The sequence below is a fragment of the Gossypium arboreum genome, chromosome 6 (genome assembly GCF_025698485.1).
Source record: "Gossypium arboreum isolate Shixiya-1 chromosome 6, ASM2569848v2, whole genome shotgun sequence".
Lineage (NCBI taxonomy): Eukaryota > Viridiplantae > Streptophyta > Magnoliopsida > Malvales > Malvaceae > Gossypium > Gossypium arboreum.
The window spans coordinates 2,782,447-2,854,535 of NC_069075.1; the positions used below are offsets into that span (position 1 = coordinate 2,782,447).

General features: G+C 34.0%; 1 protein-coding gene and 3 long non-coding RNA genes across 5 annotated transcripts; all 4 read left to right on the forward strand.

Moving 5' to 3' along the window:
• Positions 1 to 25,045: 25,045 nt before the first annotated feature.
• On the forward strand, positions 25,046 to 30,919 carry LOC128293864 (uncharacterized). 2 transcript variants are annotated; one of them, XR_008283977.1, is made up of 4 exons: positions 25,046 to 25,527; positions 25,657 to 26,558; positions 26,647 to 26,757; positions 30,305 to 30,919. It is a non-coding gene; the product is annotated as an uncharacterized LOC128293864 (long non-coding RNA). The 2 variants fall into 2 exon arrangements; XR_008283978.1 differs by having other exon boundaries at positions 26,647 to 26,746.
• Positions 30,920 to 40,936: 10,017 nt separating this feature from the next.
• LOC128279329 (uncharacterized) lies at positions 40,937 to 42,425 on the forward strand. Its single transcript, XR_008283979.1, has 2 exons — positions 40,937 to 42,064; positions 42,176 to 42,425. It is a non-coding gene; the product is annotated as an uncharacterized LOC128279329 (long non-coding RNA).
• A 2,669-nt stretch (positions 42,426 to 45,094) lies between these two features.
• LOC108484982 (lupeol synthase-like) lies at positions 45,095 to 59,392 on the forward strand. The gene is made up of 17 exons (XM_053029426.1): positions 45,095 to 45,409; positions 47,568 to 47,753; positions 47,861 to 47,950; positions 48,095 to 48,292; positions 51,496 to 51,580; positions 52,032 to 52,198; positions 52,281 to 52,469; positions 52,585 to 52,698; positions 53,263 to 53,382; positions 53,477 to 53,599; positions 53,700 to 53,798; positions 54,113 to 54,169; positions 57,301 to 57,347; positions 57,462 to 57,605; positions 57,701 to 57,878; positions 58,813 to 58,896; positions 59,005 to 59,392. Exons 1-17 carry the CDS (start codon positions 45,209 to 45,211, stop codon positions 59,128 to 59,130), a joined length of 2,208 nt encoding a protein of 735 aa, XP_052885386.1. The 5' UTR covers positions 45,095 to 45,208; the 3' UTR covers positions 59,131 to 59,392.
• Positions 48,652 to 51,149, forward strand: LOC128293865 (uncharacterized). Its single transcript, XR_008283980.1, has 3 exons — positions 48,652 to 49,020; positions 49,937 to 49,978; positions 50,845 to 51,149. It is a non-coding gene; the product is annotated as an uncharacterized LOC128293865 (long non-coding RNA).
• Positions 59,393 to 72,089: the final 12,697 nt, after the last annotated feature.

Consider the following 72,089-nt stretch of genomic DNA (forward strand, 5'->3'; position numbering starts at 1 on the left):
ACATATTTTGGCATGAAACATACTTATACATGAATCGTTCTCATTTCATATACATGATACACTAAGAACTTGCCAAATTACCTTCATTTGATTCACACATAGGTTCTGTACATACCTGTATCACTTAATTCTATTGTACTTTCATTCTCGTCTTGACTTTGCCCGTTGAACCGTTTGGAATCGTTAAGGATACTCAGCACTCACATATATCTCGTACAATGCCATATCCTAGATATGGTCTTACATGTTATCACATATCGATGCTACTGTCCCAGACAGAGTTTTACACGAAATCGATTAACGATGCCAATGTCTCATACATGGTCTTACACGTAATCGTATAATAATGCCAATGTCCCAGACATGGTCTTATACATAATCACACTACAATGCCAATGTCCCAGGCATGGTCTTACATGTAATCTCAACTCGATGATCCTAATGTCATGACATTAGTATCCTATACTATTCTTGAGGTTCGTACGGGACTTTCAGATGTCGTAACTCTATCGATTTCAGCTCGTAATCATGACCATTCAACATTCAATTCAATTCAATAATTAATAAGCATTTATAATACAATTTAAGTACATTTATTAGCATAAGAACTTACCTCGTTAGCTGTAACGACGAATTGGATAGACTAGTCTGAAACTTTGTTTTCCTCCGTTCTAAATCCAGATCTCATTTTTCTCAATCTATATAATAACAAAATTTCCTTATTTAATCATTAATTCATTCAATTTAACACAATTTACATATTTTGGTAAAATTATACTTTTGCCCCTATTATTTCACTTTTTTGCAATTTAGTCCTTATCACATAAAATTGCAAATTCATGCAATTAATGACAAGCCCATGCTAGAAGAATTTTTCCCCTACTACTAGAAGCCCATAATTTTAGTTTATTCACACTTTTACCACACAATTTATCATATTTTATAATTTAGTCCAAAATTAACATTTTTACTAAAATTCACTTAACAAAACTCATTAATCTAACATCAAATATTTATTTTCTATCATTAAATATCAAGATACTCAAACATTCAACAATGGAATCATCCAAATACTTTAACAATTTTGAAATCGGAGGTACGGGCTAAATAGATTACGAAGCAACGATCTCAAAAACGTAAAAATTATCAAAAACGGATCAAAAATACTTACCATACACCCAAGGATACCATGGCCGAACCTAGCAAGCTCAAATGGTGTTTTTCCTTAGCAAGAATAGCTAGATGATGATGATGGAAAAAAGAAATCATTTTGTTTTTATTAAATTAACCTTTATTAACCATTTTTCAAAAATAACCTTAATGAACATAAATAACTACTCCAAATGCCATGCCACTAACTTCCACTATCTTATAAATGGGTTAATAACCACATAAGGATCTTAAATTTAAGGTTCTATAGCTATTTAATACCTTTAGCTAATAAAATACTATTTTTGCACTTTATGCGATTTAGTCCTTTTACCGAATTAAGTATTTAAATGGTAAAATTTCTTTAAGAAACTTTCATGTAATTAATCTATCATCTGTAAACCTTATTAAAATAATAAAATAAATATTTTGACTTCAAATTTATGGTCCCGAAACCACTGTTCTGATTTGACCAAAAAACGGGCTGTTACAATTATACATAAAAGTTGGTTGATTTCTTGGTTACATGGATTACATGGTTAAACATGTTTATAATTTTCATTTGAGGTGCCTAAGGGCATATTGGTTGTATGTGAATATACTATATGTTTAAGGCTTGATTTTTTACTTGTTTTGGATACCATAATATGGCTTGTTTATTTGTATGATGTTAACTGTAGGTACATGCCTTATTGGGTGAGAAAAATGGCTTATAAATTTTCCTATTTTCGTTCACATGGACAGAGACACGGGCGTGTGTCTCAGCTGTGTATGAAACACGGCCAGGTGACACGGCCGTGTGTCCCCTGTATCTTTTAAAGAATGCAAGATAGTATACTCACACGGCCTGGCACCCAAGCGTGTGGCTTGGCTGTGTGACCAAGTCAGAGAGTTACACAGTCATGGACACAGGCTGCGACAGGGCCGTGTGTCCCTAATTCAAATGTCCACACGGGCTGAGACACATGCGTGTCTCTTGACCGTGTGAGTCAAACGGCCTGGCCACATGACTGTGTGACCCCTGCAGTGTTGAAAATTTTAAATGTTTTTGAATTTTTTTTTTGAGTTTTCGATTTAGCCCCGATTTGTTTCTAATGCGTAATATGGGCCTCGAGGGCCCGTATAAAGGACAATATGTATGATTTTAATTGCTTTTTGACATGAATGCTATATGATATGAAATGTTTGTATTTTCTGTCTGTTTGATTTGTAAACTTTGATAATACTTCATATCCCTGTTCTGGTGACAAATTCGAGTTAGGGGTGTTACACTCCCTATAGCTATGGCGCTCTTTCTCGCAACATCCAGACGCAGATCCCTCACCAACCCTTCACTCCTCTACCTTTTCTCCACTTCTTCAAATGATCCGAACCACCAAAACGTCACCATGAACGACGACCACTCCTCTAATGTCAAAACCAACCAACACCAAAAAAGACCCAGAAACCCCACAAATCCTTCGACTCCCAATTCCAAACCAATGTCAGGAAGCGCTTCTTTACTAGAAACCTGTAAGAATCTCTCCGAGTTCTACCGACGTTTCTTGGTGCCATCTCCTTCTAAATCCATCCCTACACCATCACAATCACAGCCACCTATTTCGTTGCGAGAATTATACAAACGAAATGCCTTAGCAAAACAAGGGGAGTCCAACGAAAGTCCTGATGGTTTTGGTACTAGTGGGAAAGGGTCGATGGAAAATATAAGGAAAAACATACATCAGGATTCAAGGGAGACCTTGCACAGGTCGAAGATGTCTAAAGATGAAGATGAAGAACAAAAAAATATAACTTTTTGACTTAACAGTTGACATAAGGTATTTTGTGTTTGTTTTATTGACTATTAGGTCAAAGTGATAAAGCACAAAGTTCAATTGTGAATAATGTGAAAAAATGTCAGGCTGGAAGTCAGGGATTTGTTATGAATTGGGAGTAAAAGAGAGCATAAGTGGTAAAGGCCCTTTCTTGAATTAAAAGTTCCTAGTCTAGAGGACTGAAAGGTGATTCTTGGTGATTTTTAGTTTTGAGGTAGTAGAGAACTTGATAATTGTTTTCATAGCCTGAAGTTTGGTTTTCAAGGGTTAACTTAATCGAAAATAAGTTGAAGCGTAAAAACAATTTCCAAATTCAAAGTGATTTAACCTTAAATATGTTTTAGTTTTCTTTAAGATTTTCTTTTCTCTGGACTGTGGAGTCAGAGATTCAGTGATTGAATATTGCTAGCTCTGAGTGGATCATGTCTGACATCCTGTATGCGCTGAAAGACGACACGTCTAATATCATATAATACAATGATCTCTTGTTGTTTCATCAGATCCAATCCATGACTATAAATAGAGTCATGAATACTAAACACTAATCAGCCATTTCATATTAGCATAAATTCTAATATCTATCTATACCTATATGCCATGCATGGAACAACGTGATAACATGCATCTGTTTTCCTTTATACATGCCCAATGTTTTTCTTTTGAGTTGGCAGCACTTGGGTTTTTGATAGTAAGAAAACTATCATAAACAAGCGAAAAAGCGATAAGCCACTGTTGATCAATCCAAATAGGCAACCAAAGAAGCAATCAAAGTAGATGAGGATGTGTGTGATTGACTACGTGGAAGCTTTTCCAGTTAGGGTTTAGGTGCTACATTTTCAGATTTTGAGGTATGCCTTCTCTTCATATCTTTCTTTGCTCTTAATACTTGATTACTTATTATATATCGGCCTATCAATTGCTTTATCTCTAAAATCTAGGATACTAATTTTATGAAAATTTAGATTTTTTAAAATTTTAGAGATTTATGAAAATTTACAAAAAAAAATTGAAGAATCTAATTAAAATTTTAAATGTTCAACAATAAATTTAAAAAAAATTGAAGATTTAATTAATTAAAAAATTAAAGGTATAATTAAAATTTTCAAAAGTTTTGAGGTCATCCGAGGCCAATAATGAAACAAAGATAATCTTTAACTTCTTTTATTCAAATAATTTATAATATGAAATGAGGATAACATTAAAAGAAAAGAAATTGAGTAAAAGTAAAATAGAGCTTAAGATATATGAAAGCTTTGTAAAAAACCACATGAGTTTATTATTGATCAAGTTTAGCAAATGACTGATACAAAAATAATAGATAACTTAACTGTCAAAATGAATGCCTATTGGTGGGATATATGCATCATAATTAATTATAGGCCAATAAGGAATAACAATCTAACTACTTTGATACATTGTTTTAAATTATAAGATTGAGATAGGGTGGAGGGGAACTCGTTTGATTATTGTTGAAATTGGGTCACTGGTGACGTATAATTGGGTATTGAACAAAGACAGGAGATTCTGGTCGCAACAAACTACATTCACAGATATGGAAATGAGACTAGCCTGTGTGGGTGAGATAGCATTTTCAAAAGCACAGCAACATGGCAATGAAATGGCAGAAACATTAGCGTCAGCAAGTATTAATCGTAGGGTTATGTTTAAGGCGTGGTGGTGAATGTTAGATTAGTGATTGAAATGTTTAACTTTCATGTTATATTAGCTTTTGTGACAATTGTATTGTTTAACTGGAACTACTATTCTGTTGCTTTTAAACAGAATAGTTTGACTGAAGCAAAAAAAAAAAATCAAAAAATTATTGTTTTTTTGTAATTTTTAAAATATAACCTAATTCATATATCTAATATTTATGGGCAAAATCAGAAATTCAGTGTTGGGGACCAATATAAAATTTTAATGTAACGCCTCAATTTTCGGGAATCCTGTGAATGTTGGCATAGGTTTAATTATGTTAGTGGGCCTCTAGAAAGCCCAAACTTAAGATAGAACCCGACAATTTTAGTTAATTTTTGTTCCATAAGAAAAAGGGGGTGAAGTTATGAAATAGGACCTATGTGAAAATGTTTGAAAATGATATAGGCTAAATTGAAGTGGCCAAATAAATAGGAGTGCAAAATAGGAGGATTTGCATGACAAACCTCCCATTTTACATGAAGTGGCCAACCATCATGTTGTTGTAGACAAAATGTACACTTGATATCCATAATTTATGGTACAAATTGATACAAATTGATAATGGGTTAGGTAAATGTTCCATGATAATGGGTTAGGTAAATGTTCCATGATAATAGGTTAGGTAAATGTTCCATGATAATGGGTTAGATAAATGTTTCATGATAACGGGTTAGGTAAATGTTTCATGATAATGGGTTAGGTAAATGTTTCATGATAATAGGTTAGGTAAATGTTTCATGATAATGGGTTAGGTAAATGTTTCATGATAAGAATATCATGTCTTTTGTATTAAAGAATTAAATGGATGAAATATGAAGTTTTATTAAAAGAAAAAGGGGTGAAAAGAACAAAGTTTTGTCCATCTTTGTTCATCATAGCTGAAAGTTAGAGAAGAGAAAGGAGAGGAGAAAGCTCTTGAGTATTCGGTCATTAGGAGGAGGAAAATTGAAGGTAAGTTCTTGGTACCTTGCTTCTATTTTGAGGTTCATGAGTTCTTCTTGATTCTACCTTAACTCTTGAAGTATATTTTGATTTTTGGTTGTGTTGTGAGCATTTGGTCATGAATTAAAATGAAGGAAATGGTTGTTGTTTCATGTTCTTTTGATGAAAATGGAAGATATGTGAAGTTGAGCCAAACAAATGAGCATGCATGTGCCTTAGATGCTAAAGGGAAAAATCGGCTAACATGTTGTGCTTTAAAATGATGAAATGGAGATTATGCTTAAGTAAAAATCATAGATATGTGATGATTGATTGGTGATATACATGTTTAAATAACATGCATGCAAGATAGGTGTTTGAAAGAGTGATTTGGTAATAAATCTGCTTGGGACAGCAGCAGTAATGTGACTTTGGAAAATCACCATAAATTGTGGGAGAAGAATTAGAAGCTGAATAAATTATGTAATTAAAGCTTATTGAGTCTAGTTTCTAATGAAATAAACAAGAACATATTTCGAATTCTGTACAATGAGAAATTTGATTCGTAATGAAGGGTGGTCAGATTAGTCAAACAGTGAAACATGGGAAACTTTGAGAAATTTCTGGTATTGATTGGCTAAACCAAAAATTCTGAAAATTTTATGGATAGAAGATATATGAGTCAATTTTCAGGGAAAATTTACGGAACTTGATTTGGAGTTTCGTAGCTCCGGTTATAAATGATTTAGTGACTGTTGCTCAGGAAGACAGCTTGCAGTGAAATTATGATTATGTGGTAAACATTGACAAAAATTTGTTAATGAGTTGCTTATTGATTTCTTATAAGCTTACTATGATCTGTAGGTGTGGTTGGCCGAATATTGTAAGGGGTTAATACGTAGTTTGTATTTGAATAGTTAGATTAATGTGTTAGTAATCCAATTGTAGGCGGTTCGTGTGTGGATCTCAAATCGAGATATCGTCGCAAATGTGTGTGTAACTAACACCCTCTTTCTTAGTCTGGATCGGCAAAAGTCGAAAAGCCGAAATGTCGAAAACCGGTATTTTGTAGATTTGTGAGTGTGCGAATGCTCGTGAGGTAAATCGATTAATGTTTTTGGTAAGCTGCAAAATTTGGACTGCAAAGTGCATAATTTCGTGCCCCGATATTTTTGGGCTTAATGAGCCAAAATTGGAATGATGGGCCAACGGCCCAATTCGTAAGAACCCTCAGTAGTGATTCTGTTAGTACGTGAAAAGTAGGAATATGCATGAAAACCCTAAAAGCAGCTAAATTACTATAATACCCCTATGTATGAAAATTACCGTTATACCCTAGGTGCAAAATTACCAAATACCCCTAGGGTTAAATTGATCTAAATTCATGTTTGATTGTTGTTATTTATCGCATGCCATGTTGTTATTATATGATGCATGGGATTGGGATATTGACGGAGGAAGTACTTGAAAGTGGCTTGTCCACATCTTGGAGGCTTTGCCTCAATTTATCGTTAATCGAAAGAATGCTTGCAACTGTGGGAGTGTTAAATTTGGGTGGGTTGAGCTATTCCCACATGGAGTGTATGGCTGGTACGGGTGGAGTGTAGTGGTTGGTGGGTTGAGTAGTCTCCCAAATGGGCTTGCATATGTTTACTAATGTTGCATGTATTTTGAAATGGGCCTATGGGCCATCTTCATTATCTGAATAAGGGCTAAGACCCGCTTTATTGTAATCTGAAAGGGCTCGCCCAATACCACTGTTACTGAATGGGCTTAGGCCCCAATAGGCTTGAGCTGACTTGGGCTTTGAATGGGTTTTCCTTACACACCGAGTTTCCCAAACTCACCCCTTTTATTTTCATCGACGCAGAAATCCCCAACCATAGTGGGCTTGGAGTCGTGAGGGAATTGAGTGGCCACCCGCTCGAAAGTTTGATTTTCTTCCGTGAACTGGACATCCTTTTATTTACGTTTGAAGTTTTGGGTTTTAAATGTAATAAGGCCGCTTAATTATTTTTAATGGTTTTAATATGTATTACTAAGATAGGTAATACTTATTTTAACTGTTGAAATTAGATAGCTTTAGGCAAGTTTTCAAAAACAACAGTTGATTTCAAAATAACACTACAATAAGCAAAGCTTCCGAATGAAAGTATTTTTCCAAAATTAATCACTTTTCCTAAAAATGACTTAATCAAATCGGTTTCTTAGAAATATCCATGACGTTAAGGTGTGGCAATGGCGGTATGCATGTCTAGGATTGGATCCGAAGGGAGCTTGGTACTTAAGCAGTCCGATGGACTCACCACCTCTTTTCCTGCTTTCCTACCGGTGCACGACTTCCATTCACTTTAACCCTTAATGAATTAATATTTTGAACATCAAGTACGATTTTCTGGATTTAGAATGGAAATTTTTTTTTAACGTTTTTGATGTGGCATGCCGGATCCAGCCATAACTTCTGGGCCGGGTTTGGGGTGCTACATTTAGTGGTATCAAAGCCTAGGTTGCAACAACTCGGCTGTGGAATGGGTTTACAAAAACAAAGATTTTCGAAAGCAAAAATTTTATAAAGAATGCGAAAAACTCGATTTTCAAAATTTAGATCTTTAGAAGGTGGCATTCAGAATCTCCGGCCAAGCTTGTAAGTATTACTCTAAACTCTTCTGAATATTTTTCTGACTTATCTGTCTGTACTAAAATCCTGCTAGGATACTCTAGATAGGATGATACTGAAACCATAGGAAAATCTAATAAGAGACTGAAATTGTAGCTAGACTTCGATTCTGCGAAAACAAACTCTGAACTACTGTCTGATTCATAAAACATCTATAATAAACACTGGAATATTAATTGATGCATAAAAATTCAGAATCAAGATAATACGATATGAGTACAAGAGGCCGTGGACGGAGCCGAGGAAGTGCTTGAGCGAGATCTTCGTCTTCGAGACATATGCCGGCGGTGGATGCACCGGTACCACCGACAACAGAGGTAGAGTCTCATGACCGCGGTGCAGGGGATGATGCCCTGTCACAGGTAATGCTTCGTGTTCTGGAAAGGGTTGCCGGGACAAGTTCGGGCAACGAAATTCGAGGATCGATTTCTGAATGACTTCGAGCTAACGGAGCGGAGACCTTTAGGGGCGTGTCTGGTATAGCCCCGAATGTGGCGGAATATTGGTTGGAGGCCACAGAACGGATTATGGACGACTTGGACTGCTCTGAGGAGATTGTGAGTGGGGTATCTGTACTAAGTCCCTTGGGTCACTCAGTTAGGGTAGACAAACTGTATAGGAATGTACCCTTAGAAACTCAAGGTAAGATTTTCCCTGGAGATCTGATGGAGTTACCATTCGGAGAGTTTGATCTCATTTTGGGAATGGACTGGCTTGTTAAGCATAAAGCAACTCTGGATTGTGCTGCTAAACGAATAGTGTTAAGGACCACGAAGGATGAGGAGGTTATGGTGATAGGTGAGTGAAGGGATTATTTGTCCAATGTGGTGTCGGCATTAAGAGCCGAAAAGTGGATTCGGAAAGGTTGTGAGGTCTATTTGGCATTTGTAAATCAGTCAGAAGAGGAGGGACTGACAGTGGATAAGGTTAGGACCGTAAAGGAGTTCCAAGATGTTTTTCCGGAGGAGCTTCTAGGATTGCCTCCGAATCGAGAAGTTGAGTTTGGAATAGACTTGTTGCCTGGAATGGCGCCTGTGTCAATCACACCATATAGGATGGCACCGAAGGAGTTAGTAGAGTTAAATGCTCAAATTCAAGAGTTGTTGGATAGGGGCTTTATTAGGCCAAGCGTGTCTCCATGGGGAGCACCAAGCTATTCGTGAAAAAGAAGGATGGTACGATGCGGATGTGCATTGATTATCGCCATTGAACAAACGACGATTAAGAATAAGTATCCACTGCCAAGGATTGACGATCTATTCGACCAGCTTAGAGGAGCTTCTGTATTCTCCAAGATCAACCTTCGATCTGGATATCATTAGTTAAGGGTCAAGGAGGCAGACATCCAAAAGACGACATTCAGGATTCGGTATGGTCATTACGAGTTTCTGGTTATGCCATTTGGACTAACGAACGCTCCTGCAGCATTTATGGATCTGATGAATCGTGTGTTCCAACCATTTTTGGATTAGTTCGTAGTCATCTTTATTGACGATATCCTGGTATATTCAAACCAAACGAAACATGATGAGCATCTCCGTATAGTCTTTGTAAGTGTTAAGGGAGAAGGAACTTTTTGTGAAGTTCAGCAAGTCTAAACTTTGGTTGAGGGAGGTAACCTTCTTAGGACATGTGGTCTCTGCTGAGGGGATTAAGGTGGACCCTCGGAAAATTGAAGTGATTTTGGAGTGGAAGCTGTCTAGGTCATTGTCAGAAATACGGAGTTTTCTAGGACTGGCAGGATACTACAAAAGGTTTGTGGAAGGTTTTTTTTTCTGTGATGGCAGCACCTCTGACAAAACACATAAGGAAAGGAGTACCGTTTGTATGGACTAAAAAAAGCAGGAAGCTTTTGAGAAGTTGAAGAAAGTTCATCAAGCACTTGTGTTAATTCAGTCGGAGTCTGGGAATGATTTTACTGTGTACAGTGATGCATCACACGTGGGTTTGAGTTGCGTGTTAATGCAAGAAGGTAAGGTGGTTGCATATGCATCACGATAGCTTAAGCCTCATGAGGGAAACTATTTGACTCATGATTTAGAGTTGGCAGCAGTGATATTTGCACTTAAGATTTGGAGACATTACTTGTACGGAGAAAGGTGTATTATATACACTGACCATAAGAGTCTTAAGTATTTGTTGACTCAGAAGGAGCTGAACCTTAGGCAAAGGAGATGGATTGAGTTGCTTAAGGATTATGATTGTTCGATCGAGTATCACCCAAGCAAGGCTAATGTGGTAGCCGATGCTCTAAGTCGTAGAGTCAGATTCGATCCGAGAGCAATGTTTGCTCGTCTGAGTCAGATGATGATGGAAGTCTCATTGGGTGAGTTGCAAGTGAGGCCAACTGGGTGGATCGATTAAGGAAAAACAGGTTGAACGATGAGTCTTTGGTCGCTCGTTTTCAACAAGTTAAGGAAGGAAACTTCGAGTTTGGGAGCCGAAGAGACGATGCAAAAGAATACCCTCATTTGTTTGGATTAGGTAAATTTCGAGGACGAAATTTCTTTAAGGAGGGTAGAGTTGTAACGCCCCAATTTTCGGGAATCCTGTGAATGTTGGCATAGGTTTAATTATGTTAGTGGGCCTCTAGAAAGCCCAAACTTAAGATAGAACCCGACAATTTTAGTTAATTTTTGTTCCATAAGAAAAAGGGGGTGAAATTATGAAATAGGACCTATGTGAAAATGTTTGAAAATGATATAGGCTAAATTGAAGTGACCAAATAAATAGGAGTGCAAAATAGGAGGATTTGCATGACAAAGCTCCCATTTTACATGAAGTGGCCAACCATCATGTTGTTGTAGACAAAATGTACACTTGATATCCATAATTTATGGTACAAATTGATACAAATTGATAATAGGTTAGGTAAATGTTCCATGATAATGGGTTAGGTAAATGTTTCATGATAATAGGTTAGGTAAATGTTCCATGATAATGGGTTAGGTAAATGTTTCATGATAATGGGTTAGGTAAATGTTTCATGATAAGAATATCATGTCTTTTGTATTAAAGAATTAAATGGATGAAATATGAAGTTTTATTAAAAGAAAAAGGGGTGAAAAGAACAAAGTTTTGTCTATCTTTGTTCATCATAGCTGAAAGTTAGAGAAGAGAAAGGAGAGGAGAAAGCTCTTGAGTATTCGGTCATTAGGAGGAGGAAAATTGAAGGTAAGTTCTTGGTACCTTGCTTCTATTTTGAGGTTCATGAGTTCTTCTTGATTCTACCTTAACTCTTGAAGTATATTTTGATTTTTGGTTGTGTTGTGAGCATTTGGTCATGAATTAAAATGAAGGAAATGGTTGTTGTTTCATGTTCTTTTGATGAAAATGGAAGATATGTGAAGTTGAGCCAAACAAATGAGCATGCATGTGCCTTAGATGCTAAAGGAAAAATCGGCTAACATGTTGTGCTTTAAAATGATGAAATGGAGATTATGCTTAAGTAAAAATCATAGATATGTGATGATTGATTGGTGATATACATGTTTAAATAACATGCATGCAAGATAGGTGTTTGAAAGAGTGATTTGGTAATAAATCTGCTTGGGACAGCAGCAGTAATGTGACTTTGGAAAATCACCATAAATTGTGGGAGAAGAATTAGAAGCTGAATAAATTATGTAATTAAAGCTTATTGAGTCTAGTTTCTAATGAAATAAACAAGAACATATTTCGAATTCTGTACAATGAGAAATTTGATTCGTAATGAAGGGTGGTCAGATTAGTCAAACAGTGAAACATGGGAAACTTTGAGAAATTTCTGGTATTGATTGGCTAAACCAAAATTCTGAAAATTTTATGGATAGAAGATATATGAGTCAATTTTCAGGGAAAATTTACGGAACTTGATTTGGAGTTTCGTAGCTCCGGTTATAAATGATTTAGTGACTGTTGCTCAGGAAGACAGCTTGCAGTGAAATTATGATTATGTGGTAAACATTGACAAAAATTTGTTAATGAGTTGCTTATTGATTTCTTATAAGCTTACTATGATCTGTAGGTGTGGTTAGTCGAATATTGTAAGGGGTTAATCGTAGTTTGTATTTGAATAGTTAGATTAATGTGTTAGTAATCCAATTGTAGGCGGTTCGTGTGTGGATCTCAATCAAGATATCGTCATAAGCAAATTGTGTAACTAACACCCTCTTTCTTAGTCTGGATCGACAAAAGTCGAAAAGCGAAATGCCGAAAACCGGTATTTTGTAGATTTGCGAAAAGTAATGCTCGTGAGGTAAATCGATTAATGTTTTTGGTAAGCTGCAAAATTTGGACTGCAAAGTGCATAATTTCTATGCCCTCGATATTTTTGGGCTTAATGAGCCAAAATTGGAATGATGGGCCAACGGGCCCAATTCGGTAAGAACCCTCGGTAGTGATTCTGTTAGTACGTGAAAAGTAGAAATATGCATGAAAAACCCTAAAAGCAGCTAAATTACTATAATACCCCTATGTATGAAAAATTACTGTTATACCCCTAGGTGCAAAATTACCGAAATACCCCTAGGGTTAAATTGATCTAAATTCATGTTTGACTGTTGTTATTTACTGCATGCCATGTTGTTATTATATGATGCATGGGATTGGGATATTGACGGAGGAAGTACTAAAAGTGGCTTGTCCACATACTGGAGGCTTTGCCTCAATTTATCGATAACTAAGCAAATCTTGTCAAGCTGTGGAGTGTTAATGGGTGGGTTGAGCTATTCCCGACATGGAGTGTATGGCTGGTACGGTGGAGTGTAGTGGTTGGTGGGTTGAGTAGTCTCCCAAATGGGCTTGCATATGTTTCTTGATGTTGCATGTATTTTGAAATGGGCCTATGAGCCATCTTGTTATCTGAATAAGGGCTAAGGCCCGGTTATTATAATCTGAAAAGGGCTCGGCCCAAGACCATCATACTGAATGGGCTTAGGCCCCAATAGGCTTGAGTGACTTGGGCTTTGAATGGGTTTTCCTTACACACTGAGTTTCCCAAACTCACCCTTTTATTTTCATCGACGCAGAAATCCCCAACCATAGTGGGCTTGGAGCTGTGAGGGAATTCGGAGTGGCCACCCGTTCTGAAAGTTTGATTTTCTTCTGGTGAACTGGACATCCTTTTATTTACGTTTGAAGTTTTGGGTTTTTAAATGTAATAAGGCCGCTTAATTATTTTTAATGGTTTTAATATGTATTACTAAGATAGGTAATACTTATTTTAACTGTTGAAATTAGATAGCTTTAGGGCAAGTTTTCAAAAACAACAGTTGATTTCAAAATAACAAGACAACAAACAAAGCTTCCGTAATGAAAGTATTTTTTCCAAAATTAATCACTTTTCCTAAAAATGACTTAATCAAATCGGTTTCTTAGAAATATCCATGACGTTAAGGTGTGGCAATGGCGGTATGCATGTCTAGGATTGGATCCGAAGGGAGCTTGGTACTTAAGCAGTCCGATGGACTCACCACCTCTTTTCCGGTTTCCTACCTGGTGCATAGCTTCCATTCACTTTAACCCTTAATGAATTAATCTTTTGAACATCAAGTACGATTTTCTGGATTTAGAATGGAAAATTTTTTTTTAACGTTTTTGATGTGGCATGCCAGATCCAGCCATAACTTCTGGGCCGGGTTTGGGGTGCTACATTTAAAATATTAAAGGGGTCAAAAATAAAAATTTTGTTTTACAAAATGCTTAAATTGAATATTAAAGAATTGGGGAGTGATTAAAACTCAAAATATTCTATTTAAGTTTAACCAAGGGGGCAAGGGCCTGCTATGCCCATGCTAATATTATTTTTAAAATTTATAGATTCCATTTAATATAAAAAAGTCTTTATGTGCCGAAATCTAGATCTACTTTAAATATTGAGTTTAAATTTTGTTTAAATCTAGTTATATTTGTAAATAATTAACTTGAACTCGTTTTAGATTTATCCATTATTTTCTTAAAAATATTAAAAAATATTTTATGCTATTTTTAATTTGATATTTAATAATTTTTATATTTTTATTTCATTAATAAACAATTTACATTATAGTAGTATATATTATTTTAGAATTGAATTTTATGTGATATAAATTATATAATATATAAAATAAAATAAGATATTTTGATATTAAAAATGGGACAGTTGGAATGAACTCTAGCATTAAATATTAGAATCCAAGCTTGACCTGTATTTTTAAACAAGCTTTTTTTTTTAATCAAAACTCATTTTTTTGACACAATTTAGGCATAATCTCTACCTAACCTGCCATAAATAGGAGGATAATGCGCTTTACTACACTTGAACTCATGTCTCGAGCTAAGGCTCAATCGACTATTAAACTCATTTTTTTGGGAGAATAATAACATGACAAAACTCGAACAACAAACATAACTTGTGCGATTTGGACTTAGGACACACTTGAGACGGTAAACAACCCTTAACCATCAGGTCATGATATTCCTATTAAACTTATTTTTTAAATTTAATATTATTTTACTAGCTCTCTTAGATATGAAATCCAACTTCTAACCAACACTTAACCAGTGGAACTTTTAGATAAGAGTTGAATGGCAAATGTATGAATTTGACAAATCCTTTGTAATTAATATGGGTAGTTATATATATCCATCATCTTCCACTTTTCTCTCAATTCTTCCATTTGATACTTTTCTTATCTGTTAGGGTTTCCTTTTTTGTTTCTATTTGATTTGATAATTCGTGAAATTAAAGAGGTTTCACATTGGAATTGATTTAAACTCATATGAAAGCTTTGAAAATGGTAGAAGTGAGGTGATAATAGCCAACATGGTTTCCTTCGAAAGCCGCGGTGATATTAGTAGTTCTAATGTTTAATGTTTTTTAGTTTTGTTTCGGGCAAGAGTCAGAAGAGGTTGGGGCCAACCTATCATCAATCGATTTAGGTTACGTTTGTTTTAGAGTAGATCATGTCGGTCTCAGATCGAGAAAAAAATTAGACCTATTTTTAAAATAAATTTAAAATTTTGTCCAAATTTAATCTATAGAAATGCTAAAAATTGAGTCCTGTTCGATCGTATTAAAAATTTTATATTATTATTTTAATAAAAATAATTTTTTAAAAATATAATACATCAAATAGACTATAAACATTAAAATAAATGTTTCTCAACAAGTTGAAAATAAATTAAAAATTATACTTAAATAACACTAAGATAGGCATAAGTTAGCAAGCAAAATGCCTCTAAAATAGTAGCAAAATTAATAATAAAACATGAGTGATATAATATCCAAACAATAACAATAAAATAGTAGCAATATAATAGCGAAATAACAACAAAAGTGTGGCAAAACAACAAGAGTTCTGTTTTCGGGCTGGGCCCAAGCTAAAAAACTTACCCAAGGCCTGATGTATTTGAAAACGGGCCTTGTTTTTTTGTCCATGCCCATTTTCTGGGCCTATTGTTTTGCCCAAACTCTCACTTTTCGTGCGGGCCGAATGGCCCGACCCATGATCATGTCTAGACATAATGACACGTTAGAATTGGAATAGATAAATGGAACAAAGTATAATTTAAACAGATACTTATATCTATATTATTAAAATATTTATATTTTATATATGAAATTTTTTATTAAATATTGTTGTTACCGTAAGTTGCTTGTTTGCTTAAAATAACAAATGCAATAGAAGTGTTAGACTGAAGTGACCACTGCTGCTTAACACCGCAAAAAAAAACTATGCAAACAAAACAAAAATAACACCAAGGTTTGTTTACATAGTTCGGTTTCCTTATGTTTGCGGAGCCTAACTCAGTAAGTAATTCCACTATCTTTTATCACAAATACAATAAGTCACTCACACTCTATTACTCCTCAAGTATATCAATCTCATCTTTGTATTTAAAGACTAGAACACTCATCTCGAAATCTTCTCCCTGAGAACTTGAACAGTTAACACTCAATAATATTTATAAAAACAGACTGCACTCTCTCAAAGCATTCTTGTGTCAATTTAGAGTTCCCATTTTGATGTGGTTTTATGCATCGAAATTAACTATAGGCCAATAATGAATAACAATATAATCTACGTTAAATTATAATATTAGTTCTTGTACTTTGCGAAAGTTACTTATTCAGTTCTGGTATTTTAATTTGATCAAATTTAGTTTCTATACTTTTATACTTTTCAGCATTTGAAATTTTAGTCTAAACCCAAACAATAGAAGTTAAATATGTTTGGTTAAATTCAATTACTAATCTTGTACTATGCGTAAGATTATTCTAAGTCTCTATATCATCAAAATTTAAAATTTCAATCTTGACACAAATGACTATTATCTAAACCTTTTTGGAGATCGACTTTTATTTAAAAAAATAAAAATGGAGTCGCCATCAATCCTTTTTATTAGGTGTGACCGGATCACCTCGTAATTAGATCATTTTAATAAAGTTTTAGATCTAGTAAAACAATGATTTTTCGTTTACAAAATCTAAGAAATGGGTTCGGGAGTCGGTTACGCACGAGGAAGGATTAGCACCCTCGTAACACCCAAAATTGGTACCTAGTTGATTAATTGATGTCTTAGTGTCAAGAACTGAAAATTTGAAGAGAATTTAAAACATGATCCCACCTTGCATAATGATATTTTTAATTAAAATCATTTAAATAAATTAAAACATATGTAAAAGGCCTTCTTATCTCGAGGTAACCAAAACGAAAAGGTCATGTCCCGTAAGTTAGGATACGAATCTCGAATCCTCGAAAATAAGCTTGCTCATTATTTAATTACTATTCAAAACTCATGTATTTTAGTTTTAAAAAGGATGCTCGATTATCTATGTAACACCCTGACCTTTTTATTTTTATTATTGTAAGTGCCTAACACAAATGTGTATCTGCTTCAATGGTTAAGTGTTCTAGATGTGTGTGAGAGGTTTTGGGTTCAAGCCTTACCTTTAGCAATTTTTGGTTATTTTTGGATTTAAACCTAAACTCTGTTCAATAGGCTTATATTAAATTGCCTGTAAATTCATATCAAAATGAGCTTCCTAGTTCAAGTGGTAAGGATGTTGGTGTGTTGGAAGTCTTATGTTCAAATCCTGTGCGAGCGTGGGTATGATTTACTCAATTGGGGGTTCTTTAAATTCATTTATTGTATTTTTGAATCTTCCGATGGGAACCTTATTGTCTGTTTTAGTGGCAACAAATTAGGAAGAAAGGGGCTCTCCTTGTACAGAATCATAATCGAATCATTCGGGGTGTTAGAGTTATGGAAGGCTTGGGAATGGTTTTGCATCAAATCGATACTAGGTGTGTACTCGAAACACAGAAAAATGAACGTCGCCAAAAGCTAAAAAATCTTACTATTAACGCCACACAGGCGTGTGGTCACTCGTTTGGTAGGACATGTGCAAAAACACGGTCGTATGGTCGATGAAGGCAGGACCGTGCGCAGCACACGGTCGTGTAATGGCTCGAGTGTGGTCGTGTGGGCCACATGGGCTAGGCTAACTTGGGCGTGTGGGCCTACACGGGCAAGCCACACGAGTATGTAGGCCCATTATACTGAAATTTTCCCTAGGGTCGCATAGGTCGTTCTGTTTGACTGTGGGCCTATCGTAGGTCAGTAAGGGCTAACTAAACCCTAAAACTATGTAATTTGTTAGTCCGAAATACTGTTCTGGGTGTGATTATGTTGTGTATGCCTGATTAATACGCTAGATGCATATCTGATATATATATATATAAGCATGTTAAATATGTTTTATCTGTTAATTTTGTATATGTGCTCTGTATCTGTTTTGGGATGGGCTTTGTATTTGTTATGAGGAGGAAGTGATCTATACGGCGTGCATCGCCTTTATTTTGGCAGCATGGCTGCATACTATCTGATATGTGTCTTAACAGCACAACGTGGTGTGTAGGGATGGGTGAGTGTTTTTAACCCCACATTGTGTGATGGGATGGTCGAAGTTGGTGTGTAGAGGATGAGGGTAGGATTTTTGCATATCTGCTTCTGAATCTGTTATCTGATTCTGACTGTGCATATGGTTCTATATGATTTCATGCTTAATTCTACTGGGTTACACACTGAGTTTACGTAAACTCCTATCCGTTTGTCTGTTCCATCAGGTAATCCACAGTCTTAGGCAGATCGGTGCAGCAGAAACTCAGCGGTGACCACACTTCCGTAAAGCTACTTAAAGTTATTATTTATGATTTTTATTTACAATTTTGGGTTTATTTGGAGAGTTTGTAAATTCTGGGACTCTTTAGACTATTTGGTTTTTAACTTAATTTTGGGTTTATTTGCTTGATAATCTGCATGTTTGATAAAACATCATATGAAATCGATGGTTTTTATGTAAAAGGGATTTTTTAATAAAACAAAATGAAATTCTAAAAAGAAACGATTTTCACTAGACTTCTGCTATAAAATAAGTTTTGGCAAATAAACTAAATAAATATTGTTTTGACAATGGACATAAGCAACTAAGGATTGATAAACCGAACAACATAATTGTGATGACTACGTTTTCAAAACTCTTTCCTTGTGACACCACTAGATTCAGCCATAATGTTTAGGCTGGGTTTGGGGTGTTACAATCTCGGTTCAAAGGGAAAGTCAAACCCCGTAAGTTAGGGCACAACTTCTCGAATATCCAAATACTGAACATTGTCTTGATTTTAAAATTTTCCCTTTTTTATGCATCGAGTAAAAACGAATGTAACATTTAAAGCAATATGCATTTAACTTATTTGGGCATATTATAAAAATGGATAAATATATTTAAACATAATGCGTGATATAATGATAGCGAAATAATATAAAATAACCATGTAGGTAGAACTTCCATATTAGAATGATAAATAATGAATAAATAAATAAACACTATATTAATAATGTAATTATAGTAATAATAAGGATAGTAATCCATAGTACTAATGACAATAGACACGTTACTTATCATAATATCAAAATAAATAAACAAGAAATACAATATGTAACACCCCTAACCCCGTCCCGTTACCGGAACAGGATTGCAGGGTATTACCAAACATCTCAGTACATTTGCACTTAAAACAAGAATAAACGAAATTCTATACATCCAAACATAGATTTAATGGGTCCACATTACTTATTATACACAATTAAAATAAATCGGGGCTCGATTGGAAGCTTTGTAAATTTTTCTTACAATTTCAAAATTTCCTCTTTGAAAACAGTACCACACGCCCGTGTGGCTAAATTAACATGCCCGTGTGGCTTGGGACACGCCCGTGTCCTTAGCCCGTGTGCAACACTGACTTTTTAACACGGTCGCAACACACGTCTGTGTGGCCTACCCGTGTACTAAACTGACTTTAAGACACTGCGTGGCAACTATAGCACACGCCTGTGGACTAACTTGGTTGTAGCCATTTAGGTGCAGGGGACACACGGCTCAACAACATGCCCATGTGCAAGCCGTGTGTCTCACACGTTCTGGTCACACGCCCGTGTACCAGGCCGTGTGGACTCAATAATGAGCCTTTCACACTTTACTGTCCAACCCTACAAATTTCAATCCACAACCAATACAAATACCAATACTAAACCAATCTAAATGCATTTTATATACTATCCAATACTTAACTTTAAACACTTATCATGTATCATTATCAATTATCAATTTACTTATTTCATTATTACAATCACAATCTAATATAACACACTTAAGACATTCTAGATACATGCCTTTATCAACAATTAACATGCTTTACCTTATTGAGTTCGGGATCGACCTGAGATGCTGATTCAACGATCTGACTTTAACTTAACCTGCGCATAGAAACAAACCGTACGCTGAGTATGAACTCAGTGGTATTTCTATAATCCGAACATTTAAAATAGAACATACACTTATTGTCCTATAATAATCATAAATATTGATTTATTCATTTCATAAGTAATTTCTTTACAACTCATTCAACCTTCATTATCTAATAACTTGATTAGCTTTTTCACTTAATTCTCAACAATAATATTCTCCATTCATATGTCTTACTCATGTTTCTGTTCACTATTCAATATCAGTAAACATATTTCAGTATCGATTAATTTATCAGTTTCTTTCAGTAACATTTAGTCATTTGATAACAATTAGTTATCCAGTAACGATTATTCGTTCAGTAGCAATCCTTTACTTAGTAGAAATCAATTATTTAATGACAGTCAGTATTTTTCAATATCAATCATTTAATAATTATTATTCAGTATCAGTCAATCTTTTATTTAGTAACAGTCAAATATTCGGTAGTAGTCAATTTTTCAGTACCTTTATTTGTCCCTATTAACATGACTCGGACTTGGACGGATACACGGATCCAACCCACACACCGGGGATAGTATACAGTGTTCCATTGACTGAAGTCGGAATACATTGTAGGATAACGATAAGATAGCGATATGATCCACGATCAGTGAGTACCTCTTGAACGAATCTGGAGCGATCCACGATGAGTCGACACATATAGTGTCTCATCGACATAAAGTCGGAATATCCCTGAACACTTCCAATCCTATGGCATGCCAACTATATCCGACTTAGCCTGATATGGTTAATAGGGTATTCAGTGAACTTTCAAATTTTCAATTGCATTAGTAATTTAATTTCAATTCAATTTAATACATTTTCCATATCAATCCATATACAATTCAATTGCAATACAATATTCATTTTGATTCATTTCAATAATTATAAAACACAATAATACTTACCTTAATTACTTACCATAACATTCAATCAAAATATATTTATTAACAATTAAATTTCACTTTTCAATGCATCACCCTACATATTAAATAATAAATTCAACAATTAAATATTAAGTTCGGATTATAGAAACACAAACCGTAGTTTCCAAGCTAACTCCCGTTGTCTTTTTTCTTGTCCTTGGTTAGCCGAGATTTCCCGAGACAACGTTAGCTACGGAAATTAAAATAATTATACCATTAACTTTCAGCACTCATTATAACAATTAATTGAATTTCTATTCAATTTACACCTTATTTCCAATTAGGTCCTAACTAATTCATTCACTTTACTAACTTAATTCATTCTCCATTTCTATTCAAATTCCATCCAAACTCAAATTTAACTATTAAATTTTCAGCTTATCTCATAAATTTTAAAATTTCCTTAAATTAACCCCTACAACACAAAACTTATGAATTACTTTACAATTCAATCCTTATTTCATTTTTAACTTGAATTTTCTATCAATTTAACCCCTAAATTCAACATGAACCATGACTAATAATTAACTATCTTTCAAAATATCAACTTAAATCAAAACCTTGTTCTAAAGCTTCTAAAACATCAAAATTAAGCAAAAAAGGCTAAATTGACTTACCTATTAAACTTCCAAGCTTCAAACCTTTAATTTTCTCTTTTCTTCTTTCTTGTTCTCTTTTTCTTTCTTCCTTCCCCTGTTTTGTTCCACATTCTGTTTCTTTCCATTCTATTTCTTTCCTTTATTTCCTTTTTATTTACTTTACTTTTAATAATAATATATAATATACTTATATTATAAAAAAATGTGTATTACAAGTGTATGTATACCATTGGTACACATATAAATTATTTTACCATACACTTGTCTTACTTTTATTTATTTTATAATATAATATCAATTTAAATAATAATAACAATAACAATAATAATTAAATATAAAACTATAATAAATAATAATAATAATATTGAGATTTTTATGTTTATGCCACCTCACTTAGGACAAATGGCATAATTTTCATTTTGGTCCTTTTCATTTTCCTTTAATTTGCAATTTAACTTTCACACTTTATTCAATTTGGTCCTTTTACTTAATTACTCACTTAATTAAACTTTAATTAATCACTCAATTAACTTCGTAAATATTTTTAATAAATATTTACAAATCTATTTTCAGAAACGGAGACCGAAAATTCATTTTTCGATAACAATGAAATTTGGGTCATTACACGATAACCATCTAAAATGCATAAATAAAGAAAAGTATAAACAAATTAAATTTTATATGCTAAAAAATAAAAAAAGTAATTAAAGTTGTGAAATTAAATAAAGGAATTATTAAATTGAAATTTAAATAATCAACTATATAAAATAAATAAATGAATAAATAAAAACAAAGGATTAAAATATAACTTGAGAAAAATAACAGGGGCCAAATGGGTAATTATTCCAAGCCTTGGGACAGGCGTCATTCCCTTGAGGGTCAGCAAACTGAAGACTAAATTGAAAACGAAAAAAAATTAAATGGTATAATCTAAAAAGAAAAAAAACGAAATTAGGACTGTATTAAAAAAATTTAAAAGCAGAAGGACTAGGGTCGCAATTAGACCCTTGCTACGAAAACACGCGTATCTTGCTAGCATTTGGGTCGGGTCTCAGGTTGCGTCAAAACGATGCCTTTTTGGCCTTTGAAACTTAAGCCCAAAACGAAGTCGTTTTATAGGACTATATAAGTAAAAAATGTGTTTCAAAAAAAAATTCATTTTTTCAGTTTCTAAAAAAAAAATCAGTTTGAGCCCTTTTTTTTTTTCTCTCTCAACCAGCCTTTAAGCCTGCCTCAGGGTCCAGTGAGTTCCTCATGGTGGTCACTTGTCGCCGGAGACTAGCTCCGCCCTTCCTGGTGGCTGGAATCCTCAAAACGATGCCCCCTTTGACTGTTTCGGCTCCTAGACTTCAAATCTGGGGTCTATATTTCCCATAAATTTGCCAAATAGTAAAAATAAAAAAAAAACCTTTCAATTTTTGAGTTTCGAAAACCTTTTCTTCAGAAAATGAGTCATCTTTCATCGAAGATGACGACCTCATAGTGACAGCGAACAAGTAAAAGGTTCTTTTTTTATTCTATTTTTTGAATGTAAAAAAAGAAAAAAAATGAATCACCTTTTTATTTTAACTTTTTTGTTCTTCGTATTTTCTCTATTTTTTAATTGCTTCTTGAAAAAATTACAATCCGTGGTTATGGCTTTTATAGCCATATATTACATATTAATCATTTTTTATATTTTTTCTTATTGCTTCTGCTGTTTCCACAGTTTTCGCTCTCTGTCCTTTTCGTTCTCTCTTTACAGGTACCCATGGTAGGGTCAATGGCACTGGAAAGCCACGCCTTGCCATTTCAGTGAAAGGGCAGACGAGGCGTCAGACCTCGGGCATCTAGTTCACTAACGAGGCGGAAGCGGCGGTGTAGGTAACCCTAAGGTTTTAGGGTTTCTGAAAACTCTAAGTTAGCTAGGCTTGGGTTTGAGTAACACTGGGTTTGGGTTAGGGTTTTGTATTTTGGGCCATTATTTTGTAAATGAACTTGGACTTCTGATTTTTTTGGTTTTTCATTTATTTATTTATTTCTTGGTTTTTGGCCGGACAAAATTGTGCCCTTACAACTATCATCCATTAACTGAATTTTTAGTGAATAATTTATAAAAATAACAAGTTGAAATGGCATTACATATATAATAATATGTTTCCTACCAGAGGCGAAGTCAGGGGGGCTAGCATGGGCACCGACCCCCCTAAAATGTAAATTTGCTCTTTTGGCCCTTAAAATTTTTTAAAAATTTTAAATTAGTAAAGGTAAAATTGTACTTTGGCCCCTCTAAAATTATAAAAAATTGATTTAATCTTTTACAAATTATAAAGATATAAACTATAAAAAATTAAAATTTTATCCGGCCCCCCTAACAATTTGTTCTGGCTTCACCCCTGTTTCCTATATCAGATTTTGGAAATAGAAAAACTTAACTGAATGAATTTAATAGTTATTGTTTGGTGAGAATTGAAATTTTAAATATTGCAAAATTCAAAGATGAAAAATGATAAATTAAAACATAAAGATTAAATCCACAACTTTTACAAAGTACATGGACTGATGAAAAAATTTAACCTATAATCTATTACCAAAAATATCAATATAATCTATTTAAATAGTATATTGAGGATATATGCATGGAAACTAATTATAGGCTGATGATGAATAAGAATATAATCTCTTTCATTTGTATATTGGATATTAATACACAAGATGTTCATCACAGTTCTAAGTTGGTAGGATGAATTCGAAAATTTTACATGTGTGGTGAGTTTTTAGATTCTACCGTATAAAAAAATAAATATTAATATAATTTATTTTATATATCTTTAGTGAATTTTTAACTATATAATCTTGATTAAAAAGTGTCATATCTATTTTAAATTTTTTCTTTCTTAATTACAGGTAGTATTATTTTAGTAATATCATATATAAATGTGAATTTATGTATTCAGTTGAGTGATATATGTATATTAATGGGCATTTTGACGCGTGCTTCAATTGTAATTAATATAGGTAGTACATCACATTTAACCAATTAATGTAACTTAATGTTGATGGTTCATTTCAAGGCTTATTAATAAGATTGTAGGCCAAATTATGGTTCTGATAATTTTATTATTTTAGTAATATTATATATAAAATTTGTAGATCTCATCGACTATAAATGTGTGTTTATGTATTCAGTTGAGTGACAATGTATAAAATTATGGGCATTTGACAAATGCTTCACTTGTCATTAATATAGGTAGTACATCAGTTTCAACCAATGTAATCAAACTTAATGTTGATGGAAATGAATTCAAGGCTGATTGATATTTATGCTAAATTATGGTTTTGATATTTTTATTATTTTTATTGATATATATATTTATGTTTTTGTTATGAATTATTATTATTATTATTATTATTATTATTATTATTATTATTATTTAGTTGAATAGACTGATATTTATTAAGCTCTCGACTCAAAGTGGGAAAACTGAATGATTATAGCTATAAACAAAACTGAAAAGACATGAAAAGACCAGACACCAATAAACCAAATTGCTAAAATAAATAAATCCTAAAGCACTAAAGAAACCGCCCATTGGAAAAGAAAGCCATAAATGTAAAAAACAAACCCCACCCTCAGCCAAAACAGAAAACAAAAACCAAAATACCAGCCGAAACATTTTCTCCCTTCTTGGTAGAAGACGAATATTTAGATGAAAGAACAGAGAAATCCAAAGTTTTAAGTCCTACCATGGAGATTCAAAAGAACCGTCTCCAAAAACAAAGCATAATATAACGAATTTTAGGGCCTTTGAAGCTGATCCGCCCTATCTTTTTCCACTATCATCAAAACCGGGCCAGGAACCCCATCAACCCAGATACCAGAAAACTGTCTTCTCCTTCCTTCCATCGCCAAAGTGTGGGCCGCTCCATTTATCCAGTGAGGAACAAACAGGTAATGAACTTTTTCAAAGTGTTTTTCCAACACTCGAATATGGGTAATAATAGCTCTAAGTATTAATTTATCTTCTCCCAAATCCTTAAGCTTTTTGATAACCAACAGAGAATCTCCTTCCACTAACAGGCATTGGAAACCCATTCACTGAGCAAAAAGTAAAGTCCTTTCACATGCCCTAGCTTCAGCACGAGCGCGTCAACTACGTCCGAAAACAGATAAGTTTCTGCTCCTACTATTTCTCCTTCAGAATCTCTAGCTAGGACTGCTGTTGAGGAAGTTTTAGAATCACTTTGAAAAGTTGCATCAAAATTTAATTTGATGAAACCTAGATTTGGGGGCCTCCAAACTTCATTCGACAGGGAAATAGAAGACACTTCCATTTTCTCTTGGCATAGATTAAGTTCTTGACTATAGCATCGAATGAAACCTAACAATTCCTGCAAAGAGAAATTAATACCTTTATAAACCAACTTATTCCTTCTGTACCACAAGGCCCATAAGGAAATTGCAATAGGCTGTTTGTTTAGATCATCAGCTAAACAAAAAGAATTAACAAATTGATTTTTGCAGCTCAAGGCGTTGTCTACTGGAGCAATTTTGATTTGAAGAGATGCCCAAACACTCTGTAAAGTATCACAGGACCACAATAGATGGTCAGTATGCTCTGGTGCTGCTTTGCAAAGGGGAAAAACAACACTATCCCGCAAGGTTCTTTGATTCAAATTACAGTAATTAGGCAAGAAATTATTGAGTAATCTCCAGACCTATATTTCAACTTTTACTGGTATGCGCATAGCCTATAAAGACCTGTAAAAATCCTTGAAACCCACATTGCTAGGACTGATGTAATTTGTGCTTAGAAAATGTTCTATAATTAAGGCATTGTAACCACTTTTTACTTAGTATTCCCCCGAGCCGTCATGCCTCCAGACCAACGTGTCCTCTAAACTAGCTCCTGATAATTGAATTGACAAAATGCAAGCTGCATGCTCATCATTAACAATGTTATGACCAGTTCCTTGTTCCAGGTACTGGTTTCAGCTTCAATTAACTGGTTCACTGTCGTCCAATTTGGGTTTATATTATATCTTGATATTCTGTTGTTTTCAATTCCAGGAATCCAATGGTCATTCCAAATGTTTATGCTAGCCCCGTTCCAACTCGCCATAAAATCCCATCTTCAATCAGATCTTTAACACTGCAAATGCTCCCCCAGGTAAATGATAGGTAAGATCCTAACTTTGCTGACAGGATGTCTGAATGAGGATAATAACGGGCCTTAAGAACTTTGGCTAACAAACAGTTGGGCTAGGATAAAAGATGCCAAAATTGCTTTGCTAACAAAGCTTTATTAAACAAAAACAAAATTTTAAACCCCAACCTACCATCACTTTTCGGACAACACAAAACATCCCAATTGCTCCAATTAATGCCTTTAGATGATTTATTATTGGACCACTAGAATTTGTTCATGATGCCTTCAAGTTTACGACATAAGTTTTTTGGCAAAGCAAAACATTGCATAGCATAAACCGGAATCGCCTACAAAACTAGCTTAACGAATACTTTTTTCCCCCCATTGATAAATAGCGTAGACTCCAGCTTGCGATACGTTTTCTAAATCGACCAATAAAATTGGAAAAGGCCCAAGTTTTCTTCCGCCCAACCATCATCGGCAACCCTAAGTATTTCTTCGGATTTGATGCTATCTTAACACCCAAAACATTAACTATTTTGTCTTTGACATCTGCACTTACATTAGCCCCGAAATAGATCAGAGATTTATCCATATTCACCCTTTGACCCGGAATCATCTCATACTCCTTGATAATATTTCTAACCACATTGGCTCCCTCATCTGAAGATCTCTAAAAAATATAGTCGTCCACAAAGAAGAAGTGGTTTATCGAAAATCTTCCCCTTCCAACAGAAGCACCCTTCTTTAGCCCATTTTGTTTAGCTTCATTAATAAGGGTTGAGAAACCCTCAGCACGAATGAGAAAGAGGCAAGGGCTAAGAGGGTCGCCCTGTCTTAAACCTCTTGACGGGGAGAACCATTCACTTTTGAACCATTGAGACTTACAGTATAGGAGACCGAACAAACACATCTCATTATAAGAACAATCCAATTCATATGAAAGCCTAAGTGAGTCATCGTTCCTGCCAAGAAATCCTATTCAACACGATCATATGCTTTACTCATATCAAGTTTAAGCGCAAAATTACCCTTTTTCCCATTCTTCTTCATTTTCATCGAGTGAAGGACTTCATAAGCAATAAGAACATTATCCAAAATATGTCTTCCTGGGATAAAAGCCCCTAGAGCTTCATTAATGCAATCTCCCAAAATAGCACTCATTCGATGCACCAAGACTTTCGCGATAATTTTATAAATAACATTGCAAATGCTTATGGGTCTAAAAAGAGAAAGGTTCTTAGGTTTATCTATTTTAGGGATCAAAACTATATGGGTTTTGTTAATAGCTTCTATTTCAGAATTCCCATTTAGAACAGATAAACAATAACTTGAAATTTTAGAACCAATAAGATGCCAGTACCTTTGAAAGAAAATAGATGAGAATCTATCAATGCTAGGAGCTTTCAACGGCGCCATAATTTTGACCGCATAAGTGATGTCCTCCTCCGTAAATTGCTTAAGTAAGAGAGTGTTCATATCATTGGTGACTCTTTTTCTCCATTAAACTGAAAACACGTTCATCTAATCCCATCTCTGAAACCAAAAATAAGTCGCCAAAAAATATTGAAGCAAGTGTAAGCATCTCCTCAGTCGAAGAAATCCTTTCGTCATTCACCCTTTCTAATTCTTTGATTCGACCTCGTGATTGACGTTGAACAGCTATTTGATGAAAGTAACTCTTATTTCTATCTTCATTTTTCAGTCAATTGACTCGGGCCCGTTGTTCCTAAAAAATTTCTTCTTGATCAGCCTCAAAGTTAAGCCCCACTAGAATATATGTTATTTCAGCAAGAATTTTATCCGTTGGATCTCAGTTGTAAAGAAATTTGAGTTTCAAGGTCCATATATTTAATCTTTCGCTCTCTAATTTTATGCCTGCTCCATCTCTGAATTTGATGTCCCAAACTCACAAGCTTATCCGGAACACTACCCAAAATACTCTCCTAGTTTCTTTTAATCTTCTCATCAAAAGAATTTTCTAAAACCCATTTTGCCTCAAACTAAAAAGAATTTTCGCCGTAAAACAAAATATGCTTTTACCTTCCCATGGTGTCCATTAAAATCGGATAATGGTCTGAGAAAGAATGGGTCTGATGTTCTAATTGATAATTAGGACAAATATTAACCCAACTCAATGATGCAACTCTCGATCCAACCTCTCCCTTATGTTGGTTGACAAAAACCTTCCTCATTCCCACGTAAACCATCTACCAACATACCTTAAATCATTGAGTCCACAATCTTCCATTGCCGTTCTAAATTCTTGCATCTGGCATTCTGCTCGAAGCCTCCCAGCCTTCTTTTCCAAAGAACTCGTGATTTCATTAAAATCCCCCATCACAATCCAAGGAGTCATTTGGTCCTGCCCTAAACGTCAAAGAAGATCCCACGACTCTCTCCTATTTCTTTCATTCGAATTTCCATAAAAACCCTTCAAGCGCCAAATTGCGTCAATTTCATCGTCATGCACCTCAACATCAATATGGGAGGAAGAAAAACTCTTTAGCTGAATTAAAGAATTTCCTTTCCAACCCAAAGATAGGCCTCTTTTTGAGCCCAAAGCCCCCACATCAATCTCATTATCAAACCCACACTTAAATCTCACTGCTTCCATCATTTTAGCACTTAACTTTGTTTAAATATGAAACAAAATTTGGGGATTAATGACTCTCAATTTGTTCTTGAGCCTCTTAATAGTTCGTGATCTCCCCAAACACGAACATTCCAGCAAGTATTTTATTGCATTCGGCTACTCTGTTCCCTAGAGCTAGCTGTTAAATCAAGAATTCCTGTATCCATTTTATTCTCTGTAGCTGTTAAAAGTCCTTCCATTACCCTCTGATGTTTTTTCCCTTCTAAATTAACTAAAGGGACATTTTCCTCTAAAATTAAATTTGTTGGCCCATAACTAGAATCCTCATTAGTTAAAACCCCACTGTCAATATTACGCCAGCTATCAGGCTCTTTAAAAGGAATATGCTGACTTGATTGTGAAGAGATAAATTTGGGATTTGAAAATTGATTCCATGATTCCCCCCTTGAGTTATGCCCCAAATCCTTCCCCCATTTACGATTCTGATTGTTACCTTCCATACTCTCACTACTCCACTATGATCCATCAGCCTGTCGGAGCCAACTACTCGCCACCATGCTTCGCCGCCGCGACACAGCATGCAGGGACATGTCCCAACCAAGTACAATCTTGGCTGGTTCTATGCAAAATCAAAGTGGACAATAACTTTCACCGTGTCCCAACTTGCCACAAATAAAACAAAATAAACTCAATTTTTCATATTGAAAACGAGCATAAATAATAATTTCATTACCAATTTGGATCTTTTTCTTTCTTTTCAACGGGGAAGAAACATCCAAGCAGACACAGATGCGCATAAATTTCTTCAAACCCATGATTGGAATTGAGGTGTTGTATTTAAGAAACTTTCTCAAAAAATCACCAAATTGTTTGGCCATCATTTTCGTTATTAAACCTGGAAGTAATTCGTGGATTTGAACCAAAAAATCAGTGAAATTGAAGACTATATTTGATGGATTTTCTCCTTTTTGTATTGTTTGTAGGATCAACAAATGATTGTTGAAGAACCAAGGTGAACCAGAAAGAACCCGTTGCACATCAACCTCATGGAAAAACTGAAAAAGATACCTTTTGTCTCCTAGATCCGTGATGTATATTCCTCCAATTGGGTGCCACAAATCAACCATAGTATTATGTAGTGAGGGAAAATGGACCACACTGTCCATGAGACATCTCCCCACCAAGCAGAATTGATAGTTCCGATCTACCACCGCTGCTTTCTATTGGAACGTCTTCTCTTCTTCATCCAACAGTCTCATATTTGCTAATTCTTCTTCCATACCAAAACACTCAAATGAACAGGAAACTAAGTAAAACCGGTCAAAAGAAGCGAAAGAATCAAAACAGAAAGCCAAAAGAAAACATTTTAAAAAAAAGGGTCATAAGACAGACAGAAAGCGTGTCATTTTGACAGACTTCAAATTCTGGGTTTTTAAAAATGAATATTTAATTATTAAGTGGATGTTTATCGAGATTAAGATAAGTTTGATGTACATTAAAATTCTAATATTCATTAGGAGTAGAATTTTTATGTAATTTATACTTATTATTGTTAGTAAGTACAGAAAATGAAGAAATACAGAGTGAATATGAATGAATATTCTGATATTCTTTGGTTGATTTGATCAGTATAGTAGTAGGACTTATATACATGAAAGAATGACTAACTGCTGCTAACAAACTCTATTAACAGTATACCAGTTTGTATAACAAATTGCTAACAACCTAACTTATCTTATACTTAACATTCATCCAACTTCTCAATAGGTAAAACCCGAAGCAAATAACGAAATTGAGTAAACAAAGAGAAAGGCAGGGGTTTTGTGAAAATGTTAGCAACCTGGTCACAAGCTAGCACCTCGTCGACAATGAACGAACCCTCAACTACCTTTTCACGAACAAAAAATAGGTCAAGCTCAACATGTTTGAACTTGGAGTGAAAGATCAGATTAGCAGCAATAGTTACCACACCAGAATTGTCACACCAAATAACAGGCGAATTATCAAAATGAATTTGTAACTCCGTTAGCAGAGAGACTAACCATGTAACATCACTGGTGGTTGCAACCAAACTTCGATATTCAGCCTCAACTGTCGTCCGTGAAACAACTTGTTGCTTTTTCGAACGCCACGAAACAAATTTATTTCCATAATACACATAATATCCTGTCGTAGAGTGACGATCATTAAAATCCAATCCCCAATTGGCATCAACATATCCAATGAGAGATAGTGTGTCAGACGGATGAAAAACCAACCCATGATCAATAGTCCCATGTAAATACCTTAAGATTCATTTTAAAGCCACCAAATATACTATAGTGGGTGCATGAATAAACTGACACACACGATTCACAGCATAAGCAATATCAGGTCGGGTCAGGACCATATATTGAAGAGCACCAGCAAAACTTCGATATTCTGTAGGATCAGTAAGACGAGTACCCTCATCTTTAGACAACGTCGATGAACTGATTATTGGTGTGTAGATACTTTTTTCATTGGTTAAAAAACTTCTATCAAGTAGATCCCTAATGTACTTGGCATAAATGAAAACTTCTAGTGGAGGATCGAGTAACTTCAATGCCTAAGAAGTAGTGAAAGTCTCCCATAAACTTCAGAGAAAAATCTTTATTTAAAAGCTGAATAAAGCTATTTATACTGCCAGCCATACTCCCCGTCACAATAATATCATCCACATAAACTAGAACATAGATGATGGACTCATACGTTACTCGAACAAATAGAGATGCATCAGATATGAATACGAGAAAACCAGTAGAAATAAGAAACCTTTTCAATTTATCACACCAAGTGCTCACCATTTGGACCAAATTGAACATAACCTGGAGGTTGTTGCATGAACACTTTGTAAGAGAGATCACCATTCAAAAAAGCATTGTTGACATCGACCTGATGAAGTTGCCAACCACAAGAGACAACAACTGAGAGTATGGTTTGAATTGTAGCAGGTTTGACCACGAGACTGAATGTTTCCTTGAAATCACATTCGGGAACTTGTGAACACCCCTTTGCTACCAACCTAGCCTTACGTCGAGCAATAGTCTCGCTCAGATTTTTCTTTACTTTGAAGAGCCACTTACAGTCTTACACCATATTATCTTTCGTCCATGATAGAGTGAAACAAGTTCCCAAGTGGAGTTAGCCATAAGAGCATCAAACTCAGCTTGTACTGCTGGTCACCATTCTGGATCAGTAGGAGCTTCCTCAATTGTGCGTAGCTCATAATCAATACCTTCAACAGATAGAGCCTTGGGTTTAAAAATCTTAGCCTTGGACCTGGTAATCATAGTATGAGTATTCCTCAACGGAACAGACGTTGAAACTGAAGAAACTATGTTTAGAGCAGACGGACTACCCACAACTGTCGAGGTTGAGAGTCAGGATTCTTCATGAGCAGATCTCAAATCATCCATTGAGCCACCTGTGGTAGACTGTATAGTATTATAGTAAAGATAAGATGAAGTGCCAGTGGACCTCGCGACTATTGGAGCAAGGCAGGGGAAATTATACTAAATAATAGGAACATATTGTAACACCCCTTACCCGAGACTGTCGCCGGAGTCGAGCATGAGGCGTTACCTGACTTAACTTACTAATTCGGGGCATAAAATTTGCTTTTAAAATTAATTAATTTACATTCATTCAATATGTCCCTAAAAGGGCCGTCGAGACCCTAAAACATGCAATTGAAACGGTTCGGGACCAAACCTGGAACATTAAAAATTTTCTGAATACTTAGACAAATCAAAATAATTTATTTCATTATTCCTTATAAAACTGCCCACTTGCGTTATTGTCACTAAATAAATCATAACTCGAGTCAAAAAACTCAAAATTTAAATTCATGAATTTTTCCTGAAACTAGACTCATATATCTTCTTACTAATGTTTTTCCAGAATTTTTGGTCTAGCCAATTAGTACAGTTTTTTAGTTAAAGTTTCCTCTGTTGCACTGTTCGACTACTCTGATCTCTCCTCACTACAAATCAATTTTCTCCCTGTACGGAATTAAAATAACCATTACATTTGTTTTTATTGAAAGTAGATTCACTAAGGAATCTAGAAATATAAACTATAACTCTTAACTCTTTTTGTACCATTTTTAGTGAATTTATAAAGTCAGAACAGGGGATTCAGAAATAGCTCTGACCCTGTCTCACTAAAATTCAAATATCTCTTAATATACCAATTTTTTGCTTACTTTGTTTCTTTCATATGAAAATAGACTCAATAAGCTTTAATTATATATCTCATTCATCATTAATTCCATTTCTACTATTCTTGGTGATTTTTCAAGGTCACGTCACTGCTGCTGTTCAATACTGTTTTAATGCTAATTTCACTTTTTCATGATTTCTTTGTATTAACTATCATTTAGGCATACAAAACACCAAAACACGTTCTTCATTAGCCATTTCAATAGCTAATCATTATCAAATATTTACATACCATTCTTTAGCCATATCATAAGGACATACACACAAAATGGCTAAGTCCCTATACATGCCATAAGCTAGAACGTTTGTAAACGAAGATACCCATTTGGTAACTTGATAGTCGATAATGTGAAGTGATCTCCGACGACCTCTCCTCTGAGCTTGCTTTTAAGTACTCTAAAACATGGGAAAGTGAAAGAAGTAAGCTTATAAAGCTTAGTAAGTTCACATGTAAAATAATAAGCATTAGCAATCAATTTAGCTTACTACTATGCTGTCATAATTTGCTTAAATAATGTTTAGTTCTTACTTTCCCATCTTACTCATCGGTAACCTTACCAAAGGCTCAGAATACAAAAGGCACCTTACTTAATAGCTTGCTTACATACCTACAACATCCCACTTAACATATGAGTACTCTTTCATAATATAGGCATATTGCCAATCATGTCATACAGTGTCACAAGCATAACTGAAAACTCATCACTTACTTAATACTTGATAATCTCAATTACTTACAATATCAATATTAAATAAGCCTGAAATGCATACCTGTACCCTTTCTTCATGTTCTCACCTTGTCATTTCTTTGACTTACTCTTTGGATTACTCGGGAACCTTTTCCTTTTTGAACTTACCATTGCTATGTCTTAACATAGTCTTACGTGGTATCATTGCCTTATGAACTCACCAATGCCATGCCTTGGCATGGTCTTACATGGGACCTTTGCCTTATAGTAACTTATCAATGCCATGTCTTGACATGGTTTTACATGGTATCCTTATCTTACCAAATGCCATGTTCCAAACATGGTCTTACATGGTATCCTTGTCTTATAGAACTTATCAATGCCATGCCTTGGCATGGTCTTACATGATATCCTTATCTTACCAAATGCCATGTTCCAAACATGGTTTTACATGGTATCCTTGTCTTAGTGCTAATGCCACATCTTGATGTGGTCTTACATGGAGTCCTTAATCAATGCCGATGCCATGTCTTGACATGGTCTTACACGGGATCCTTGCCTTACCAATGCCATGTCTTGACATGGTCTTACATGGTATCCTTAACCATCAATTCATTCTTAAATACCATGGTATGAACATGGGCTTTTTCGTCAATTCTTCTTTAATTATCGTTGTACCATGGATTTTGAGATATCAATGCCTTGTCAAGTCATAGCTGAAACATACATACTCAAATTCTCAAGGTTAGTCGCATAACTCAATAATAACAACACTAATAACAATAATTGCATAATAATAAAATGCTACTCAACTTACATACTTACATTCTCAATCTCATCATATCATCAACTTAACTTATTCTCATCAAACTATGCTAGTCAATACTTTCTTGTTATCATACAAAGCCATAATACAAAATATGGTCTTACATTTAAATTATACAAGTTCTCTTTCCAATAACGAATTATTATCGAACATTAATCATTATATCTGCAACTCAATACTAAAGTATTTATGGCCAAAATATCAATTTATCATTCAAATATGCATAATTAAATGCTTATTAAACATATGAACTTACCTCGATACCAAAATGACCATTTTACCAACTTTTTCGATTTTCGATTTTTCTCCCCTTCTATATCCAAAGCTCACTTTTTGGGACCTAAAACATCATATTTCACTTATTTAATTAATGTACTATTCAAAACATTCCCTAACTCAAACTTTGGTAAAATTACAATTTTGCCCCTAAACATTTGCATAATTACGATTTTTCCCCTAGGCTCGAAAATTAAAATTTATCCATTTTTATTATGTTTTATGACACGCTGAACATTTTTCCCTTCTATGGCAACATAAAATTCCCACTCTATCATGTACTTATGAGCAATATGTATTTTTATCGATTATGTCGTTTTACTCATTTTCACTTAAAATCGCTTAGCAAAAGTTGTTTAACATAATTTCAAGCTTCATATTCTACCATAAAACATCAAAATAAACACATTTAACCTATGGGTATTGTCGTAACCATTTTTGAAAAACGGGAATCGACTTGGATTTTGAAAATGAAAACGAAAAATGGGAGTCGCCACCAATCCTTTTTGATGAGGTGTGATCGGGTCACCTCGTAAAAGTGGTTGTTTAAAATGGTTTGATTTATTTAAACAATGATTTTGGTCTATGCAAGTCAAGAAAACAGGTTCGGGAGTCGATTACGCACGAGGAAGGATTAGCACCCTCGATACGCCCAAAATTGGTACCTAGTTGATTAATTAGTGTCTTAGTGTCGAAGATTTGAAAACTTGAAAGAATTTAAAACACAATCCCTCTTATTAATGCTAATTTAAAAATGATTTAATAAGTTAAAACGGATGTTAAAGACTCCCTCATCTCGAAGTAATAAAACGTCATGCCCAGTAAGTTAGGACACGACATTTCGAACTTTGAGAATAAGCTTGCCTTTATTTGAAATTCATGTATTTTGCCCCTTTTTAAAAGGGTATTCGAATATTTAGTGTAAACGAGAAAAATCGGAACCCAGTAAGTTAGGGCACGATATCTCGAATTACCAAATACGGAATATTACTTTTATGAAAGAATTATTTTAATTTATTGGGTAAAAAAATATAGCGTGATTTATAGTAAAACATAAAAGCAAATTATAGTATTAATTCGTATGATAACATAATAAAAGGTGCGACAGTGTCAAAAGCAATAATATGGGCAATTATAAAAGATGAAATAATAGCAAGGCTAGTAATATGTAAATATAAACAAATGCATGAGGAAAATGAAATGATCGAATACATAAGTAAATAAATAAATAAATAAAAATAAAGAAAACATGGCAAAGTAAAAATGACAATGATAACGAAAATAATAATAATAATAATAATAATAATAATAATAATAATAATAATAAAAACGATAATAATACATATGGTATTAAACATGATGATAATAGTAATAATGTAAATATGAAATAGTAGGGAACGTATATATGTAAAACATATAATACTAGATTAAAATATATAAAAATATGTATTAAAATATATACGTAATAATAGAAATAAAAAATATATACGTAGCATTAAAATATATACATACTATATACATACTAGAAATAATAATAATATTGAAAACAAATGTTACATAAATATACACTATATATATTGAAAATTTATATATAATAATGATATTAAAAGTATGTTCAAAAATAAAAATAGTATAATATAAAGTGGAAAATAATGATAATAATATATGAATAAAGAAATATATATATGTGTATATATATATATATATATATATACAAGAACATATTCATAATAATAGTATGGAGTATTAAAAGTATATATATAATATAGACAAAAATATATGCATAATGTAGTATTGAAAGTATTTACATGGGATAATATAAAAATATATGAATAATGTGATATTAAAATATATAGATAAAAACATAATAATAATAATAAAATATATAATATATATAAAATATATACATAATATAGTATTATACATACACATTAGAAATAATAACAATAATGTTACAAAAGAATTATTAATAATACTTCATAAATATATACATATATATGTTAGAAATAAATACATATTAATATTAAGATGATGATAATATTAAAATAACCATTGATGACATTACATATAAATATATATACATATAAGTGTAATAATAGTAATTATAATACTAATACTAATACTAATAATATATATAATAATAGCAGTAAAAATAAATACAATAATAATCATAATAATATTAAAATAGTAATGATAATAATGATAACGAAAATAAATGTAATAATAACATCTTATATATGTATTAACAAATTTAATTGAAATATCGAAAAATAAAAAAGAACTAAATTAGACTTAAAGTAAAAGTTCGGGGCCAATTTAAAAATTAATAAAGAAGAAAATGACTAAATCAAGCGCGCGAACAAAGAAGAGGGACCAGATCGGGCAATAAACCCTCCCTCCAAAACGCGCAGCATCGTAAAAGACCAAATTGTAATCACAATAAAATTGTAGGGCAAAAATTAAAATATAAAAAAAAACACATTGCAAATCCATAAAAAAGCGGAGGGGCCAAAAGTGCAAATAACCCCTCCGCTTCAAAAACACCCGAATCCTAGGCCGGACGGGTCGGGTCGGATCGGGTCGCATCAAAACGACGTCGTTTTGAGGTTAAAAGGCAGCCCCTAAAACGACGTCGTTTTGAGAGGCTATAAAAGGCCAAAATTTTTTTAAAAAAATTAACTACCACCATTTGAAAAAAAAAAAGGGGGAGGGAGGGGGAGAACTCTCTGAAGAGTTTAGCATCCGGCCATGGGGGGCCGCCGTCTGGTCGTCAGACCATCGCCGGCGTCGGCGCCAGCCACCGTACATGGTGGCCGGAAAAGGTAAAATTTTTCTTTTTTTATATATATATATTTTTTATGTGTTTATAATATATATATGCGAATGAAAAGATTCGAAAAATAGAAAAGAAAAAGAAATAAGTCAAAAAAATATAAAATAAAATCACCTTTGTTTTTTAGATTTTGATTCTCTGTTTGGACTACTTCTGCTTTTGATATTGCTAGTCTCTGTTCTTGCTTGTGCTTTTAAAATCTAATGTTGTTTTTTATTTTCACCGAAAATCCCCATATTACAATGGTTATTGATTTGGCTTTTTATAGCCATTTACAATGCCTTTGTTTATTACTTGTTGTCCTCTCTTCCTTTAATTTTGCAGGTGCAACTTGAACGGTGGATATGACAAGGGCGATGTTGCAGGCGGTGGCAGAGGGCAGTTGGCCCTAGGGGCGGCTAGGTTTTTTTAGGTTTCTTTTTTTTGATAAATGTATTTGGGCTGTTAATCTTGGGCTTGGGGTATTTAGGGTTTGTTGGGTATTAATCTTTTTGTTTAAGTTGAGCCAAAATTGGGCCTCAACAGGTATTTTTCCAAATATGAACCCTAGAATGAATTATTGCTAGAATAAGCTAAATCAAGTTATCGGGACTCCAAAAACGTAAAGAACATTAAAAACGAGGCTAGAACAGACTTACTATTGAGCTTGGAAAGCTTGGAAACCCTAACCATGGCTTCCCCCATGCTATATTCGCCTCCATAAAGAAGATGGACCAATTTTGGCTTTATTTTCCCTTTTTAATTCTTTTAATTACTAAATGACCAAAATGCCCTTAAAGGCTTTTCTTTCAAATTTGTCCTATTCTTGCTCATTTTTGTCCAAACTTAAATATAATGGTCTAATTACTAAATAAGGACCTCCACTTTAAGAACCCATTTCAATTAAATCCCCTTTATTATCTAGAACACACATTTTGCTAATTTTACAATTTAGTCCTAATTATCAAATTAGGCACTTATACATAAAATTTCTTCACAAAATTTTCACAAAAATTATTCAATCAATGAATAAACCTGAAAACTTAATCGGAATAAATTTTTTTGAACTCGAATTCGTGGTTTTGCAACCACTATTCCATTTAGGCCCTATTTCTGGATGTTACATATATGTAGAAACACGCGGACTAGTCCGAACGTTGTCCATGGTAGATAAAGAGAAAAAGAATCGTCATTCATCAAAAACAACATGATGAGAAAAAATGACCTTACCATCTGGTGTGAGACAATTATAACCTTTATGTGGGGAATTGTACTCAAAAAATGTATACAGCTGATAACGAAAACCCAACTTGTGATGTGCAAACGGTCACAGATAGGGAAAAAAACAACACCCAAACACCCTTAAGTGATCATATGTAGGCTCACGACCATGAAAAACTTGATATGGAGACTTCTCTTCCAAAACTGAAGTACGGAGATGATTTATGAGATGAACAACACTACTAAAAGCATAACCCCAATAATCCATGGGTAGATTGGCTTGAGCTAAGTGAGTAAAACTAGTCTCAATGATGTGCCTATGTTTCCACTCAGCAACTCCATTCTACTCAGATGTATGCAGGCAGGACAGGAGAAGAAGTATCCCAAGATTAGTTAGTACCTACATGAAAGCACGATACTCTATTTCCCAATCACTTTGAAAACTCTTAATATCTTTCCCAAATTGAGTTTTGACCATCTTCTGAAACTAAAGAAAACACTCAACTGCTTGAGGCTTATGTTGGGTGAGATAAATCCACGTAAACTGACTACACATGTTGATGAATGATACATAATACAAATTAGAACCACATACAACCGACGCTGGTCCCCATAAGTCGGAGACAACCAAATCAAACAAATCCTTATATTTAGTAGTAGAATTTGAAAAAGGCAGTTTATGAGATTTCCCCTTTTGACATGCAATACAAATATTATCAATGTACTTTTTATTTGAGACAATTTTACACTTATCAAGAATAAGTTTAACAGTGAAGGCAGATAAATGACCAAGTCCGCAGTGCCACAAGGCAAAAACGTCATCACCATCACTATGTAGTTGAAATTTAGTGTTGTGGACTGAAGGAGCATAAACAAACGAAGCAGGAGTTACTGAAGAAAAATAATAGAGCCCATCACGAGTGTGGCCCCGCAGTAAAATTTCCTAAGTTGGGATGTCCTTAACATCACAATAAGATGGATGAAATTCAAAAAACACATTATTTTCCTTAGCAAACTGAGAAACATATAACAGATTCTTCCGTATATTTGGAACACACAAAACATTAGACAGATAAAGCATCTTACTTGTCGTAGGTAAAATAGAATTCCCAACACATAATATTTTCGTAGGAGACCCATCACCCATGAGAAGAGAAGATGTACCTGAGTATGGTGTGGAGTCATGCAAAGTAATGGCCTCGCGATAGACATTATGTGTAGCCCCTGAATCAGGACACCAAGACGTGGTCCCTACAGGCACAGGAATATAAGAATCATTATCAAAGTTAGATTTTTATTGAGTTGTGTTGGCATTGGACCCCAATGTGGTAAAAAAATCAGAGGCATGGAAATCAGGAGTAAGCAGCAATCCAAAGCACGACGAAGCATCAAAATCATGAACAAGGGCCCTCAGTTTAGTTCACCACTGCACACCCTAATTTTGTACAGCATTATTATCAGTGGGCTCAAGCCCAACAAGATTCGCATTTGGCCCATTAGTCTGACCATTTGGCTCATTAATATGGCCAACATTAGAAGTCACATTGGTTGGTCTATTATATGGCCCAATGCCATGGCCTGAAACATGCGGCCTAGACCTACCAGAATGACCAAAAACATGCAGCCCAAATTGGTAACCCATATCTTGCGGCCTAAATTAATGACCTATACTATGCGGTCTAAAATTAGGACCCGTTCCATGCTGCATTGAAAAAGATCCAACTTCATGACCTGCATCAACATTATTGGTAAAAAGAAAAGGGTTAGAAACCCTAGCCGCTTGATAATAAGGCATAAAAAAATGACTTTGCAACTTTCCCCAAGAAGGATCAGATGGGAACGCCACCAGGGCCACCACAGAAGGACCGATGTGCTGCCCAGATCCACCGAAAGAGAGAGGGCCACCATGCACGGACGACCACCATCCAAGCTCGTCAAAAGGAGCTTCACGCAGCCCTTGGCCAGCACATCTAGATGACATCGATGCTACGGTCAGAGTGGAGGAGCCACCGTACTCGCGATCAAAGTGGTAATAACAACGTTGCGCCAAGTGGCCATAGTGTCCATAGATTTAGCATTGGATCCGAGGCCAAAACACTCGCCCATGAGTAGAGGAAGACAAATGCCGCCTCGTAAGGAGTTAGCCACCAGTGTCGATGGAGCGGTTTCACCTAGATGTGCATGAAAGGTTGCTTTTGTTGCCACACGAGTTTAACGACTCTCAAACTCCAGATGAGCATCGATAAGTTTTTAAAGTGGAAGAGACTCTGTCGAGAACGTTGCTAGTGTTAAAACAACATCAAAATTCGATGAGAGTCCGGCAAGTATAATTTCCACATTTTCCACCTTCGGAACCGTAGATTCAGAGGCCTCAAGTAACGCACAAGTATTTCGTATTTTTGCTACATATTCTTTGACAGACATGACTCCTTTTTTGATGGAATAAAGTTCGTGCCTTATTCGGGATACTTTTGGTCTAGTGGCAGTAGTGAAAAGGTGATTAGTCGTGCTCCAAACATCACAGGTAGATTTTGCCGCTGTAAAACAAGATAACAGAGAAAAACTAATGATAGAAAGTAGCCAAGAAGCAAGAAGCTTATCTTGCTGGACGAAGACAGAGACAACAGGATTTAGAGTGAGAACGCCGTCTGGAGAGGAGATAAATCGAGGCGATGCAGGTAACGTACCTTCCAAATATTCGACTAGCTCATATTCTTTAATTATTAATCGTATATGCTGTTGCCATTGGGCAAAATTTCCTTCATCCAATTTCACCGTATCATGCCTAGGAAAAGTCTAAACCAATTGAATGCCAGAGATGTGGGATTGCCACGATCAACAGCAGTAAAGTCAGCGGAATTTTCCATGAAAGCAGTGAGAAGAACCTCCAAGAGTTCAGGCGACTGATACCATGTTAGTAAGTATAGAAAATGAAGAAATACAAAGTGAATATGAATGAATATACTGGTATTCTTTGGTTGTTTTGATCAGTACAGTAGTAGGACTTATATACATGGAAGAATGACTAACTGCTGCTAACTAACTCTATTAACAGTATACTAGTTTGTATAACAAATTGCTAACAACCTAACTTATCCTATACTTAACACTTATGTCCATATATAATAACTTTGGAAAACCATAGTTTACGTCCCTATTGATGAATAAAATACATTCTCTTTTGTTCTCTTATTTTTATTATTTTATTCTCTTTATTATTTATTTCATAACTCATTATCGACATAGTTTTCTACTAAACTTTCTTCTTCTTAATTATTTCCCTAGACCCAAACAAAATTATGAAAATATTATTGCATAACCAAGCTAGAATCGAACCAAGCCTTAAAAGATTAAAGCTCCTTCTTTAACCATTCAAATATTTTTATTACTTGATTAACTTGTTTTATTTCTATCTTTTCAAAATGGTGAAAGATTCTATCTCAGTATTGATTTTGATAATTGATATTGGATTTATTGAGTAAAATTTAAATTGATAGGAGCTTGATGTATTTTTTAGGTTTAGGGCTTCAATTATTTAGCTACACCAATTTTTCATATATACTTTTACGTCACATGAGTACTATATTAATAAAATTCATAATTGGTAATTAAAATTTTCTTTTGAGATTATATTTTGATTGACAATATTGGATTGAAAAGGATATGGTCTACCTATAATGGAGTATAACTTAAACCCCTTAAAGTTATTAAAAAACAGTTACCAAAAAATTATCAATCTATTTGTTGTTTATATATATATAAAAGTTTTTTTTCCTATAAAAACAACTACTTCTATAGTTTTAATAAAATGACCATATGGTCATTACAAAAGTTTAAAAATGACATTCTACCATTAACAAATGGCATTTGGCCATTTGAGCAAAAATAGGGCTTTTTCATTGCTATCATACTTGATGATATTCCGTCATTGATGAAATTAATAGCACTCGAATATTAAGAGAAATAAGTTTCTCTTACATAGTGCAAAACTTTCAAAAAGAACGATGAAAGTTTTAAGATAAATCTTTAAAAGATAGATATAAATTATCTTAGCAATGTGATATGAAAGATCATTGGTCACATACCCGTCGTATGCCTAAATATTTTGTTTTTATTAATATTCTTTAAATATATATATATATATATATATATATATATATATATATATATATATATATCTTGTTGAGAGGAAAAATTATTTTGCTGATTTTAGCCTTACTTTATAGAAAAGTGATTAGTTTATAACTTTTATGTAAACATAACTTAAGTACTATATAAACTTAAGTTTTGCTTAGGTTAAGAGTACCAAATGAGGAAAAAAAACTTTGAGAGAGCACAAATTTGTTCAAGTTAGGAACATATATGTGTGCATTATTTTTGTAAGCAATCAACTTGGATTGCAAAACTAAGTTTTCATGGGGAAGCATAGAGGGAGAGTGATCTAGCCTTTGTACAACGGTATGGTATCTAAATTAGTGAGAGTTAGACCGATGTTAGGGTTTAAATAATTGGTTGTACTATGAGAAGGATAGTGAATCATTGCTCTGGGAAAGGCTCCACAGACGTAAGCCGAGGTCAAACTACATAAACTATCTCGGTGTTCATCTTTACTTTTTCTGTAATTTTAATTTCGTGATTGAAATTGTGGTCACAATTCCAAACACCATTTTAGCCACAATTTCAATTTACTAAGTAAGTAATCCCTCGATTCTACATAATACATTATTTACCTAATATCAATAATTTATAAATTTAAATATTTAAAATATTTAAATCACGGAGTTTTATAAAAGTAATAAAATTTAACAATAAAAAATAACGTCATATCAATGTATCTAAATTTAATTTTATGAAACTATTAAATATTTAAAATTTCTAAATAATATTATATCAAAGTTATATGTTATTTAATAAATTTAGAATAATTAATTTTATTATTAATTAAAATTATATAGGTGAAGATATGCATAACAAAAATTTTTATTTAAATATAAATTAAAATTGAATTTTAAATAATAATAATTAAAATCAAATCTTAATTCTAATTAATAAATTATGTAGAGGTTGATTTTAAATAATAATAATAATAGATTAAATATAAATAAAATTTTTGTTTATTGTTTTAGTTTTAATTAGCGATGGAAGTATTGAGGAAAGAAACTCTTATGTTTTGGGATATTTGTCGATTTAATTGTTTAATTGTTTTCCTTTTCAATTTTGCCCTACCTTTTATTTAAATTTCACTTGATAGTTACATAATAATCATAAAAATAATGTTGAAAATAAATTCACAAATTTTCTCTCTTTTTTTTCCCAAAAAATATACTTTATTTTGATCTAATAAAATAAATTTATTAGTCAAAGACATGGACCCAACAGAACATGCTAAATGCTTCAGATAGAGACCTAATCATATAAATAACAAAACCGGCCCCTTATTCATTTCTCCCCAAATGACACTACAATTTCCACAGGCCTTACGCATGAACCCTCTTTATTTTTAATGTTAAAAAAAGATTTTTCAGTGACAGGATTGGATGCTATAACAGGGTACCTTAATTCTAAATTCAACCTTACCATAATCCGTAAAATAGATATGTCTAATATCAAAAGAAAATTCCTAAAAAATATTATTATTAGACTATCCAACTTAAATTTTGCCCTTCATTTAATAATGGCAAGTAGTAGTTGTCTTCAAGTCTCTATATAAGTGGGAGGTTTTTAGTAACCATATTTTCATTCCTATTTTCTCCATTTAACTATGAAACACTAAATTATTTAGTGATAAGCTGATCACTATCACTTAGAATTCAAGAAAGAAAATGTGGAGGCTTAAGATAGGGGAAGGTGGCAACGATCCTTACCTTCACAGTACCAACAATTTTCTGGGAAGACAAACATGGAAGTTTGATCCAAATGCAGGCACAGATGAAGAACGAGCTGAGGTTGAAGAAGCTCGTCTTAACTTCTACAACAATCGGTTCAATGTTCAGCCTAGTTCTGATCTCCTATGGCAATTGCAGGTATATCATTTTGCGTTGATATAACACTAAAATAATATAAAAGTAGGATTAAGTTGTTAAAATAATAATAATTCGGTGTTTCTAATTGATTTTGTTAAAAGAGTTATTGAAGTGATACTATTTCATCAAACTTTCTTTTGAATTGGAAAAGTTATAGGTATGTTTGGTGAAGAAGAAAATCGATTTTCAATTTCAATTAAAGCATTATTTGTTTTTAATTTAAAATTTCGAATTCGATTGAATATTTATTTTTTAGTCTGAATTCAATTCTAAATATAATTAAACTATTCAAATTTGAGTTCAAACTCTAATAAATTTATTTATTAGATTTCGTATTTAAATTTGACTCGAATTTAATTAAGTTTGTATATATTCAAATTCGATAGATTTATAACGGGTATTACTTGATAAACATCGGGAGTTTAACTTGCATTCCCACACCGATCAAATAAGTTGCAGGAAATTAGTTAATGTTGCAACAAATTTCATCTGCATGATAATACTATGGTGCTGAACAAAACACTAAAACTCATCATCTTGACTGCTGAGAGAGGCTGCATGTTTATATTTTTTGAGATTTTTGTGAACTGTACAATGTGTCTTTTGGGTTGATGGTGATAGTGACGGATGAGGAAGACATGTCGGAAGCTTGGGTAGGGTTTTATTCTGGACATAAAAAAAGGAGGTTTAAAATGAATATTTTTAAAAACTTCCAGAAATTTATTGCTAGCTGTAAACTGCAGGAGGATTAAAATGAATTAAATGCACTGGAATGTTTTCTTTGAAAAGCAAAAACAATTAAATGCATAAAAGCAAAAATAAACAAATAGAGGAACATCTGAATTTTCTGCGAGAATTATCAGCACAATTTAATTATATCTAAATTAGTTGGTTGATTATTTATTTATATCAATTTATAAAATAAAAATTAAAGTTTAAAATATATTTTATTTTAAATTTTTATATATTTTTACATTTTTACTTTTAAATTTAAAATTTGTGGTTCAGTTGTTTCTACCATTAAATTTTTTTATAAATACTGATTAGGATTTTTCTTAAAATATCTATTCAAACTCATTATGATAAAATATTTTTTGTTGGACTTGTGTTTTAAGAAAAAAATGATGGCAGTATTTTGATTGAAATAGTTAATAGTTTTAACTATTTAGGTTAACTAGTGACATTATAAAAATAGAGAGACCAAATTATGTTAAAATTAAAATATATAAACTAAATCTTGAGTTTTAGTATAATTTGTGGGTCAAAATTAAAATTTGACCATTGTTTTTATTGTAAAAGAAAAGGAATGCAAACCTAGAAGGAAAAAGAAATCACATTTCATTCTCTAATACTTCTAGAATATTTAAATGATATATAATAACGTAATATTTTAATAAAAATTAAAATATTAATTATTTAAACTAACTAATAATATTATAAAATAAAATCATCAAATTATGTTACAAATTAAAGTATAAAAATTATAATATAAAACTAAAATTCAACTATTTAACTAAAATATTAGAAAAGAACTTCATGTTGAGTGTGCCACTTGTCAACAAAGGACAAGAGGAAGTTCCTCTTGACCTTCCTTTTATATGAAGGTGTATAGATAGACATTAATCTATTTTTCTAACTAAGACAATATTTAATGCTTTTCTGAACTTATATATTTTTATAGATATAATCAATTTTATAGTATTGGGTAATTATTTGATACGCAGGTGGTGAAAATTTTTAATTTTCCATGTGGGGTTGAGACTTTATCACATGTTTAATCTATTTACTTACTTTTTTTAAGTACAACTTAAAGACACATAATAAAATTTTAATCTCGCTTGTGAAGTTAAAAATTTTCTATCTCTAATTTACCAAATAATTACTTGTATAGATTTATATTGAAAACTAATTATAAGTTAATATCTAATAGAAAATACATCTGGATTTGTTGGTCTAAACTTAGGGATTAGGTTTTGAGAAATCTTAAGAATACTTGAGATAAATTGATTAAAAAAATCAGTTGTAGAAATTATGATATATATATATAATAGTAAAATGTCTCTTTCTTTTCATCTTCTCAATCAATTCACACACTAAAAATTGGATGAAAAATACCTAGAAAGACTCGTTATAGCTAAATCATGTATGTTGAATGCAGTTTCTAAGAGAAAAAAAGATGAAACAAACCATTCCCCAATCGAAGATAGAGGATGGTGAAGAAGTTACATATGAAGCTACAACTGCAGCAGTGAAGAGAAGTGCGCACTTATTTTCAGCTCTACAATCAATACATGGCCACTGGCCAGCTGAGAATGCTGGCCCCATGTTTTATTTTCCTCCTTTGGTCAGTCCACTTATTCCTTTCCCTTTATTCATATTATATATATTATTTCTAATTTTCCTTGCATAAAATCACAAATTTTTATGCAAATCTTATCCTAATCTTTGCAGGTCATGTCTTTATATATCACAGGACATCTCAATACTATATTCTCTGCAGAACATCGCAATGAAATTCTCCGTTACATTTATTGTCATCAGGTTATAAATTTGATCTTGTTTTTTCTAAGTAAACAAAGGGTGTCTTTGTTCTTCATTTGAGTATATATAACATATGGTTTGGTGTATATGCATTAAACGGTGGACTAGTATTAATAAATATTAAAACTTGGATTTGAATGGCAGAATGAGGATGGAGGATGGGGATTATACATAGGGGGTCACAGCACAATGTTTTGCACAGCTCTCAACTACATTTGTATGCGTTTATTGGGAGTAGGACCTGATGGTGGCCTCAATAATGCTTGTGAGAGAGGCCGAAAATGGATTCTTGATCATGGGGGTGTCACTACTATTTCTTCTTGGGGGAAAACTTGGCTTTCGGTATGTCATCTTTCTTCTTTTACAACAATATTTACGATCAAACTTAATTCTTTATATATATATATATATATATATATTTGTAACGCCCTAATTTTCGGGAATTCTGTGAATGTTGGCATATGTTTAATTATGTTAGTGGGCCTCTAGAAGGCCCAAGCTTAAGATAGAACCAGTCAATTTTAGTTAATTTTTGTTCCATAAGAAAAAGGGGGTGAAATTACGAAATAGAACCTATGTGAAATTGTTTGAAATGCTATAGGCTAAATTGAAGTGGCCAAATAAATAGGAGTGCAAAATAGGAGGATTTGCATGACAAACCTCCCATTTTACATGAAGTGGCTAGCCATCATGTTGTTGTAGACAAAATGTACACTTGATATCCATAATTTATGGTACAAATTGATACAAATTGATAATAGGTTAGGTAAATGTTTCATGATAATAGGTTAGATAAATGTTCCATGATAATAGGTTAGGTAAATGTTCCATGATAATGGGTTAGGTAAATGTTTCATGATAATGGGTTAGGTAAATGTTTCATGATAAGAATTTCATGTCTTTTTGTATTAAAGAATTAAATGGATGAAATATGAAGTTTTATTAAAAGAAAAAGGGGTGAAAAGAACAAAGTTTTGTCCATCTTTGTTCATCATAGCTGAAAGTTAGAGAAGAGAAAGGAGAGGAGAAAGCTCTTGAGTATTCGGTCATTAGAAGGAGGAAAATTGAAGGTAAGTTCTTGGTACCTTGCTTCTATTTTGAGGTTCATGAGTTTTTCTTGATTCTACCTTAACTCTTGAAGTATATTTTGATTTTTAGTTGTGTTGTGAGCATTTGGTCTTGAATTAAAATGAAGGAAATGGTTGTTGTTTCATGTTCTTTTGATGAAAAATGGAAGATAGGTGAAGTTGAGCCAAACAAATGAACATGCATGTGCCTTAGATGCTAAAGGGAAAAATTGGCTAACATGTTGTGCTTCAAAATGATGAAATGGAGATTATACTTAAGTAAAATCATAGATATGTGATGATTGATTGGTGATGTACATGTTTAAATAACATGCATGCAAGTTAGGTGTGAAAGAGTGATTTGGTAATAAATCTGCTTGGGACAGCAGCAATAACGTGACTTTGGAAAATTACCATAAATTGTGGAAGATGAATTAGAAGCTGAATAAATTATGTAATTAAAGCTTATTGAGTCTAGTTTCTAATGAAATAAACAAGAACATATTTTGAATTCTGTACAATGAGAAATTTGATTCGTAATGAAGAGTGGTCAGATTAGTCAAACAGTGAAACATGGGAAACTTTAAGAAAAATCTGGTATTGATTGGCCATACCAAAAATTCTGAAAATTTTATGGATAAAAGATATATGAGTCTATTTTCAGGGAAAATTAACGGAACTTGTTTTGGAGTTTCGTAGCTCCAGTTATAAATGACTTAGTGACTGTTGCTCAGGAAGACAGCTTGCAGTGAAATTTTGATTATGTGGTAAACATTGACAAAAATTTGTTAATGCGTTGCTTATTGATTTCTTATAAGCTTACTATGATCTGTAGGTGTGGTTGGCCGAATATTGTAAGGGGTTAATACGTAGTTTGTATTTGAATAGTTAGATTAACGTGTTAGTAATCCAATTGTAGGCGGTTCGTGTGTGGATCTCGTCAGCATATCGTCGCAAACAGGTGTGTAATTAACACCCTCTTTCTTAGTCTAGATCGGCAAAAGCCGAAAAGCCGAAATGCCGAAAATCGGTATTTTGTAGATTCTGAAAAGCGAATGCCTGTGAGGTAAATCGATTAATGTTTTTGGTAAGCTGCAATGTTTGGACTGCAAAGTGCATGATTTCTGTGCCCTCGATATTTTTGGGCTTAATGGGCCAAAATTGGAATGATGGGCCAATGGGCCCAATTCGGTAAGAACCCTCGGTAGTGATTCTACTAGTACGTGAAAGGTAGGAATATGCATGAAAAACCCTAAAATAGATAAATTACTGAAATACCTTTAAAAGTGGAAAATTTACTGTTTTACCCCTAGGAGATAAATTACCGAAATACCCCTAGGGTTAAATTGACTTAAATGCATGTTTGACTGTTGTTATTTACTGCATGCATGGGATTGGGATATTGACGGAGGAAGTACTGAAAGTGGCTTGTCCACGTACTGGAGGCTTTGCCTCAATTTACTATTAACTGAGCAATCTTGTCAAGAATGTGAAGTGTTAAATTTGGGTGGGTTGAGCTATCCCACATGGAGTGTATGGCTGGTACGGGTGGAGTGTAGTGGTTGGTGGGTTGAGTAGTCTCCGCAAATGGGCTTGCATATGTTATTGATGTTGCATGTATTTTGAAATGGGCCTATGGGCCATACTGTTATCTGAATAAGGGGCTAAGACCCAGTTTATTGTAATCTGAAAAGGGCTCTGGCCCAGTACCACTATTACCTGAATAGGCTTAGGCCCAATAGGCTTGAGCTAACTTGGGCTTTGAAGGGGTTTTTCCTTACACACTGAGTTTCCCCAAACTCACCCCTTTTATTTTCATCCACGCAGGAAATCCCCAACCATAGTGGGCTTGGAGCTGTGAGGGAATTCGGAGTGGCCACCCGTTCTGAAAGTTTGATTTTCTTCTGGTGAATTGGACATCCTTTTAATTACGTTTGAGGTTTTGGGCTTTTAAATGTAATAAGGCCGCTTAATTATTTTTAATGGTTTTAATAAGTATTACTAAGATAGGTAATACTTATTTTAACTGTTGAAATTAGATAGCTTTAGGGCAAGTTTTCAAAAACAACAGTTGATTTCAAAATAACACGACAACAAGCAAAGCTTCCGCAATGAAAGTATTTTTTCCAAAATTAATCACTTTTCTTAAAAATGACTTAATCAAATCGGTTTCTTAGAAATATCCATGACGTTAAGGTGTGGCAATGGCGGTATGCATGTCTAGGATTGGATCCGAAGGGAGCTTGGTACTTAAGCAGTCCGATGGACTCACCACCTCTTTTCCGGTTTCCTACCTGGTGCACAGCTTCCATTCACTTTAACCCTTAATGAATTAATCTTTTGAACATCAAGTACGATTTTCTGGATTTAGAATGGAAAATTTTTTTTTTAACGTTTTTGATGTGGCATGCCGGATCCAGCCATAACTTCTGGGCCGGGTTTGGGGTGCTACAATATTTCTATTTAATTTGGTTGTAGATACTGGGTGTTCATGAATGGTCAGGCTGCCATCCAATGCCCCCGGAGTTTTGGCTCTTTCCTGCTTATTTTCCCGTTCATCCAGGTTTACAATATTTATTTGTTTGTGATTAATTCAAAATATGTATAATATATATTGACTGTCGGGGACAAATCTAGGGGTGGCAGGGCCCCCGCCCCCATTCAAATGGAATATTTTGATCTTTTAAAATTTTTAAAATTTTAAATTAATAAAGATAAAATTGTATTTTGGTATCCTTAAAAATGATAAAATTTTAATTTAATCCTTTAAAAATTATATTATTACTATCGTAAAAATTATAATTTAATTTCGGTCCTAAAATTTTTAGAGGTTACCCTTGTTGACTGTATATTGTTTAAGTGGATTAGATTATTTTGAGTACTAAAATTTTAGAATTTGGATAATTTCAATATTGATTTATTTTAGATTTAATTATTTAGATATTAAATCAGAACGCAAGATAAGATGCGTCGAGTTTATCATACGTATTAATGACGATGATGTTATAATGCAGCAAAGATGTTTTGTTACTGCCGATTAACGTACATGCCAATGTCGTATTTGTATGGAAGAAAATTTGTGGGTCCAATCACACCTCTAATTTCACAATTAAGAGAAGAAATCCACATTGAACCATATAATGAAATTGATTGGAGTACAAAGCGACATTTATGTGCAAAGGTAAAATTTATAATCATAATGTTTGATACAATATTTATAGTTAAAATGTAAATGAAAAAAATGTTGTATACATTGCATGCAGGAAGATCTTCATTACCCTCATACATGGCTTCAAATATTGCTTTGGGATAGTCTTTACAGATTTTCAGAGCCTCTCCTTAATTGTTGGCCCTTTAATAAGTTACGAGAAAAAGCTCTTAAAGTAACAATGGATCTCATTCATTATGAAGACGAAAGCAGTAAATATATTACTATTGGATGTGTGGAAAAGGTAACCTAATTCAATTAGAATAGATTTTGAATATTATATATATATATATATATATATATATATATAGTGATTGTTAATTATTTAACTAATTAAAATTTGATAATACATTGGGCAGCCTTTATGTATGCTAGCTTGTTGGGTTGAAGATCCAAATGGAATTCACTTTAAGAAGCATCTTTCTAGGGTTGATGACTATGTTTGGGTTGGAGAAGATGGAATAAAGATGCAGGTTTGCTAATTATAAAAACACTATAAATAAACTTTCCATATTTAATTAATTTCTCTCTAAAAATAATTAAAGTAATTTAGTCCCTATTAATTTTGAGAATCAACAATTAAGAACAATTAATCACAATATTAATGTTTTTGTTAATTGTACATATTTTTGTTGGTATAATGATAACTTTAACTCTTAAAATTTAGCAACTTTTGAAAGTGAGCAATTAAGGACAATTAATCATGGTGTCAATGTTTCTTGTCAATTGTATATAATTCTGATCGGTATGATAACAAATTTATCCCTCGAAATTTATATATTCGGCATAAAATGTTGTCAGGATGTGTAAATGTTGCGGGCTAAACTTGTTATTATACCAATAGAATATTTGTACAATTGACGAAAAATATTAAAGTTGTGATTAATTATCCTTAGTTGTTCATTTTCGAAATTGATCAAACTTAATTTATTTTGATTTTTTTTAAAAAAGAATTAATTTAATTAATATCAAAATTAAAAGAAATCATAGAGTTCATTTTACTGTATATTTTCAATATTCAATATTTCACCATGCAGAACTTTGGAAGTCAAGTTTGGGATGCTAGTCTGGTTCTCCAAGCTATGCTTGCTAGCAATTTATCTAATGAAATTGGACCTACATTGATGAAGGGGCATAGTTTCTTAAAGAACTCACAGGTTTAATGTTTAGGTTTCTTATTCACCTCTATTTTAATTTCTCCAACCTTCTACTTAGAATTGATGGTTGAAAGATTTGGTTGAAAATTTTAAGGTTAGGGATGATCCTCCAGGAGATTTTAAAAAAATGTTTAGACACATTTCTAAAGGATCATGGACGTTCTCTGATCGTGATCATGGATGGCAAGTTTCTGATTGTACTGCAGAAAGTTTAAAGGTAATTTTGTTTTAATTACAATTAAACACAATGCATTTTGATTTTGAAACAAATTTGCAATTGGAAATTATTGCTTAAAAGCCTGTTAATTGTTTTGCAGTGTTGCCTATATTTTTCAATGATGGCACCTGAAATGGTAGGTGAGAAAATGGAAAGAGAGCATGTCTATGATGCTGTCAATGTTCTTCTATCTTTACAGGTATAGATTGTAATCCAAATACTGACGGAACTAGAAAATTATTTTAGAGAACTAGAAATAAATAATAAATTTTGTAAGATAAAATATGATTTTACCATCATATTAATTTATGATTTGACAAAATTGAAAGAGTTTTTATAATAAATTTATCATTTTTCGAGGCCAAAACTCATACCTACCCGCTGAATACCAATAATTAATTAGTGCATATCATATCATATAATAAAGATATATTAATGTCAAATTATTTTAATTTGTCCTTATATGATAAACATCTTGGTCTTAAGTATATTCTATGATACAAATTATTGCAGAGCAAAAATGGAGGTTTTTCAGCTTGGGAACCAGTAGGAGGTGGATTCTGGTGGGAGGTAGTACCAATTTTTTAGTAAGGCAGAAAATAATTAATTTAATATTTGTACCAATTTTTAGAAAGTCGAAGGCAGAAAATTATTTTAGAGATAAAAATAAATGATGAAATCTTAAAGACTAGAATATAAATTTATTATTATAATCCTAATGTGCCCAAATAAAGAAAGGCTTATACATTATTTTTAATTTGATTATTATTATCTTTTTAATTAAATTTGGCCTCAATCTTTTAAAATAAAAGTTGAATTTAACCATCAATATTTCAAAAGAGTTGAATTATTTTTTAACAAAAATATTGATTAAAATATTAAATTTTTAAACATAACAACTAGCATTGCAATTCAATTCGCATATACTCCATGCTATTTAAAAAAATGAACTTTTATATACTTTTTGAATTTAGATTTTTTATTTTTCAAATATTTTTATAAATTTTAAATTATTTGTTGGCACATATAAGATAAACATGTCAACATGAAATAAATATGAACTACCATGTCAACATCATTAACAAATTAATGTTTGAAGGTGAAATTTGGCATTATTCCAAAACTATATATATATATTCTAACCTTAAATTTATTGCTACATTGATTTTCTTTATCACTATACATATACCCATATGTTACTAAATAGGCTGAGAGGGATCCTACTCCTTTGCATCGAGCTGCAAAGTTGTTGATAAATTCTCAGCTACCAAATGGTGATTTTCCCAGCAGGTAAGTTTCTTTATGTATACACCATTAAGAGAAAAGGGAAAGGAAATGGGATAAAAGTGATAACCATACTTTTGTATTAAGAGTTAGATTATATTTTGCCTTGTTATTAAAAAAAAAGTAAGTTAGTCTTTATATATTAGATCAAAGAATAAACTGATCTTTCTGTTATAAATTTCATCTATTTCTATTATTAAAAATTGGTCCCTGTAAGTTAGAATGAAATATACATGGCATGTAATTGTTTAGTTATTTTATCAGCCACGTCAGTTTTTAACAGTAGAAATTGATAAAACTTTTAACAATAAAGGAACAATTTGTTCTTTGGTCTAATCTATAGAAATTAATTTATCTATTTTTTGAGTAACTGGAATAAAATATAATCTGACTCTTAATACAAAGACTTTCATAATACTATTACTAGGAAATATATATGTATATATATAATATTTTTGTGATGATGTAATTTTTGGATCAAATGAAAATGGCAGGGACTAGCTGGAGTTTTCATGAGGAACTGTATGCTACACTATGCATTATATAGGAACATTTTTCCACTGTGGGCTTTGGTGAGTATCGCAACCATGTTTCACCTTCAAAATATGTATCTTTTGAATAAAAAAAAAGTCTATAAGAATATTATATATAATAAAATGTGTGAGTATTTAGTACATTAGTAGTGTATTTTTTATTTCACACGTAGTCTTAAAATTGGCATGTATTTCGTTTTTTGTAAATATTTTTTAATACTTTACTATATCTTATAGGACACTTGTCAACCTAACAATGTACCAAATAATTTTTCTAATAAAATAGTACAATATATATAATTTTTACATTTTCATTGTATTTTAGTTTATTTCATCTTTGACTTTTATAAATATTTTAGTAAGCTTAATCTCCTTATTGATCTCTGATATTTCAAATTCTATTTCTGCAAAATGATAAGATTGTCAATGCTACTTAGAAGTATGAGAAGATGCCTCTTGAGCTGAAGTTCTCCTACAAGTAGGCTTAGCTATGATATTTTAAAAAATATGAGTAGTTCAATTAAAACATTCCTAATTCATTAGTATAGTTTGCTATGATATTATCTATGCACTAATGAGCCAATAAAGTAAGGTTAGCAGCCTTCCACATGCTAGGAGTAGCAACTCTAGTACTATCAAATGAAATTGGAGGGGCGTATTGGTTAGGGTTTCATAATTAATTATTTATCCTTCTTTTAGAAGATTTGGTTATTCAAAATAGATAGGAACAGTAGAGATTTATTAATAATTTTAGATAAATTAGTTAAGTTATTTTTAATTAGGTTGGGTGATTTAGATTAATTTGATGTTCAAATGCAAAAAAAAAACCCTCTAATTTAGCCATGGCTACTAAACTTGCTAGAGCTTGAGTTCAAACACCAAATGCTACATGCTAGAAATACCTATAAAGGTAACGAGGCTAGGGATATGTTAAGGGAACTACTAAAGCATATTCAATAAACTAATCTACCCTTTTATTAAAAAATATCAAGGGAAGAAATGCAGAGAGAAGGGAGAAGGGCTTATTTATAATTGTGATGAACCATATTCTGCTAGACATCAATGTAAATGATTCGGGTCTAAATTTTTAAGAGTTATTCGTAAAAAGAATTTAACATTTATAAAAGCGCTTGAATAAAGATTTTTTACGTTTTTAACTTAATTTGTAATTAAAATTAGGAGAATGCTAACATGTTTAGAATAAAATACATAATAGATAAATCAAATATTGCTTAAAAAATGTAATAAAAACATAATTTTAAATTTGATATACAATATTTAAGAAGTCCGTACTTTAAAATAGATTTGACCCTTATTTAACCATTTTGAAAGGTTTGACTTTCATTTAAGCATTTTTGTAAATGTTAAACCCTTTAAATAATGATTTTGAAAAGTTTAATTCTTATATGAACAATCCTTAAAAAGGATGGACCCAATTTGAACATTTAACCAACGTAAAACTAGAAACTGAAACTATGAAAGAACTAGGTTGAGTAAATCTACAAGATTCTGACTTCAACCTTGAGGACAAGCCTTTTCTCCATGGAGTAATGTTGGGGATTTGGTTCTAATTAATTTGATTGGTTTTAATGCAAGTTGATTATGAATCTTAAAATTTCCTTAATAGTTTAAATAAAACTTTCCCGATTAATTATATCCAAAAGAGCATAGAATGCACGTTATAATTTGTCCTTAAAATGATAAATATCTTGTTTTAAGTTTGTTCTAATGATTGCAGAGTAAAAATGGTGGTTTCTCAGGTTGGGAGCCAGCAGGAGGTGGATTCTGGTGGGAGGTAATAACTATTTCAATATTTGGATTAGTCTTTATATACATGTCATTACATTTGCTATCAATAACTTTCACCTTAAATTATTTTTTTAGTGGCTGAATCCAGTCGAGTTTCTAGAGGATCTAGTTAAAGAACATGAGAAAAAAGCTCATCTTTTCCGTTAATAAATTTCATTAATTAACTAATGTAAAAGAAACCAATTTATAAAATTATATATTAATGAAAGGAGAGAAAAAACAAAAGTAAACTCCAGGTATGTAGAGTGCACTTCATCTTCAATCCAGGCACTAGTTCTTTTCAAGAAATTATACCCAGGGCATAGAGAACAAGAGATTGAAATTTGCATCAGAAAAGCTGAAAAGTTCATGGAAGATATACAATACCCTGATGGTTCTTGGTAAGTACATAATAAGGCCTTTTCATTTCTTCAAAGCATGAATTTGATGGGATTTCTCCATAACATTGACAAACATAAAATACAACTATATATAGGTACGGATGTTGGGGAATATGCTTCTTTTATGGGACATGGTTTGCACTCTTAGGTCTTAAAGCTGCTGGGAAGAACTTCGAAAATTGCTTGGCTATTCGGGAAGGAGTTGATTTTTTGCTTAAAACCCAAAGAGAAGATAGTGGCTGGGGAGAGAGTTACCTTTCTTGTCCCAAAAAGGTAATTAATATTTAAAGAAGGTTTTCTTTTCTTCATTTAATTGAAAGGATGGTATAATATAATATGATAAATGAATTTAGATTTTTGTTTAATCTGAAATTTTAAGTATGATTTACTTTCCACCACGCAGATATTAATATAGTACAATTTTACATATACAAATAAATAAATTTATTCCATATGAAAATAATTGAATTGAATTTATTTATTTTTGTAAATGTTTACATATCACATGTGCATTAAATCAAAATTGATATACAATTTTAAAATTTATATCTCTGAGGTGGATCAGTTCATTTGGGAGATATTTTCAAGTGTTATTACTTGAGTAGCCAACAAAACCCCCAACAATAGAAGGTTTTGTCTTTGGGAAGAGTTTTATCTCCGTGCTCTTCGAGAGCTAACATGCCTTGAGAGACTGGTTCGTAGAGCAGGGAGCGCCTCGTTTGTACATGGGCGCATGACCACCCGCCAAATGAACACTTTCGACTCTATGAATCAAGCCCTCAAGATATACTAACTCTTAATAGAATACGAGAGGCAAAATTCTCTAAGAGATAATACTGTTGAAAGTTAAATTAATTACCTAACTTTCAAAAGAACCGACTCATCCACTACAATATTTTATCTAAATCGCACATTATCTCATATCACGCTTAATTCTCTCCGTAAATGACATATAATTATAAATACTTTTATTTTTGTTGGTTTTGATGAAAGGTATATACACCCATTGAGGAAAAAGAATCGAATTTAGTAAATCTTGCACAAGCAATGATAACTTTAATTGTTAGTGGCCAGGCATGCTTTACGTACAATTAACAATGATTTTATGACTTAATGTACCCAAAAACAAAGATTCTATATATTTTAAAATTATTGGTGTGTTGATTTTCTTAATCACTATAAGATATATGCATACGCTACTAAATAGGCTGAGAGGGATCCTATATCTCGACATCGAGCTGCAAAATTGTTGATAAATTCTCAGTTGCCAAACGGTGATTTTCCTCAGAAGGTAACTTTTTATATTTGTATATAAATCATTAGAAAAAATGGAAAGGAAAAGAAATATTTAATTATATTTACTAATTTTGTGGTTTTTGGATCAAATGAAAAATGGCAGGGAATGGCTGGAGTCTTTATGAGGAACTGTATGTTACACTATGCATTATATAGAAATGATTTTCCACTGTGGGCGCTGGCTGAGTATCGCAACCATGTTTGGCCTTCAAAATATATATGCTTTTGAATCATAAGGATGGATCAGAGAATTATGTATAATAGATTGGTTAACCTACGATCTGAGTAAAAATAATGATGTAATAAGTTTCTTGAAAACTGGCATAAAAATCAGATGTAGCTTCGATTGGAATCTAAGGTTGAAGGGTAGATGTTATAGTATCTTGGATTCAAACTTCAATATATGTGTGTGTTTTTTCTGAATTTTATGTAAAAAGTAAAAATACTCTTAAATAATGTTTATTACTTTGAAAAAAATAATCTTTTAATAATTTAACAACTTGATTAATAAGGGGTTGAGAGAAGGAAGAAGGAAGAAGAAAGAGGGAAGAGATCTTCCCCTCAAAAAGAAAAATTCTATGAACTACATTTTGTACTCTATTAGACATTAACTTTTGATTTATTCTTAATAAAGTTTGAGTATCTTTTTTTAATAATACATTGACAAACATAAAATACAACTATATATGTCATAACCATTTTTTGAACAAAAGGGGATCGACTTGGATTTGAAAACGAAAATGAAAAATGGGAGTCGCCACCAATCCTTTTTGATGAGGTGTAATCGGATCACCTTAAATTAATCATTTTAATAAAAGTTAAGATTTACTAAAACGATAATTTTTTTGGTCTATGAAAATCAGAAAATGAGTTCGGGAGTCGGTTACACACGAGGAAAGATTAGCACCCTCGCTACGCCCAAAATTAGTACCTAGTTGATTAATTAGTGTCTTAATTGTCAAAAATTTAGAACTTGAAAGACTTTGAAATACGATCCATCTTTTGTAAAATAAACATTAAAATGTTAAAGACATTCTCATCTCGAGGCAACGATACGTCATATCCAGTGAGTTAGGATACGACATCTCGAACTTTTGAGAATGAGCTTGCCTTTTATTTAAAATCGATGTATTTTAACTTCTTTTAAAAGGATATTCGGTTAGTTAGGGTGAACGAGGAAAATCGAAACCCAGTAAGTTAGAGCACGTTTCCTCGAATTTTTGAACACCGAACATTGCCTTATTTGCAAAAGATCTTATTTCGAGGTATCAAAATGTCATACCCGGTAAGTTAGGGCACCACACCTCGAAGCTCCGAAAATAAGCATTTTTTAGACTCATATTGTGATTTAAAAGAATATTCCGTTTATTTAGGTTGAATGAGACAAATCGAGACCCAGTAAGTTAGGGCACGATTGTCTCGAATTACTAAATACGGAATATTTACTTTTATGAGAAAATTATTAATGTTTTGAGTAGAATCGTGATTTATAGTAAACATAAAAGCAAATTAATATGAATAATAACATAATGATGGGTGCGATAGTGTCAAAAGCAATAATATGAACAGTTGTAAAAGATGATATAATGACGAGGCTAAGCAAATGTAAACACATATGTGAGAAAAAATGAAATGATCGAATGCGCAAGCAAATAAATGAATAAGTAATGGTAACATAAAATGATAATGAAAACAATAATAATGATATTATATGTACTAAAGTATATGCATGATAATAAAAGTAAGAAGAAATATAGAAACATATATATACATAATAATAATAGTACAATATTACGAGGTACATATGCATCATATAGAATGTATACATAAGCATAAAATTACATAGTATATATATATTATTAATAATAACGCTACCAATGAATGACTTAAGGCTTGAAAGAATTTATGAAGGTATAAATAGGTGATGAAATGATAATACCATGGGTAGTGATATATATAAGCGAAATATGTACGCAAAAATGTGTATATATTATTAGTTAGTGTAAAGGCAATAGCGTGTATAGGTAATTATATAAAATGTTATAAAAATAATAATATCATAGTGATGGTAATGGAAGGAATAATAATAATAGTAATAATACGAAATAATGATAATAATAAAGAAACATTGTATAAGTATATATTGAAAATAAATATGTGATAATATTAAATGTATATACATAATATGTACGTGAAATATAAAACAAAATATACACATAATATATTAAAACATATACAGGACATACGTAGTATGATAGAACATAATATGATATTTACAATGTATAAAACTATAATAAAACGATATACATAATATTAATTTACATGGGCATAATATGAAGTATAATATACAAATATATATTAAAAGTAGGTATATATGACACAAATGTATTAACAAAACAATAACATCAAAAACTAATAATAATAATAATATATAAAAGTATACGTATATATGTTAAAGATATATTATAGAACATATATTAATATTAATAATAAATATAGAGGTAAAAATAGATATAACAAAACGATATAATAGAGTATCTAAATATGTATACATAAAACATATATTAGGAACAATAATAATACATATAAAACAACTATAAGAATATATATAAAAAATATATATGTAGTATTAATTTAAAAAGGGGCTAAATAATAATAAAATATGCTAAAAATGATAATACAAGAATGGTAAAATAGAATAATGAATAACATTAAAATAATAAAGAGTAAAAATAATATAGAAACCGTATTAAACATGAGAAAAGGACTAAATTTGAAACAAATATAAAGTTTTGGGGCCGATTTAAAAAACTAATAAAGAGAAAGGGACTAATTTGAAAGCGCAAATAACATACGGGTCCAAAAGTGAAATAATCCCCGCCCTCCTAGACGGCGTCGTTCGGGTAGGGGCTAAATTGAAAATCGAATTAAATTTCAAGGTGGAATTAAAATTAAAAAAGAATTTAATTGCGAAGTTACATAAAAGCGGAGGGCCAAAAGCGCAAATAACCCCTCCGCTTCAAAAACACGCGGATCCCAGGTCGACGGGTCGGGTTAGCCCGCTCCTCCCCAAAACGACGCCGTTTTGCGCCTTGGGGAGGGGGGGAAGGGCCAAAACGGTACCGTTTGGTACCATTATATAAGTCACTTTTTTTAAAAAAATTCATTTCCCCATTGCAATTAAAAAAAAAAACTTCATCTTCTTTCTTTTTTCTCTGGGTTTGCCCAGAAACCGGCGAGGGGCCGGCCGTCCACCGTACACGATGGCCAAAAATCTCCCCGAGGTAAAGATTTTTCCCTTTTTTTATTTTATTTATTCGTTTAATATATGTGTATATTGTTTTAATAGAAGTGATACTATATATACAAATAATTTCGAAAAGAAAATAAGAAAAATAAAAAGAAAAGTCGATAACCTTAGATTCGGCCCTCGATCTGTTTTGCTTCGATTTTGAGTTTGTGTTTGAGTATGTTTTTGATGTTAATATTGTTTTTTCATTATGAAAATAAAAATGAAAATCAGGAAGCAAAAAAAAGCCCTTTTTTACATTGTTTATTCTTGCTTATATATTTGTTTACACTGCCCTCTTTCTTGCTTTCTGTCTATTCTTGTTTAATGCATTGTAGGTGCTTGTGGTGGTGGACTTGATGGGGCGGTGCTGCAGCAAAGACGGTGGCCAGGCAAGTGGTGATGGGACAGGGAGGCAGCAGCTAGGGTTTGTTGTTATTTTTGTTTTAGGGTTTGAATTGGGCTGTTGTTGGGTTTTGGGTTTAGTAGGTTTTGGGGTTATTGGCTTAGTGGGTTTAGAGGTTTTGGGCCCAAAATTGGGCTTGTACAGTTGCCCCTCTTTGCTTGTTATCGTGTAACGAGAACAGAGCAAAGACTTAAGAAAGACCAATTTTGCCCGATCTCACCATGTCTGGACTTGTTTAGCGCTCCTTTTCTCCAGGTATCTTCAATGTACTCCATTGCAACTTCAGATAAGATCTGTTCGTTTAGCTTCACTCCGTTCCACTGCATCTTTAGGGAAGTAAGATTTGCTATCTTCAGTCTGCTCCGCTACAGCTTTAGGGAGATAAGACCTGTGACTTCAGCTAACTCTACTAAAACTTCAAGGAGATCTGTTGTGGCTTGGGTCAACTCCACTGCTGCTTCAGGGAGAAGACATTTGATTTTCAACCTGTTACCCTTACTGATTAGGGGTTTAAGGCTTGTCATCATCGTTCTGTTTCCCTATCGCTTAGGGGTTTAGATCTGTGAATTCAACTTGTTACCCTACTGCTTAGGGGTTTAAGGTATGTAAATTTGGCTTGCTACCCTATTGCTTAGAGGGTTAAGCCCATCATCTTCGATCTGTTTCCCTACTGCTTAGGGGGTTAAGATCTGTAAATTCGACCTGCTTCATTGCAACTTCAGGAAGACAAGATTCGCTGGATTCGATCTGTTCCACTGCAACTTCAGGGGGACAAGATTTGTAATTTTTCAGCCTATTACTCTACTGCTTAGGGGGTTAAAGCTCATCATCTTCGATCTGTTTCCCTACTGCTTAGGGTGATAAGATCCGTAAATCTTCAGCATGTTACCCTACTGCTTAGGGATTTAAGTTCTCGTGAATTTACTGATTCTAAGAACATGACCTGTAGAATCAGTTCCATGTATTTATGCTTATGCCAAAGAACTAGGATGCTATGATCAAAATGAATCAAATGCTCCTAATTAGATGCATTATGAATGATCTATGAATGTATGGGTGCAACATGTTGTGAGCGTGAATCCCTTTTGTTGCCATTGCTCTTTGTTCATCAAGGTTCTTTCACTGAAATGATACTCTGTCTTTTTGTAAATTTTGAACAGAAAACCCGAAGAGGTAGTCCCAATTTAAACTCTTTCTTCTCATATGCTCTCAATCTTTGAGTTTCGTTAGTTCTAAATAATAGTCCTGTTTTAGATTCCTGTACTATTTAGAAACTTTCAGAGTAATATACAGAACTCTTTTTTGCAAAAATAGCTTTAGTCCATTAATCATCATTTCAATGCAAAATGCTTGCGAAAGATTATAACAATGACAAACTGAAATTCGTCAGAAACAGGATTTGAAGGGAATTGATTAATCACAGCCAACAAACATTGCTGGAATACAAAATGAATAAAAGGGAATAGGTGCCCCAGATATCGCAGTGTGAGCTTCTCTGTACTAACTTCTTGAGGACTCCTTTTTGCCCAATATGTGTTTAGGGGATCTAGAGTACTCTTGCAGATGCCCCAAAATGTAACATCTCTCCTCCTTGTTAATTTAGGTATCATAAGACCATCACATGCCCCACCTTTGATCAAAATTTGAATCGCCCTTTATGGGTTTTCAATTCAAAATCCCTTTGGTCTCAAGGTGCTCTTTGCGAGTTTTCACCTTGGCTTCTCTCCTTTTTTTTTTTAGGCGAAGTATTTCTTAATCGAATCTGAATTCACAGGATTGGGTAAAATCTTGCCATCCATTTCAGCCAATATCAATGCTCCGCCAAAAAAGGCTTTCTTCACCACATAAGGTCCTTCCCAATTCGGCATCCATTTTCCTCTGAAATCCTTTTGTATGGGCAGGATCTTTTTCAATACTAGGTCTTCCTCGTAAAATTCTCTAGGGCAAACCTTTTTATTGTAAGCTCGCATCATTCGCTTTTGGTACATCTGACCATAGCGAATAGCCCGTAGCCTCTTTTCTTCAATCAAATTCAACTGATCGTATCGGGACTGGATCCATTCTGCTTCATCCAAATTTATCTCTGACAAAACTCTGAGGGAAGGAATCTCAACCTCGATAGGTAAAATCGCCTCCATTCCATAAACCAATGAGAAAGGAATTGCCCCGGTGGAGGTCCTGACAGACGTTTGATAAGCATAGACAGCGAATGGTAGCTTTTCATGCCAGTCTCAATAAGTTTCAGTCATGTTTCTCACAATCTTCTTAATGTTTTTATTAGCTGCCTCGACTGCACCGTTCATTTTCGGGCGATATGGTGACGAGTTGTGGTGTCTGATCTTGAACTGACTGCATACATCCGCTATCGTGCTGTTATTTAAATTCAATGCATTGTCAGATATGATCTTTTCTGGCATTCCATATCGACAGATGATTTCCTTTTTCAGGAACTTGCTGACTGCTGATTTAGTGACATAGAAGCGGCCTCCACCCATTTGGTGAAATAATCGATGACCACAAAGATGAAACGATGACCATTTGAAGCTTTTGGCGAAATTGGCCCAATCACATCCATGCCCCACATCGAGAAAGGCCATGGCGAAGTCATGACATGCAGAGGTGAAGGAGGTACATTAATCTTGTCTCCATAGATTTGGCACTTATGACATCTTTTGGCGTAGTTAACACAGTCTCCTTCCATGGTGGACCAATAATAACCAAATCTCATAATTTTCCTGGCCATTGTGAAGCCATTAGCATGTGTCCCATAGATTCCCTCATGGACTTCCTCTAAGATTTTCTTAGCCTCTATAGCATCTACACATCTCAACAGTACTTGATCCTTCCTTCTTTTGTATAGGATCTCCCCATCTAAGATATAGTCATGGGCCAGTCTTCTCAACGTTCTTTTGTCGTTCTCAGTAGCTTGGTCGGGGTACTCACGATTCTTCACATATCGTAGGATATCGTGGTACCAAGGGTGATCATCATTTTCTTCTTCTTCTTCGAGGTTGTAACAATGAGCCGGGGCCTCGTAAATGCTCATTTGGATTGGTTTCACATCCTCTGGTTGGTTCACCTTGATTATAGAAGCTAAGGTTGCTAGGGCGTCAGCCATCTGATTTTCCTCTCGCGGGAGGTAGCAGAAGACAATATCATCAAACTCTTTAATTAATTCAAGGATCAGCCTTCGATAATTGATCAACTTGGGGTCTCTCGTCTCCTATTCACCTTTGAGTTGATAAATCACTAGGGCAGAATCTCCATATACCTCTAACACCTTGATTTTACGTTCTATGGCCGCATGTATTCCCATGATGCATGCTTCGTATTCTACCATATTGTTCGTGCAGTCAAAATCCAATTTACTAGTGAAGGGATCATGATCTCCGTTCGGGGATACCAGCCCACGGCATTTGATGCTCCGTCAAAGTTTAGCTTCCAAGGATGACCTTCTTGAGGGTCTTCTTCAGTGGTTGCTATGTACATTAGATCTTAATTTGAAAAGTTAAAGTTTAGAGGCTCGTAGTCCTCTAGGGCTCTGCTGGCTAGGAAATCTGCTATCGCACTCCCTTTTACGGCTTTTTGGTTTACATAGACTATATCGAATTCAGAAAGTAGAATTTGCCATTGGGCCATTCTCCCTTTCAAGGCAATCGACTCTATCAAGTACTTCAGAGGGTCCATTTTAGATATTAGCCAAGTTGTGTGATACAACATGTATTGTCTCAGTCTTCGGTTGTCTAGATTAAGGCACAACACAAATTTTCAATGAACGAATATCTCATCTCACACTCAGTTAACTTTTTACTAAGGTAATATATCGCTCTTTCTTTCCTTCCCGATTCATCGTGTTGGCCAAGCACGCATCTCATAGAATTTTCAAATACCGTCAAATACAGTATCAGTGGCTTATTTGGATTAGGTGGTGTCAACACTAGGGCATTAGACAAATATTGCTTAACTTTGTCGAACGTCTTCTGGCATTCCTCGTCCCAAACACCAGGGTTATGTTTCTTAAGGAGACGAAATATGGGGTCACATTTCTCGATTAGTTGTGAAATAAACCGAGCGATGTAATTTAATCTTCCTAGGAATCCCCAAACTTCCTTTTGAGTACGCGGTGGAGGTAACTCTTGTATGGCTTTGACTTTATCTGGGTCAATCTCAATCTCTTTTTCACTGACCACGAATCCTAGCAGTTTTCCTGACCTGGCCCCGAAGGTACATTTTGCTGGATTGAGTTTCAACTGGAATTTCCTCAACCTAAAAAATAACTTCCTCAAGACTTGCACATACTCTTCTTCAGTCCGAGATTTGGCGATCATTTCGTCAACGTAGACTTTAATTTCTTTATGCATCATATCATGAAACAGGGTTACCATGGCTCTATAATATGTTGCTTTCGCATTTTTCAATCCGAACGGCATCACCTTATAGCAAAAGGTTCCCCACATGGTCACAAATGTGGTTTTATTCATGTCTTCAGTATGCATCTTGATCTGATTGTACCCTGAGAAACCATCAATGAAGGAGACGAGTGAGTAACCTGCCGTGTTATCCACTAAGGTGTCAATATGAGGCAACGGAAATTATCCTTCGGGCTGGCTTTGTTTAAGTCTCTGTAGTCTACACACATCCGCACTTTTCCATCTTTTTTAGGGACGGGGATGATGTTGGCTACTCATTCCGAGTACTTAACTACTTGTAAGAAACCAGCATCAAATTGCTTCTTGACCTCTTCTTTTATTTTCAGTAAAACATCGGGCCGCATCCTTCGAAGCTTTTGCTAAACTGGCTTGTATTCTTCTTTGATGGGGAGCCTGTGTACCACAATGTCAGTACTTAGCCCAGGCATATCTTGATATGACCATGCAAAGACATCCTTGAACTCTTGGAGCAACTCAATAAGGTCCTGCTTTGTCTCTGTGGTAATACAAGCCCCGATCTTTACTTCTTTCTTTTCCAGTTCATCTCCCAAGTTTACGACTTCTACGGTCTCTTTGTGGGGTAGAATCTGTTTTCCTCGTGCTCCACCATCCTTAACAAATCAGGGGATAAGTTACAGTCTCTATCATCCTCATGGTCCTGAGATCAATCTAGAAACATATCCCGTTCAAAAGGAGACTCTGAATTAGTAGCAACGTTACTCACATCATTGATATCCGGAGACCTGTTGTGGGTGCGAAGGAAGATACAAAGAACAAGAGAATCTAAGAACAATGATATGTATAGTATGATCATGAATGAAAGAATAAAAGAATATTTGGAAGGAATAAGTCAAAAGGATGTATTTCATTGAAATAACGATTTCGAACATAAGCCTATTTCACAAAAGGACACTTATTACTCCTAGGCCTAGAGCAATAAGTGTGTTCTGGACATTACTCTGAGTTAGTTCTAAAGACTACAGGAATCTCTTCTGCAGTCCAATTATTCAGAACACTTCCTGGCTCATAGGGGTGAATGCCCGACAAATTCTCTACCTCAGTTCCTTCTTCATATGTGGCGTTGATGTCCAAACTCTCCATCATTCCTTCCACGATTTCCTTTCCCAATGTCTTCCGCTCGGAGTGAATGACCCCTCCAGACACAAAAGTCTTCAATATATGGGGGAAGATCATTGGTTCCCATTCGATTTCTTCCCCACTCAATCGCACTCTCCTTTTTTCTTGCTTCTTCTCTAGCTCTTTCTTTCTTTGTTTTATGTCCGGCTTAAACCTTAACCCAAAATGGTCTTGTTTGTCCTTCATCACTGGTACGTTAATCCTTCCTTGGAGGTATCTCCCGAGTCCTCTTCCGGGTAGAGCCCCTTTTCCCACAGTTAGCCGTAATCTCATTCTTGTAGTCTCAGATAACCTGGGCATTGGAATCTTATTTCCTTCGGTGATGAACGTCGCGTTCACAAACTCCAAAGATCGAAAAGAGCACTCGATTGCTTCATCATTTGCCTCCAGATATGGGGCGTCACTGGTTATTGCCGCGATGATGTCCTCTTCAGCATTGATCATTACTAACCGACCTTCGGTCACTAATTTCAACTTTTGATGCAGCGATGAAGGGACAACCCCTGCCGAGTGTATCCATGGTCTCCCCAATAGGTAATTATACGAAGGCTTAATGTCCATGACCAAGAAATCTACCTCGTATGTGCTCGGCCCGATTAAGAGGGGTACTTCAATTCTCCCCATTACCTTCCTTTCCATGCCATCAAATACTCTCACTACACTTTGGCATGTCTTCATATGGGAACTATCCACTGGAAACCTACTCAGCGTAGATAGGGGTAGGACATTCAGTGCAGACCTATTGTCAATCAATACGCCCGGTAACGTGTACCCTTTACAACGAGTCGTGATGTGCAAAGCTTTAGTTGATCCTCGGCCCCCTGGCGGTACCTCATCGTCATTGAAGAATATGAAGTTGTTGGCACTTATATTGTTGACTAAGAGGTCCAGTTTGTTTACAGAGATACCGTTAGCAACATAAGTTTCATTCAGCACTTTCATCCATGCGCTGCGATAGGTTTCAGAGCTTAAAAGTAAGGCCAGTACCGATATACGCGCTGGCTGTTTGTGCAACTGTTCTACAACACTATATTCGCTGTGCTTTAGAAATTTTAAGAATTCCTTGGCTTCTTTTTCAGTCACTAATTCATTAACAGTTGGTTCATGCCCTGCCGGCTTCTCTTTTTTTTTGCTCAATTGCTAATGATTTTTCTTTAACCTGCTCGAATTTTGTATTTGGGGTATAACGCCTTCCGCTGTGCGTATAAAAACCTTCGCTTTGAATTTCATCTGATGCATTAATCGGGGTCTCCCCTCCCGAGAATGTCACATTGCAGCTATAGTTCCACGGTACTCTTTTGCTATCTTTATAAAGAAAAGCAACGGGCTTCTAGATCACGACCTTTGGCTCAACTTGTGCCCCGGATTCATTCATTCTCAGACGTTATATGATAACCACTGGGTGGTTGGCTTTGTAAACACCGTTCATTGATCCTTCTTCAGAGGCACACACATTTATTTCTTCCGGGCTCCCGACATATTCGAAGAATTCCAGCTCCTTATTATCCATCAATCCTTGTAACAAAGCCCTAAATTCGCTGCATTTCTGAATCTCATGATCCTCTTGGTCATGGAACTCACAATAATTCTTCGCTTCTTGGGGCCTGCCCCTTGAATTCTGTGCTATCAACCCTCTTTCCACCATTTTCTTCCAAACTTCTTCTAACGGGGTATTCACTTCTGCAATATTCATCGTAATTTCTTTCCCCGAACTCTCGATTATCGCATTTATTCCCTTATCCCCATGGTTAGGTAATGGATTCTCTGCACTAGATGTATCATCAAATTTCACAATCCCCATGTTGATGAGTCTTTCAACCAATTTCTTGAAAGTGGTGCAGTTTTCTATCGAGTGTCCTGTGGCTCCCGCATGGTATTCGCATTGGGCATTTGTGTCATACCATTTGGGGTATGGAGGTTGCATTAGCTTTAGATAGAAGGGAGACACGACATGTGCATCAAATAAACTTTGGTATAACTTATTGTACGTCATTAGAATGGGCGTAAATTGGAGTTGTTTTATGTTAGGCTCTTGTCTGGGTGGGCCCTGCTGTCCAGTAGTTGTCGACCTTGGTTGATTTACGGTGATCGATTTCGAATATGAGGTCACATTATTCACCTCGTGCTCTTTCTTTCTCGGTGCTGACCTCTTAGCGTTTTCCCCAGCCTCTATTTTCCCACATCTTATGGCATTTTCTATCATTTCTCCAGACATTACTATGTTCGAAAAACTCTTGGTTGCGCTACCCAGCATGTGGTTAATAAAAGATGCCTTCAGGGTATTGATGAAGAGCATAGTGGTTTCCTTTTCCAACAAAGGGGGTTGGACTTGTGTGGCCACCTTTCTCCATCGCTGGGCGTACTGCCTAAAGCTCTCATTATGCTTTTTCTCCATATTCTGTAAAGTGATTCTATCAGGGGCTATGTCTACCACATGACCGTACTGCTTCATGAAGGCTTGTGCTAAATCTTTCCATGAACTGACCTGGGCGCGACTCAGTTGGTTGTACCATCTAGAAGCGGCCCCAACCAGACTTTCTTGGAAGCAGTGAATTAATAGTTGGTCATTATTGACATGGCCTACTATTCACTTGCAGAACATAGTGATGTGAGCTTCGGGACAGCTAGTCCCGTTGTATTTCTCAAATTTCGGAGTTTTGAACTTGGGAGGGAGTACCAGTTCGAACCAAACTTAATTCCTTAGCGTCGATTCCACCACGATAGTCGGTGCTTTCCATTTCTTTAAATTTTTCTTCTAACCATCTACACCTTTCTTCAAGCTCTCTTGGGAGTTCTATCCTTGCCTTTTCTATTTCTGTTACTTCATCGAGATTGAGGACCACAGGGTTGGTCGGATTATCCCCCGGATTAGAACCCGAGTCGGCCTGATAATTCATCGGTGCTGAAACATCGGCTTGAAATAGTTGGGGCCTAATTGTGACCGATGGCCTTCTTGGGTACATGTTAGGTTGTGTCTGAACGTCCACTGGGGCAAAACCCGGAGGGTAGGTAGGATTTTCATTATCATCTCCCGCATTGATCAAGGGGCTTTTCCCTTTTTCTAACCCGCTAGCCAATAAACGCGTTAGTTGGTCCATCATGCTTTTTGGGACTCCAGCATCTAGTCCCTCATATCTTGCTGGATTTTGGCAAGCTGTTCTTGCATACGTGTTTGTAATTGATCCTGCATCTCTTTTTGCATTTGTTCCAATCTCTCTAACCTTTGATCCATCGCTCTTGTTTTTCCTCTTGTATCGTAACGATGTTCCAGGGTAACTACCATGATTTTTAGGGTTTTTTTGTGAGTTTTAGTGCGTGTGATGTAATGCTGATGCATGAATGCAACAAATGCGATGAATGCAAAAAAGCGTTGATTCCAATTCGATTTCATTAGAGTAACTTTCTAGAAAACAAGTTTCTTTACATAAAATAGATTACATATAAGGCTTGGCCCTGATACTTAAGGCCTTGACCTATCTAAGAAGCCAAGCTAGCTCTCGGCCTCGGCCTCGGTCCGATTTCAACTCATATTTTAAACTCAGTACATCGATTAATACTGCTAATGTTTGCAAGTGATCGGCCACTTCTCGCACTTGAGTCAAAGCTTCGCCCATGACGTAGTCCTTGCTCCTGACTTGGTCTTGAGATTGATGAAGTTGCTCCTTCCATCGCTCGTTATTTACCTCGAGGAGTTATATCTGAAGCTTACGATTTTGCAGCGCTGTTTTGAGTTCTTCTATATTCTCTTTTAATTCCTCGATTCTGTTCTGACTAGGTTTCAACTCGATTGTAGAGTTACGCAGAGCGATGCTGATACAATGACCTCTCTATCTCTGATACCCAGATTTTTAACCCTTCTTTCTCATTCTGGCTTTCTACCAAACTTCTTTTCAAAGCACCTTCTCGAGCTTGAGCATCGCGAAATT

Coding starts and splice junctions, on each gene's coding strand:
- LOC108484982 (XM_053029426.1), top strand. CDS start 45,209: ATGTGGAGGCTTAAGATAGGGGAAGGTGGCAACGATCCTTACCTTCAC. Junction 52,199..52,280: donor AGCGACATTTATGTGCAAAG/GTAAAATTTATA, acceptor CATTGCATGCAG/GAAGATCTTCATTACCCTCA. Junction 53,600..53,699: donor GTACTGCAGAAAGTTTAAAG/GTAATTTTGTTT, acceptor ATTGTTTTGCAG/TGTTGCCTATATTTTTCAAT.